Consider the following 72,089-nt stretch of genomic DNA (forward strand, 5'->3'; position numbering starts at 1 on the left):
GTATATTGATTCTGAATCAATTTTATTTTAAGGGATAGGGTCCATCATCCAAATTCTTTCCAGATTTAGCTGCTGAATGTTCCTCAGTGGCTGCTACAGCCAGTAGTATGTGGACTCCAGACCAAAGCCCCACTATGTTGACTTGTCTTCAGTTGCTAAAGCAAGATTCCTCCATTTTACTCTGAGGGAAGAATTAGAATTAAAGAATAAGCCTTATTTAACACTGTCAGTTGGGATTTTTGAGTTTTTTTTTAGTTTGATAAGACAAAATAACAAGCTTTCAGAGTAAATTTGTAAAACACAAGAAGCAAGACAAAATCACCGATACTTTACTAAAAGATTGCAAATGTGAAATTTCTTGATGTATTTCCTCCCTGTATTTTCTTAACTACAAAATAGTTTAGAAAGAATAATGTAAGTTTTTTCTATTTTGGAAAAAGAGAAATTAAACTTAGCACCATATCGTTAGCATTTTCCTGATTCATCAAATGTATTTCAAAACATGATTTTTAATATCTGTATGATATTCTATAGTTTAGATGTAGGATTTAATCTCCAACTATTGAATATTTGAATATGTATGATTTTGATATTATTGTTGACTTATTTTCATTAAATTATAAATTTATTTCAGACTACATGACAAATTTACATATACTCATTGCATCCAGAAACATGGGAGCTATCTCCATTTAGTCATATCTTTTTTTTAATTGTTTCAGGTAAATATTTGCAGTTTTCTTCATATAGATTTCACTGCTTTTTGGTGAATTTATTTAGAGATGCACTGAATTTTTGTTGTTATTATAGATTTCATTTTCCTTCCATCATATTTTGTTTTAATTATCACCTTTTGTATATTTACTTTGCATCTGGCCACCATTTTAAAGTTTTCTTTAATTTCAATAATCTTCTGAGATTATTTTTATGAAAATTCACTTCAAATATCTACTAGCCTTTGGTAAAGAAAAATAGGCAGGAAAGTAAGTACCTAGGTCAGAATGAATTTGAGTTTCAATTCAAGAGAAAAATTGATGAGCATTGATGTGCCAGGTTTAATCCCTGTCTTATTCTCCCTGTTTGTTTTAGGAGGCTTGGAAGGTTAAACACTTGCCTTCCCCTTTCCTTCAATACGTCCAGTGAGAGAATGTGAGGACGGCTGCATGTGACTCCCTTTTCCCCTCCCATACCAAGGGATATTGTATAAGGGAGCCTGTCCAAGACAGGGAGTGCTGACTGTCACCCAGCTTGTCCCCTGGGAACAGAAATGTTCACCCTGATGTGTGTGTGCCTTTGCTGAGGAAAGGGTGCATAAAAGCACTTCTGATCAAGACTTGTAGGTGAGGGGCTGCTGTGTGATTTTGTGATCTACACAAAGGGTTTCATAGACTAGCCTCGGCCCTGCACCCAAACTTTAAAACTAAGTCATGCTGTCACCCACATAGAGCCTGGCTTTCATCTCCTTTGCATAGCTAAAATGAAAATAGATACATGAATCTGTTTTTTTGTACTCCGATGGAACTGGTCACAATTTCATTAGTAGATGACATTGTACCCTCTCAGAGTAAGATTTATTTAATAAGATACAATATGATAATCCCAGGCCACTTTGAAAATTAACTGGAAAGTAATGTACTTCATTTCAGACCTTAGCTATACTAGCTTATTTCTGTCCTTAGACTCACAGGCATTATCCTCTTCGCTTGGTTAATGTTCATTCTAATACACAGAGAGAAAGGCACTTTAAACATAAAGCTCTTAAAAGATGATTATTTCATCAAATTTTTTCCAGGTAATCTTATTTCCAGGTCTCACCTCTATTCTGTTTCAGTGCATTTATTCTTTTGCATTGAGTGCTCCTGGGTGGCACTAAGATAAAGAAGGAATATACCAAGTTATGAGAACCTAAAACAGCCTAAAAAGTAACCAGTTGGAGAAAACTATTTTCACAAGATCCTATTCAAGAATTAGGTTTCCCGAGAAGAAATTTTATGACAAGCTCCCTCAAGGAAGAATCTCAAACCCCAAAGGGCCTACACATGGACAAAATTATTCTGAATAAGAAAGGGAAAGATGTTCTGGCCACTCTCTTGGGTGGCGGGAAGAAGATGATGAAGGAAGAGAAAGAGGCAGCGCCAGGTATAGTATAAGAGATTGATTGGGTGTTCAGTAGAGTTGCTCTTCCTCTGACTTTAACCCCAGCCTGTAGTCGGGTTAACAAACCTACACTAAGCTGGAATGAGTTTGGTTTTAGATAAAATATTGAAGGGGATGAGTGTCACATCCAGATTGCTGTGATCAAAACAAGACAGCAGGTGGATTCAGGAGTGGGAGGAGAGAAGCATGCAGGAACATGTTTGTATGGTGTGTGTGTGTGTTTGTGGCGTGTCTTTGTGTTTGTGGCATGTGTGTGTGTAAGGAGGTAGTGGTGGGACTCCAGACATCAAATCACTATGAAACTGGGTATCAGAGACAAATGTGCCTAAATCTGCAAAAGATAGAACCTGACCAGCTGACATCTGGGTTATATATGGTTGTTTCTTCAAAAATGCCTGAGAATGTCTGGCATTTTCCTGTTTACATGTATTACACACAGGAATATTAATATAATAAAGCTTAGTACAAATAATTTATGCAAGTTCCTATAAGATCTTATTTGCCATTTGCTTATTGAAATGCATCCTTAAAAATATTCCAGGGAATATAGGAAACATATTTGTCTCTTACATTTACTTAAGGCCATTAACCGCCTGTAATTTTATACCACTGTATGTTCGACATATCTATGGATTCTAGTTCTTCAGAGGCTGTCTTTGACCCAATCTTATAATTTTAAACAGTTTTCTCAAGGCTTCCTTCGTCTCCTTATTCTGGAGGCTATATATCAAGGGATTGAAAAATGGAGTCATCACAGAATAAAATAAAGTTAGAATTTTCTGAACTCTTGCTGGATTGCCTGCTGGGGGGCTAACATACATCACCATTATGGAACCAAAGAACAGGGACACCATGGCCAGATGGGAGTCACATGTGGAGAAAGCCTTCTGCTGGCCTTCTGCTGAGGGGACTCTCAACACAGCTCTGGTCATCAGGGTATAGCAGCTGATAATTAAGACGAAAGTGGAGAAAATTACGAAAGAGCTAAAGATGACACAGATGATCTCAGTGGCAGAGGCTGGCACACAGGACAATTTCATAAGGAGTCCTGGGTCACATAAAAGGTGATCAATAGTATTGGGGCCATAAAAAGGAAGTTGAGAGATGAGATAAATTGAGAGGAGAAAACAGAAGAAGCCACACACCCATCAGCAGGATCCCATTTTGATGCAGTGTGGAGTTGTCATGACAGTGGGGTAGTGCAGGGGCCTGCAGATTGCGAGGTACCTGTCAAAGGCCATGGCACACAAGAATAAGGTGTCAGTGGTGCCCATGGAGAAGAAGAAGTAAAACTGGAGGAGGCAGCCAGAGAAGGAGGTTGTGCTGGTCTCAGAGAGAAAATTGGTTAGCATCTTGAGGACAGTAGAAATGACATACCAGATCTCCAAGAATGAAAAATTGGCCAGCAAGGTGTACATGGGGTTGTGGAGATGGAGGTCCCACCACACTGCACAGATAACGCGCAGGTTTCCGATTAGTGCCAGGACATAGATCACAAAGAGCGAGAAGAGGAGCACCTGAATCTCCCAGGTACAAGGGAATCCGAGAAGAGTGAATTTGCTCACAGTGTCAGTGATTATTCCCTCCTGGTCTTTTCATTTTTTCCTCCTAAAACTGCAATAATAAGAGACTATCATGTTATAGGTGACTCTAGAGAAGTTTTCTCATTAAGTTGTTCTCTGAGTTTCTTTACAATTCAATTAACAGCCTAGTTTTAGATTACTTAAAGATTTTTGACATCATCATTAAATGGCACCTCCATTTACTCAATTGCTCAGGCCACAAACTTTGGCCACAGCTCATCACCCCTCTCAGTACCTACATCCAAACCATCAACAAATCCTGTAGGCCTCGTGTTCCAAACACTCAGAATCGAACAATTATTAGCATTCCCATCAGCTTTCACCATGGTCAATGCTTCCATGAAATTCTCACTTAAACTGTTACAGAAGCCTCTTAAATTGCCTGTTTCCATTTTTATATGTTAGAGACTATTACCCACATGGTAGTCAGGCTGACTGTTTTTTGAAAATCTGATCATGTCATCTACTTGCTCTCAATCTTTTTTTTTAAAGATTTTTTTATTTTATTTTTTTTCCTTTTTCTCCTCAAAGCCCCCCGGTACATAGTTGTATATTCTTCATTGTGGGTCCTTCTAGTTGTGGCATATGGGACGCTGCCCCAGCGTGGCTTGATGAGCAGTGCCATGTCCGCGCCCAGGATTCAAACCAAGGAAACACTGGGCCACCTGCAGCGGAGCGTGCGAACTTAACCACTCCGCCACGGGGCCAGCCGCATGCTCTCAATCTTTTAAACACACTTAAACTCCAAATTCCGTACCACAACTTATATGGTCAATGAAGTCTTCCTCCATGCCCTACCACGCCTCCCTCTACTGATGCCATTTCAGCTGAGCTGATAAGGTAGCCCTGCTTTATCCATAATTTCACTTTTATGGTTTCGATTATCTGTGATCAATCACCATCTGAAAATATTAAATGGAAAATTCCAGAAATAAACAACTTTTAAGTTTTAAACTGCACACCATTCTGAGTAGCATGATGACATCTCATCCCATCTTGTTCTGTCCTGCCTGGGACATGAGTCTTCTCTTTTCCAGCAAATCCATGCTGTTTATGCTACCTGCCTTTTAATCACTTAGTAGCCCTCTCAGTTATCAGATTGACTGTTGGGGTTTAGCATTGCATGTGTTCAATAACACTTTATTTTACTTAACAAGGGCCCCATAGTGCAAGAGGAGTGATGCTGGCAATTCAGATATGCTAAAGAGAAGTCATAAAGTGCTTCCTATAGGTGAAGAGGTGAGAGTTCTCAACTTAGCAAGGAAAGAAAAAAATGTATGCTGAAGTTGCTAAGATCTACAGTAACTTTTATTATAGTATATTGTTGTGTCCTATTTTATTATCAGTTATTGTTGTTAATTTCTTACTGTGACTAATTTATAAATTAAACTTTATCCAAGGTATATATGTATAGAAAATACCATATTATATACAGGGTTTGATATTGTCTGTGGTTTCAGGGGTCTTGGAACATATCCCCCAAGGATAAGGGGGGAACACTGTACTAGATTATGGCAAGTGTGGACCGTATCAAAACCTGGAATGTCCCTCTCTTTCCCTCACCAATATTCACATGCCTTAATTTGTCACTTCATTTGGATTTCTGGTAAAATCAGAGACTCAGAAAGGGCTTCCGTAATTTAGTCAATCCTTGCAACTCTATTTCCCAATTCTGCCTCAGTTTTCTTCAAAGCACATGTCATTACCTGGCATTGTACTATAAACTTAGTACATATTTTCTGTCTCAACTTCCTGAATATGAGAGGAGGATGTTATTTTGCTCACTGATATGTTCCCAGAATCTAGGACGGTGTCCAGTGTGTTATAGGTGCTCTTTAAATATTTGTTGTTTCAACGAATACACCCTAATTATAACCAAATAGGAAACAATTGCTTGTAGTCAGGGAAAAAGTGAAAAAAACCCAAAGAGCAGACTCTCCAGTTTGATAAAAACAGAAGCAAGACAGCAATGACTTTTTTGTTATGTTCTGTAATTGACATTTTTTTACTATGTAGTAGTCAATGTGTTTTAATAGAAAAATGTTCTTCTTTTACTACTTGTTATTTTCTTCTGCCTCATATTCTGGGTCAGAAAATTTGGCACATATGACTTGAATAAGTAATAAGGTATAGAATAAAGTTTTAATTTCACAATTTGTTATGGCCCATGTGGTTTTGTGGTTCAGCTAACATCTCAGTTTAAGTAAAATATTGCAATTTTTACTAAACATATTTATTTACATATTTATAAATAAAATACTTGTAACAACATTTATTTAGAACAGTTCTGATGCTGAAAACTGTGTTATAGAGTCAAGAATCTAACCAATTTCCTCTATGAGGAAGTTGTTCTAATTTACATTTTCTTATGAAGAAAATACAATACAGGGTTAGAGAAGAGAAAAAGAAGTAAAAAGGACATTACAGAGAGTGGCCCAGTGTTGTAGTGGTTAAGTTTGAACACTCTGCTTCGGCAGCCCAGGGTTCATGGGTTTGGATCCCAGGCGCAGACCTACACACTGCTCATCATGTCACACTGTGGCAGCATTCCACATACAAAAATAGAGGAAGATTGGCAATAGATGTTAGCTAGGGCCAATCGTCCTCACGCTTGACCCCAAATTTAAAAAAAAAGTCATTACAGAGAAATCAACACTGAACTTTACCTGAAGCTGTGGTGTGAGAATTACAGAATCTGGTGGAGGGCAGACGTCCAAATTTACGTTTCTCTCTCCTGGAGTATGCAGTCAGCCTCAGCTCCTTGTTCTCTCATCCCAGCAGGAGAAAGTGTGCAGCAAACCAGACACAGTGGTATTTGCCTCCAAGTTTCTCACAAGGCCTCTAAAAGGAGGTGAACGTTGGAAGGTAATATTATCAAGTATAGTGGTTATTTGAAGCCCACATGATGGCCATATTGCCTAAACAGCTTGAAAGGTGGTTACATCCCATTGTACAGGATGCTGTGGTCTTTCCTGATTTTAGAAGGACCATTTACACCCCTGTCTCCAAAAGAGAGTATATAGCAAACACATTCTGAGCTGTGGCTATTCTGTCCTGGACAGCCCATCTTGAGGGGTGGTGATCCAGAGCACTCTGTGTGTGCGCTCAGGCCTTACCATGAGATACGGTCCCCTGTACACTTTTTAATAAATGTGCCAACGTTTGTTTCTGCCCCTCCTGGATTACCCAATTTTTCCCAGTGGCCTCATCTAGGGATAACAATGAGAAAGTTTGGGTCAGATCTAAGAACATCTTTTTTAAATTAAGGTCTAAATTGACCCAACCTCTAGCGGAAAAGGGAAATATGATGAAATCTAAATCTAAACTGAAGAATAAGTTGGCCTTAAGCCTTAGAACAGAATATACCTCAGAGTATATTGTGAGTTCAGTTCCATACCACTGCAATAAATTGAACATGGCAATAAAGTGAGTCACACAATTTTTTGGTTTCCCAGTGCATATAAAAGTTATGTTTACACTACACTGTAGTCTATTAAGTATGCAATGCCATTACATATATATAAAACAATGTACATACCTTAATTAAAAATACTTTATTGTTAAAAAATGCTAACCGTTATCTGAGCCTTCAGTGAGTGGTACTTTTTTGCTAGTAGAGGATCTTGTCTCCATGTTTATGGCTGCTGACTGATTAGGGTAGTGGTTGTTGAAGGCTGGGGTTACTGAGGCAATTTCCTAAAATAAGATAACAATGATGTATTCTGCATCTATTGACTCTTCCTTTTATGAATGATGTCTCTGTAGCATGATATGCTGTTTAATAGCATTTTACTCACAGTGGAATTTGTTTCAAAATTGGAGTCAGTCTTCTTAAACCTTGCTGATGCTTTCCCAACTAAGTTTATTCAATATTCGAAATCCTTTCTTGTCATTTCAACAATCTTCACAGCATCTTCACCAGGAGTAGATTCCATCTCAAGAAATCACTTTCTTTGCTCATCCATAAGAAGTAACTCCTCTTCCATTGAAGTTTTATCATGAGATTGCATTAATTCAGTCACATCTTCAGGCTCTGCTTTAATTCTAGTTCTATTTCTATTTTCACCACATTGGCACTTATGTTCTCCGCTGAAGTCTTGAACCTGTCAAAGTCATCCATGTAAGTTGGAATCAACTTCTTCCAAATTCCTGATAATGTTGATATTTTGATCTCCTCCCATGAATCACAAATCATTTTAATGGCATCTAGAATAGTGAATCCTTTCCAGAAGGTTTTCAAGTTACTTTGCCCAGATGCATCAGAGGGATCACTATCTATGGCAGTCATAGCTTTATGAAATGTATTTCTTAAATATTAAGACTTGAAACTTAAAATTACTTCTCAATCCTTGGACTGCAGAATGGATGTTGTGTTAGCAGTCATGAAAACAACATTAATCTCATTGTACATCTTCATCAGATTTCTTGGGTGACCAGGGGCATTGTCAATGAGCAGTAATATTTTGAAAGGAACTTTTTTCTGAGGAATAGGTCTCAATAGTGGGCTTAAAATACTTAGTAAATCATGTTGTAAATAGATGTGCTGTGATCCAGGCTTTGCTATTTCATTTATAGAGCACAGGCAGAGTAGGTTTAACATAATTCTTAAGGGCTCTAGTATTTTTAAAATGGTAAATAAGCATTGGCTTCAACTTAAAGTCACCAGCTGCATTAGCCCCTAACAAGAGAGTCAGCCTATCCTTTGAAGCTTTGAAGTCAAGCGTTGACTTCTGCTCTCTAGCTATGAAAGTCCTAGACAGCATCTTCATCCAATATAAGGTCTTCTTGTATGACCAGAATCATCTTTATATATTTTATAGTAATGCAGCTATGTTGTCTCACAAAAGAGATGATACTGAATTTAGGAATGAAAATGTAAGAGCAAAGTGTTCAATGAAGCCAAAGGATATAAAGACAGAGATTAGTTAGTGCAAATAATTCACAAAACACTTCTAAGGCTTACTCCGTCTGTTTACTTCTTTCCACAATTCTACATATTTACTAGCCCCAACAACAACAAAAAATAAAACAACTCTATCAAAAATAGGCAGAGGATATAAACAAACATTTTTCAAAGGAAGATATACAGATGTCCAACAGGCACATGAAAAGATGCTCAACATCACTAATCATTAGGGAAATGCAAATCAAGGCTACCATGAGATATCACCTTACACCAGTCGGAATTACTGTAATTACCAAGACCAAAAATAACAAGTGTTGGAGGGGATGTGGAGAAAAAGGAATGCTCATACACTGCTGGTGGGAATGAAAACTGGTGCAGCCACTATGGAAAACAGTATGGAGATTCCTCAAAAAACTAAAAATAGAAATACCATATGACCCAGCTATCCCACTACTTGACATCTACCCAAACAACTTGCAATCAACAATCCAGAGTAACATATGTACCCCTATGTTCATTGCAGCAGTATTCACAATAGCCAATACATGGAAACAATCCAAGTGCCTATTGACCGATGATTGGATAAAGAAGATGTGGTATATATATACAATGGAATGCTACTCAGCTATAAAAAAGACAAAATCATCCCATTTGAAACAACATGGAAGGACCTGGAGGGCATTACATTAAGCTAAATAAGCCAGACTGAGAAAGACAAACACCAGATGATTTTACTTAGATGCAGAATATAAACAAACACATGGACAAAGGAAACAGTTCAGTGGTTACGAGGGGAAGTGAGGTGGAGTGTGGGCACAGGGTGTGAAGTGAAGCACTTGTGTGGTGACAGACAAGAAATAATGAATAACTGAAATTTCACAATGATGTAAGCTATTATGAATCTCAATTAAAAAAAGGGGAAAAAAGGACAAATTAGAGCTATTATTAAAAAAACCCAAAAAAGTAAAAAGCAATTATTCCTCCCTCAAATAAAATAATTGTGTTATAATGATTGAATTCTGGATGCGTTTCTTCTTTAAAATTTTCCTTAATATTATTTTAAGCTTGTTTCAGCGACAAATAACAATCATCTGTCATTTTTTTTGTATACTTAAGTAATTTATCCCTAAGTACACCATTTATTTCTGCAATTTTAGGAAGAGATGCTCAATTGTCTAAGGTCCAATTAATTGATCCATTAAGTTTTGATGATACTTCATTTAGGTAAAAATACTAGTACTCAGAATACTATATTTCTAAATATTTTGATTGGTGTTTTTATATATGGAATTAAAATCTGCCTTTTAAGGGCTTAGAAAGGGGTAATATGTAAAAAAACAAACAACTTATGTCTGGATATCATTAAGCTAGCGTATTATTATTGTCCCATAGAAATTTTGGATAATTATTTCTAAGGGTTTATTCACCAGGAGTGATCATATCACCAAAACAACAAAGTCAAATACGAAAAGAACAGCAATCAGAAAACAATGTATTTCCTTCTTTTATTTACAACCAACCTATTAAATGAACAAAATAACATAATTATAATTTTATTGATCCCAGGACTATTAATCTAAATTATCAAATAGAATACAGAAATTTTTATCACAGAAGAATCACATGAATTATCCAGAAAACCCCCAAATGTGTATATTCTTTGGTTAATATACAGTCTAAGTGCCAAAAAGGAGCCAAACAATTCCATTTATCTATATAATCTGGCCACTTTATGATTATAGGTGGCCCATAGATGCTTAATTTCATAGGCTGATATAGTCAGTATCACTAGACCCGTATTTGAAGATTTGGATAGCTGTGTAATTCTGATTGTTCTTTGTTAGACTATAAGGACCTCGTAATGGAGGGATAATCTAGTATGTCTTAGATTATATTGAAACTCCCCAGAACTTCCCTCAAGGCTGCCTTTATCTCCTTATTTCAGAGTATATAGGTGAAGGGATTGAAGAGTAGGATCACCATAGCATAGAACAAAGTTGTGACTTTCTGTATCCTAGCAGAATGTCAAAATCCTAGGCTCACGTACATGACCATCAGAGAGCCATAGAACAGTGATACCACAGTGAAATGAAACCCACAGACAGAGAAGGCCTATGTCTCCCAGTGGCTAAAGGCATATGCAATGCAACTAACAGAAGGAGACTATAGGAGCCAAGGATGAAGAGGAAGTTACCAAAGATAGCTAGTGAGCTTAGAGTGTAGCAAGGCAGTAGGATTGCTGAGACAGAGGCACACACCAGTCCAGATAGTGGGCCTGGGTTACACACAGTATAGTCAATAGTGTTTGGACCACAGAAGGGCATCTGAGAGAACAATGGGGATCAGGAACCACAGAAATCCACATACCCAGCAGGTAATGACCAGTTTGGTACAGAGAGGCACAGTCATGCTATTAGGATAGCGCAAGGAACAGCAGATAGCAAGGTGCCAATCAAAGGTAATGGCGACAAAAAAGAAGCAGTCAGATGTTCCCAAAGAGAAAAAGAAATAAACTTGGAGGAAACATCCAGCAAAAGAGATGATCTTTTTCTCTGAAAGGAAGTTGAGCAACATCTTGGGGACTGTAGAAGAGACATACCAGATCTCTAGAAAGGAGAAATTCCCTAGGAATATGTACATGGGGATATGGAATCATTAGTCACACCATAGAGCACAAACAATGGCCCCATTCCCTGTTATGGTCAGAGCACATATTGTGGTGAAGAGTGAGAAGAGGAGGATCTGAATCTTCCACTCACAAGAAAATCCTAGGAGTAGAAATTCTTTTACAAAAGCAAAGCTGGAATCTGCTTCAGAGATATTCATTGGGTCAGCATGATTAGATATGAGAGAAAAGAACAAGAAGTGTCAATATTTAAGTTAATTGACTGAAATACTTCAGAAGGACATGTGGTTTCCCAATTAATATGAAACAAATATTTGATTTCATTGATTAGTGTCCCTTGCATTTTTACCTGAGGCATTTGAGGTCTACATAGTATGACTAAAACACCCAGTATGGAATGAATGCTCTTACCTTATAGTATAAAATGATTGAGGGCATCAGGAATCTATGTCCTAGCAACACTGGTCTGTGGGCCACAGACCGCTTGAGGAATGCCTAAAATCAGACTCCTCACGTGAAAGACTAAGGAGGAAAAAGATTATTTAGACCTTTATTACCTCTTAATCGCACTCTTTCAGTCCTTAGAAAGTCCTAAAACATAACGTTGATCTTATTATTTGCCTGCTCATCAGCCATCAATGGTTTCATTATTCAAAAATTTGCAAGTTCTCCATAAATCAGTTTCAAATTACTTTTCCTGTCTTGTTTTTCCCTACTCCCTTTTACAGATAAATTGGGCAACATGTTCTCTGAATAGCTTTTTTCCCCCTGTATTTATTTCTTCATGTCATTTTCTGTATTTGGATCCTCCTTGCCTCTATCTACACCTGCAAAACTCCATCTATCCTTCAAGATATAGTTCAAATGACATTTTTCCATAATTCTTTCCCTTATTCCCCTCAGCAAAGCAATTTTTCCATCTCTGAATTTTTATTTAGCCTTCTTTGTATATTTCTTCTGATACTTATCTCAAGCTGCTTTGTTACACTTATTTGTGTACTTATCTTTTCTCCTCTCTCAGATTGTAAGGTCTGTAAAAGCAGAGAACAAATATTATTCAACTTTGATTTAGTGACGATGGTAAAGATATATTGCATTGATTAGTCTTTATTAAATGTTTGTTGAATAAATGACATTCTTCTTTCTTATTATATGAGTTTTGTTATTTGTAAAATCAACACCTAGTACACAAAGGAAAAAAATACCACCCCAAGGTGCATGATAATATTATACTATATTTACAGATACTAAAGGTACTCAGAGGAAGCGAAGGATTTATGTAGGTTAAAACTCATTAAGAGAGACTTTTTTTAACGCTATTTGAAGAGCTGGCTTGAACTGTGATGTGGAATAGTGTTACTCAAACTGTGGTCAGTGGACCAAGGCAGTTCTCAAATTGTTGTTACCAGTCCGTGACAAGCAGAGAAATTCAGAGCAAACATTTAAAAACATTTATAGAGGCTAGTTTTATGTTTGTTGAATATAATACTATTTTAAATATTTATGTTTTTATATTTCATTTTCCAGTTATTAATTTTTATTTTACAAAACTCTTAGCTGCAATAAATTGGAAAGAAAAAGAGCTAGTCCTTCACTTCAGTTAGTTTCAGAAGCACTGATTTAGAGAACAAGTAGAATTTACACTCAATGAGCAGGACATTCTCAGAGAAACTGTGTGTGGGGAACTTGGGTGGAAAGAGTGGTTAGGCTCTAATGTGCATCTTTGGGGCTGGTAGGAGAGGGGAGGAAGAGGACAGGAGTGGGTGGGAAGAAAACTTTAGGAAAAGGAAGCTGCTTTGGTTGAACTAGAGAATGAAAGAGGAAGAAGCAGGTTCTTCACATATTCTAGATGGTAAGCCCTTGTTAGATATATGATTTGCACATATTTTCTCCAGTTCTGTGGGTTGCATTTTCACTGTGTTGGTGGTGTCTTTTGATGTGCCAGTTTTTAATTTTGATAAAATCTGACCTATCGTTTCCTTCTTTCGTTGCCTGTGCTTTTGGTATCACACCCAAGAAATCATTGCCCAATCCAATGTCATGAAGATTTTCCCCTAAGTATTGTTCTGAGAGCTTTATAGTTTAGCGGTTATATTTAGATCTTTGATCTATTTTTAATTAATTTCTTTTATATGGTGTAAGGCAAGGGTCTTACTTCATTCTTCTGCATGTGGATATCCAGTTTTTCCACTACCATTAGTTGAAAAGATTGTCCTTTCCTCCATTTAGTGGTCTTGGCACCCTCGCTAGAAATCATTTGACCCTATACATGAGGGTTTATTTCTGCGCTTTCTGGTCTAATTCATTGCTCTATATGTCTGACTTTATGCCAGTACCACACTGTTTTGATTACTGTAGGTTTCTAATACATTTTGAAATCAGGAAGTGTGAAGTCTCCAAATTTATCCTCTCTTTCCTAAGAAGGATTATGCAAAGAAGTCTTAGGGAGCATCATTTATTTCTTCTTTGTCTATCTCTTTGTCACCAGAAATATGTTTTATCTAACGTATTTGCCGTTTCCTTTCTTCATATATTAATGATCTCCTGTCAGTTATACTACTTTTCTCTTTTTGAATTGCAGTGTAAAATACAAAATAACCTCCCTTCGCTTTCTACTCACTCAGACCTAATAAACATGTTTGCCATTTCATTATCTCTGACACTGATGGAATGTTGATTTTAAAACCCAGAAATGACACAGTTTCTCTTTAACTGATATACACTTAAGTATTTGTACCTAATAGATCTTTAGCTTAATTCTCTGATTATATGTTATTGGCATTCTAATAATTCCCATTGAAAGTGTTCTGTAGCTTTGTTAGCCTTCAAATTCCCAAACTACATCATCCTCTTTGCATCACAAATTAGTTGTGTATTTCCAAATGTAAGAGTCTCCTCTGTGAGAAGAGGTATTTAAGAACAAAGGCAGGAATAGCCATAATTGTCCATTCCATGAGGAGTTGATGTCTGCTGTGCGAGAGTAGTGTTGGATTGCTAGAGAGGTGAAAGTGTTCGTCATTCTTCATATTTATAAGGAACTGCAAGAAGGCGTAAATGGAAACATATTACAACTCTTCAGGTGGGACATCGGCTGTGTCAGAATGCAATGGTCAGAATTGTAGTAGAAATAGACTAATATTTGAGGACTACATTTGAGAATACAGCAGCAATTTTTATCTATTCTCAATAATATGGCTCTAGTGCCTCCTGATATTTAGAATTACTTATTGAGGATATATAAAACCTTTATTAAAATAGCAATTGTCTTGGGATGTTAATACTTGGTCTTAAATGTACACATCATATATTAACTGAAAGAAGGGAGGGATGTTAGATAGTAAAGAATCCCATGTGCTTAAGAGTCCTTAGAAGACCAGAAGTACGAGATAAGAAATAAAACACAAGGCACAGTGGAAGAGCCTGCAACACTTAACCTTAGAGGCACAAAGCTTTCTTTTATGTCTAAAAGACGGCCTCAGTGTTTGAAAGAGTGTGAAATAACCAACAGTATGAGTCTGTAAGATGCACACTACTTAGGAATATGTAGAGAGGGATTCCTGACTGACTTTTCTAACAGCAGGTTTTATGCACAGAAGGAATGATAAACATTGAAGCCAATGAATGCCTAAGTAAAGAAGGCAAGGAAGGAAGGAAGAAAGAGAAAGAAAGAAAGAAAAGATGAAGGGGACAGAAAAGCTAATTTAGATGGTGCCATTTGTTAATTATTACCCTTCAATTTTGCTTAGGAAATAATGTGTGTGTTTTTGGTATGTGTGTGCATGCACACATTTGTACAAACACATATGTTCGTGATATAAAGGACCTCTTTCATAATTCCTAATTTTGACTATACATGGGGACATCTGTTATTAATTAATCTGTTTGGGTTGAGATATACAAAAAGCAGACATTTTGATGTTTTGAATAGATGTTTCACTGTACATATTTCCTTTGGTTTCTTGATTTGGGACTTTATTGTTTTCCTCTTCCTTCTTTCTCTCTCTTCTCTTTTTTCTGTTTCCCCTTACAGTTAACCTTAGTGGGTCCTTCTTTCCCTCCTCTCTACAGTCCATATTCCACAGCACTATTTAAAAAGAAATTTGCAATGCAGTTGAAAGCCTGCGAAATATAGTTTTATATCACACTGTAGTATTTTGCTCTAGTTCGACTCTTCAAGCTTTTTAAATTTTTCATTGGCAAATAAACCATTTTGAGCATGCACAAGAAACATATATTTTGTTTGTATATCTTATACTAAATTATACCATGATTCTATAGAAACTATGAAACTTTCAAAAATAGAATTTCAAGGAATGGAATATAATAATATATGTGTAGAAATTGTACCAGTATTGTTTTCATACCAATAAATTATAATGTCCATTGAGTGAGCACATTCCCAATTTGGAGACCATTGTACCCATAAGCTGCAGATCTTAATTTCTGCAGAATGACCAGGACTCTTTTTATTTATATCAGCTTGATGGGTTGATATTGTATAGAGAAAAAGGAAATAGTTTAAGTAAACACAGCCTTTTTTTTTAACTTTTTAGGTCAGCATTTCTAAGGCATAATTTACATATAGTAAATGTACCAATTTCTATGCAGTTTAATGGTCCAATACATTTTGACAAATAAATGGACACTTGTAACCATTACATCCAAGATATGGAATATTTCTATCATCTTAAAAGGACCTGTTATTTCTCTTTGCTGTTAATCCCTACATCACCCCCTTTCAAATAAAAACCTGAAGAACTTGATAACCGTGGTTAAGTTTTTTCTGAATCAGAAAAATTTTCATATGCCTCTTGCATATGATAAACAAATCCAGGGCAGGGACATTCCAGAGCACCACATGAGAAAACAGTTAAGTAGAAGCACAGGACTGAGGCAGGGGAAGAGTGTGGATCCAAGACCAGTGTTGACAGATACGAAGGTAGAAGAATAAAGGGTAAAGATTTCTTAGACAGCGGGAAAGTGATGGCATAACATACATGTGGCAAACTCTGCTTTCAATTTGAGAAGAACTATGATCTAGATGGAAGAGATGGAAACAAAATCTCTACTGCTTGATGTTTCATAGGCAGAGGAGATGGAGATAGAAAACAGCACAGTAGTGACAGAATTCATCCTTCTTGGTCTGGCCCAGTCTCAAAATATTCAATTCATGGTCTTTGTGCTGATCTTAATTTTCTACCTCATCATCCTCCCTGGAAACTTCCTCATCATCCTCACCATAAGATTAGACCCTGGCCTCACAGCCCCCCTCTACTTCTTTCTGGGAAACTTGGCCTTCCTGGATGCATCCTACTCCTTCATTGTGGCTCCCAGGATGCTGGTGGACTTCCTCTCTGAAAAGAAAGTAATCTCCTACAGAGGCTGCATCACTCAGCTCTTTTTCTTGCACTTCCTTGGAGGAGGGGAGGCATTACTCCTTGCTGTGATGGCCTTTGACCGCTACATGGCCATCTGTCGGCCTTTACACTATTCCACTGTCATGAACCCTAGAGCCTGCTATGCCTTGATATTGGCTCTGTGGCTTGGAGGCTTTGTCCACTCCATTATCCAGGTGGCCTTCATCCTCCGCTTGCCCTTCTGTGGCCCAAACCAACTGGATAATTTCTTCTGTGATGTGCCTCAGGTCATCAAGCTGGCCTGCACAGACACCTTTGTGGTGGAGCTCCTGATGGTCTTCAACAGTGGCCTGCTCACCCTCCTGTGCTTCCTAGGGCTTTTGTCCTCCTACGTGGTCATACTCTGCCATGTACGTCGGTCTGCTTCTGAAGGGAAGAACAAGGCCATGTCCACCTGTACCACTCATGTCATTATTATACTTCTCATGTTTGGACCTGCCATCTTCATCTACACTCGCCCCTTCCAGGCCTTACCAGCTGACAAGGTGGTTTCCTTTTTCCACACAGTGATCTTTCCATTGATGAATCCTGTGATTTATACCCTTCGCAACCAAGAAGTGAAATCTTCCATGAGGAGGCTATTGAGTCAGCATGTAGTCTGCTGAATGGATTTTACAATATGTCAAGAAGGGGGAATTCCAGCTGTGAATCATTCATTTATTCAATACATATTGTTTTTCATTTAATGCTTCCCTTTTGTCAGGTACTATTGTAGGCAATGGGGGAGAGTTATGGGTAACAAGAGAATAAACTTGGTATATTTAAAGAATATAAAAGAAACAGCAGAGCGGTTCAAGTATAATGAGTAAGTGCGAAAGATCTAGGGGTTAAATTATATGTGACAGTAAGGGTCAAATTACTAGGTCTTTCATGCTGAGATAAGAAGTTTTATTCTATTCTAATTGAGGTAAGAATTCCTCTTAACATTTTAAGCCAGAGAGTAACTCATCCATAATTGTTTCTTCTATAGTTTAGAACAACATCATCAGGATTCTGGGCAGAGATCAATAAGGCAGTAACCATTATTAAGAGTCAAATGTGATGCTGCAGACCTGTTTTGAAAGGTTGGCAGCAGATGTTAGCTCAGGGCGAATCTTTCCCAGTAAACAAACAAAAAAAAAGAGAGTGAAATGTTTGGTAGATTTCACCAGGAGAGCCATCTGCGTCTGATGTTTTCTTAGGGGGACGATTTTCAAGTACAAATTAAATTTCTTTAATAAATACACAGCTATTCAAGTTATCTAATTCTTCTTGAATTAGCTTTGGTAGCTAATAACTTTAGAATTTTGTACATTCAATCTAGCTTGTCAAATTTATTGGCATGAAATCGCTCATAAAATTCCCTTAATATTCTTTTCATTTCTGTAATATCTATAATGATTGCCCCCACCCCAATTCCTGATGTTGATAATTTGTGTAATCTCTCTCTTTTTTTTTCTTGACTAATTTGGCTAATGTTTTATGAATTTTATTGTTCTTTACAAAGAGTTAGCTTTTGGTTTCATTTATTTTTCTCTATTTTTTTTTAATTTCATGTATTTCTTCTCTTATCTATATTATTCATTCCTTCTTTGGATTTAATTTTCTGTTCTTTTTCTAAGGTGGAACATTAGATTATTAATCCAACCTCTTTCTTATAAACTCTTTAAATATATTCTGTTGATGGGACAAATTTCCTTCCAAGCACTGCTTCATCTACATCTCACATATTTTTATATGTTGCATTCTCATTTCAATTCAATTAAAAATATACTCTGATTTCTCCTGTGACTTTCTTACTCATGGGTTAATTAGAATGTGATTTCCTCCTGCATATTTGGGAATTAGCCTCATACATTTCTAGTTTAATTCCTTTGTGGTCCAAGAACATATTTGATATGATCTCAAGTTTTTTAAAAAATGTGTTGAAATTTGTCTTATATCCCAGAATAAAATCTAACACATTAGACTTGCCATGTTGAATGTCAAAATAAGTTTTAAATTTTAAATGTAAGAGTATGCTTTTGAAAAATGAAGCTAGTCTGATTATGTCCTGTAGATATATGTATAGGACATATCAACAAGATGTTAAGAAGTTATAAATTTTATTGAGTTAGGTAGATATAGTCTTTACAGATAGTGTAAAACAGCAGTCTCATGGGTATTTCCTGAATTTACTTTTGCTGAATTGTAACCTTAAATATGATCACTGTAAGGAATTACTCTGTTTTTCCAATCTTGTCTCTTACTATTTCTCTATGTCCATAGGCTTTGATTCTCTGATGTCTTTTTGCACATTCTGCTCTCTCCTTTCACCACTTTATATGAACATTTCAGTCATGACTCAGCCATAACACTCCTTCCTTCTTGAAATATTCCCCGTGCCCCAGTACAGGGTTCACTTCTCTTTGCTTTGGTGATGCTCTAAGCATAGTTCTTTTATAAAACATCTCACTGTTATTTTAATCATGTGCATCTGTATTGTTCACAATGTTCTGCCTTATTTGAAGTAGAATTTGTGTTATTAATTTTTGTATTTCATCTCTTAGTACAATGACTTGTTCTGGTTGATTCTCAATAATGTTTGGTAAGAAATGAATGAGTGAATGAATACATTATTCTTTCTGCCATAGAAAGCAGAATAGGAAAATTCGAAATGAGATAATATAGAGTTTTACCTAATGTGATTATGTGAATAACAATAATAATTTAAAAAACTGACTTTGTGGTAGAAAGGAATTAAGAAGTAACACACAGAATAGGAAAAAGGTCAGAGAATGTATATAGCATTTTGCAATGTAGTTTTCACATTTTTCAACATGTGTAAAGTTTTTTGTTTGTTTAAATATAAGGCCTTATTATATATGCTTTTTAAACTAGCTCTTTTAAAAACATTCTAGAACATATATTATGTAAGTATACACACACATATATATATATATATATACTTAAATATTTTATATATATAATATTTTAAATGCCTGTGAAGTATGGAGTGGTATGCTGTTAAAATTTATTGGAATAATCTACTTTTGGATGTTCATCACATTTGCTTATTAATACAAAGAAAAGAATATATAATCATATTTGCTTATATATGCAAATATTTGGGGGAAGATACACAAAGAATAACATCTATTTCTCATTGTGAAGTTTGTGTGGAAGAAATATAGCTGAGGGACAGAGATGGGGAGGAATTTTCCATCTTTATAAATATTTTCATTCTCTTGGTACCTTGGCCTCTTTTCGGAACCTCAACACACCAGATTTTTCTTTTTGAGGGCTTCTTTGGAATGGCTTTTTTAGACATTCAGAACTCACTTTAATGGAACCGTCTCAGAAATACTCTCCCTGACCACCCCTTCTAAAACATCAATCTCTTTCTGGAGCTCTTTCCAACTCACACCCTGTTACGTTTCGTCTAACACTCATTACTGTTTTCTTTCCTGCTTATTTGTTTATTGTCTGTCTCCCTGCATTAGAATGTAAAATTCCAAAGAACAGGGACATTGTTTCTCTTGTCCATACTGCATTGCTGACATAATACTGCCTGTGGTAGACACTCAATAAGTGACTTGAATTGGGTTCAAAATCTAGAAGAGTGCAAAAACTCAGTAATAGAGATAAACAATATCTTAATACTTTAAACGATCAAAAATATCCCATGTACAGGTGAGAAAACAATGTAAGAAACGTTGTCTTATTTTCCACAAGCCACAGAATATTTATAGATTAGAATCAGTACTGTATCAGCTTTTCACTTTCTTTCTAGTAATCTCTCCACTATAATAGTTTATTTTTGTGTATATGCTTTTTGCTCAGTAAGTTGGCTATGTATTATCTTGGGTCAACCTGAGGATAGAACTCTTGAAAAGTCTTGTTTGTTTGTTTGTTTTTTCTTATGTTCTAAATCTATTCGAGATGATAAAGCTTTCCAAGCTGGGTTAAAAAGCCTCTATTCTGGGGCTGGCCCCGTGGCTGAGTGGTTAAGTTCGCGCACTCCGCTGCAGGCGGCACAGTGTTCTGTTGGTTTGAATCCTGGGCGTGGACATGGCACTGCTCATCAAACCACGCTGAGGCAGCGTCCCACATGCCACAACTAGAAGGACCCACAACTAAAATATATACAACTATGTACCGGGGGGCTTTGGGGAGAAAAAGGAAAAAATTAAAAAAAAAAACGCCTCTATTCTGAGAACCAGTTTTGATCTTCAGATTAATTTTGTTGTACCTATGGGATGAACATTAAAAAGTTAAGGAAGCCCCAGATTATGTTTATAATTATGGAAAAATATCACATATTTAAAAGTCTCTGGTGGCAGGACTCTAACCTACTCCAAGATGGGCTGTTACGCTACCTAGGTGTGTATCTAACCCTGTGTATTTTCCTTTTCTTTGTCCTTTTTCCTCTATATAGACCTGTTTATCATCAGTTTCTTTTTGTAGCTATGTAGATTTGTGGAATGTGTATTCCTGTGGACCAGTTTCTATCTCTTCACTTTAAAAAATATGTATAGAATTATATACTTTCCTTTACATTTATGTCTCCACTAGTCTTTCTTTTCCCTGTTTTCTTGTTTTATATTTTGATCATTCTTTCTCTGTACCTCTTTTTCCCTCTCCTTTCTTCTCGTTTTCTGCTTCTCACACTATGTCTTTGTCTGAAATGAAAATATATTAGAACAAATACATATTTGATTACAAATTGTATTTAGTTCACAAGAATGTATGTTCATTATTTCAATTATAAAGCAACTCATCTCAGATTCTCATTTGAAGCAAAAAAAACACAACTAGATAGAAAAAACAAAATCAAGTTACGTTTAATTGCTCTTATCCTTAATTTTTCATTTTATTAACCTTTAATGGAGAAACAAAAATTCTTCATCTTTGTTTTAGCTAAGCAGAGTAAAAGCGAGTAAACAACAAATTCTGAGATCATGATATATCTTTTTGTTTCCTATTTGGGATGTCACTTTTCCTCGAGGAAATGGTCTATCCTACACCAAGCAGTTCTTTTCTCTAAGAAGAATTATCCCTTGAAAATTTTCATGAGCATTATGTATATTCTCTCTGCTTATGTCTTCATCAACAACAATATGCTGACTCCTACATACTTATTACTGACTTGTCCTCATTACTTGATTTCAGGGCCAGAGGATGGTGAAACTAGAGAGGTGAGTGAGGGACTTGTCTTGAGTGCAAAATTTAAGGGAGTGATGAAAAACTTAGTAATAGAGATAAACAATATTTTAATCAATATTTTAAAAAAGATATTAATTCAAAAAAATCCATGATGAACAAAATGAATACTAAATTTTAAATAAAGACAGAATCAGTCATAGTGTCATGCTGAGTCATATTGGAACCTGAGGCAAAAGGGAAAATCTGCAATGTGGCTGTCTTTATTTAAAAAAATTGATATTCTGTTCATAATTTTCACATTAACTTTGATTTTCAAAATATTATTTATCTTGCTGACTGACATTTTTAGTCTCTTGGTAAATTTTGTGACTGAGGCCAGTACCTCAGTTGCCTCCCCCTCAACCTGGCCTTGTTGGCTTTCTTTATATATACCAATAATCTTTTATCATTTATTTACATTTTTTTCTATTTTTGAATTTTATTATAAGATGTAAATTAACTTCTCAACTGTCTATTTACTGTTTTTTTTTTTTAAAGATCGGCACCTGAACTAACATCTGTTGCCAATCTTCTTTTTTTTTTCTTTTCTTTCTCTCCAAAGCCCCCCCCCCCCCCCCCCCCCCCAGTACATAGTTGTATATTCTAGCTGTAGGTCTCTCTGGTTGTCCTATGTGACATGCCACCTCAGCATGGACTGATGAGCAGTGCCATGTCTGTGCCCAGAATCTGAACCGGCAAAACCCTGGGCTGCCCAAGGGGAACTCAGGAACTTAACCACTCGGCCAATGGGCCAGCCCCTCTATTTACTTTTGACCTAATAAATATACTTCCAAATAGGATTCTATTATCTCATTCACTGATAGGATTTTGATGTTAGAATTCAGAATTAATGTAGTGTGGCATTATGTGACATATTTTAAAACATTTATTCTTTTCAAAGCTCTGGTATTTACCCTTACCTAATTTAGTTAGCATTCTAATAACTGCCTTTGGAAATATTCACTAGGGTTTTAGTGGTCTCAAATCTCCAAAGTACTTTCTTCATTGCATCATAAAGACATAGAGGAGGTTTCAAAAGCTAACTTTTCCTATGTGAGAACAATTATTTACGAACAATGATAAGAATGGTCAGTTAAAGTTTATCAGGAGAATGGCTACTTTGTGAGAACTACATAAAACCCCTGGAGACTCAGATTTCCTGGGTAGGGGTTGGGGGGTATTCATACTTACAAGAAACAAGAAGGAGAAGACAATAGAAAAAATATCGCAACTATTCTACTGGGTCTTCTGCTGCCTTGGAATACAATGGAATAAAGGTCAGAGTTTCAGTAGGAATAGCCAGAGGCTAAGATCTAAATTCAGCAGTGTGGCATTTTCTACGTACTCCTTCAAAAGATCTCCATTTGCTGGTGACTCTTAAAACTATTTTAATGGTGAACTAAAACTTTCATTCTAGTATTATAATTAAATGAAATTATCAGTAGACTTCAGAGAGTTGGCATCTAGTGTTAAAACCAAGGAGCATACACATGAGTGATACATTTTTGTGTTTGTGTTTTGGTGAGGAAGGTTGGCCCTGAGTTAACATCTGTTGCCAATGTTGCTCTTTTTGCTTGAAGAAGATTGTCCCTGAGCTAACATCTGTGCCAATCTTCCTTTATTTTTGGTATGTGGGATGCCACTACAGCATGGCTTGAGGAGCGGTTTATAGGTCCGTGCTGGGGATCCGAACCTGTGAACCCCAGGCTGCCAAAGCAGAGTGCATGAACTTAACCAATACTCCACTGGGCTGGCCCCCTTATGCGTTTTATTTTCCTTACAAAGTACAGATGAAAGGGAGGACGATGCAGAAAGTGTAAGCTAAGATCTCCAGAGAAAATTTTAACAGATTTTATGATTTTGCAGAAGATTAGCCCAGATTTCCTAATTTCCATACTCAACATATTTGGAAGTGTCTTCTGTTGCTTATGGTTTTGTTATTCATCAACACAGGACTTTGACAGAGAGAGAGTTGTGAAACTGAGAAAACTTTGATATACAAACAACTGACTGCATTGGCAATTTTGCATGAGGTATTTACCGCACCTCCACAGTTTCTTCTCTCGATTAATCACTCAGATTTATGCAGCTCCATCACCCAGGGTTTACCCTACAGACATTGATGAAGGAACTAGTGGCAATGTGTCCACTCAATAGAGCTACCTCTTAACAGCTAAATATGTTCAGGGTTAGCTTTAGTTTAAACACACTTGAATGAGTTACTTATTACTACCATCATCTCTTCATTTGATACTCATATCACCTCTGTCAAATAGAAAGAGTCAGCATATTAGTCTATTTTATAGATGAAAACTCAGCCTTCTGAAAGCTAAGTGACCTTCCCAGGGTCATACATTTATTAAATTGCTGAGGCAAGGCATTGGAGTCAGATAAAATGATTCCAAACCAAGGATATTTCTACATTATTACGTTGCCTAAAAAGCTAGAATTTGAAGGGAATTCAGAAGTAACTTAACTGAAAAATCACATTTTATTGATAAGGGAATTTCCTGGTGGAAGACCTATACTTTCGTGTAGTGTGTTCTCTATATCCATCATCAGCGTTAGTATCAATTAAATATTTGATCATGTTTTTCAACCTGATCAACATTTTTCAGAACATGAAAAACTTGTTAATTTATATTTAAATAATTTATAAGCTTCAATCAATATATTGAGAGATATTTCACTCAAATTTCTGGAAACTTTATTAAATATATTCATTTCCTTAGAATGATAATAGTGTGATCTACTTTTCTTAACAAAAGGTAAATTATCTCATTTTATCAGGTTCACTTACATGCAGAAAAAACATAAGGGGAAATGAGAAGTAATCAGAGAGTGGTTCAGATTTGTAAATTGCAAGAGAGATGCTATTCAAGAGAAAAAGGTACTGATGAGTAAATTATATATTTTTACTTTGTAGACCAAATGTTTAGAATGGAAGACAGTGGGAAGCATATACATTGCTCAGTCTTGCTTGAAAGGAAACAACAGCGAGGTGTTTTTGTTTTTGTTTTTAGATATAATGGCAAAACAGGCATGGGATATAATGGAGCTGCTGTGAACATAAGACAAGTAGACAGTGAAAAAATATCAGAGTGAAAGAACACGAATAAATGAGAGGGAGAAAGATGAGAAAGAGATTTTAAAAAGAGCAAGATGCAAAGAAAGCAAAGTAAATAGGGAAAGAATATTAGGGGAAAATGAGAAAATAAATCAACAAGGGAAAAGAAACCACAATCAAACTTAGAAAATAAATTAGAAAAATAAAGGCTTAGTGATGAATGAAAGGGGAGAGAAGGAGAAATGAGGGAAAATAAGGAAGGAATCATGAGGAAATGTTTCAAAGAGATGGGGAAATCAACCCCTTGGGTCTCTAATCACCTGGCACCAGGAGCTGATCTGACCACATTTTCCACTCCAGGCTGCACAGTGTTGCCTCTAGATATTTGAGTCTCCACCCTTCTCCCTCACTTTCCCTACTCCTCTACTGTACCATCATTGCCAGAGTCAGGTGACTCTCTGAATTAGCTGAAGTGGCGAAGAAGATTAGAGACATAGTGATGAAGATTTAGATTTCTGTTTCAGCCTCTTCTGATAATACTTTCCTGCTAATGTTCCCACTAATTTGGCCAAAATAGAATATTTTGTCCTGAAGAGGTTGTAATTTGTAGATTTTTTTCCCCAGAAATTTATTTTATTTTATCGAGAGAAATGCTCATACATAGTCTCTGGATCTAAGCCAACCACCATCTCAGAATCACAGGTACAGGAAATACACAGATGAGAATGGGACATGGGAAGAAAATGGATCAACTATGTCAGTTAGTGTGGAATCCCATCTGTTAGGCAATAGTGAGAAAACAGAGATGAAAGATAAGAAATAGCCAGGGGAGGAGCCTATAACCCTCAATCACAAAGACCTTCAGAAATCCTCTGATGTCTTAGAGATATTGTTACACACTAACACATCATGAAATAATCCACTCTGATTGAGCTTGTGGGACACAGAAAAGCTAACAGTAAGTAGAAGGGGGATCTTGACTTATATCCCTGAGTGTGTTTTTATAGGCAGATGATGGAATGAATGCTGAGATAAATGGCTGCCTCAGTGGAGAAAAGTTAAGAAGTGAGAGAGAAGCTTATTTGGAGAGCCTACGAAGTATTTTTTTCTATTAAAAATTTGTGTAGTTTCCATTTTGCCTGTGTGTGTGTGTGTGGTGTTTGTATGCGTATATATATTGATATGTTTAAGTATGACTTTCATAAATTCCAACTGTGGCTGCTAGTAACACATGGGAACGCGTATATTCACCACTCTATTCAGCTCTAAAGATATTTAAAGCTGATATTTTTAATGTTTCCTAAAATTCCTAAAAGTATGTTTTAATGTTTCTTAATAATGAACAGTATGGGCTGTTTTTGTGTATCTTTTTCTCTCTTTTCGTTCTCTTCTCTACTTTCTTTCCCTCACCTTTCTCTTTCCCTGACTTTCTTTTCTAAATACTGACTCACTAGCATTTTCTGTCAAAGATTTTCCCTTCTCTTTGTAGTCAAATAGTATGGTGAAAATTGGTATATATCACATTGTATTTTTCTATAGATTAGCAATTTTCAAACTTTACAAATGTTTCCTAGCCATAACAAAGCATTTTTGAGCAGCTAACTTAAATATATGCACATTTTAAGTGCATGTATACTATTCAACTAACACATATTATAAATATTAAAAAGCAGCATTTTTAGTTATTCAAGCACACAAAAAGGAGCATCCATTGATTAAAGCTGTGCTAATAATTTCTTTATGTGTTTAAATAGTATACAACTGCATTCTTCTACTACTGGTCAATCAGAACAAAAAGGAAACTCATTCTAAACTTAAGGAATATAACCACAGCAGCCTTAGTTTTCTTCTTTGAAAGGAATGAATTAGAGTATAAGATCTTTATTGTTACTTCCACCTCTTCTATGCTATGATTTCATGAGTTAATTGATTTTAAAAAATTTTATACAGGCAGATTTTTTATTGCAGCATATTGTTTCTTGAAAGACTCTCCCTTGGGTGTCAAAATAGGATCTGAGAAATATGAAGATTGGGAGTATATAATAAATAATTGAGATTCAGATAGTGTTGATTAAGCTGCATGAACAAGATATGGAATGGCTTCATAAGTGGTACTTAATCAAGGATACAGCTAAGAAAGACTACCTCTAAGTTAGGTGAAAAGTACAGTTATTGTTTGGATCCCGGTGACTAGTTTAGAGTCAGGGTGATACAAGGACACCAGACCAGAGGAGGGTAATCAGAGAATTAATAATAGAATACAGAGAGTAAGGCAGAGATATAGCAGGTAGGAACTGGGAATTCCAAAGAAACTGAAGAAAGGAAATACTTAGTAAAATTTTTGACTTGGTGGAGGAGGAGAAAAGGGGTGTATATCTAAGAAAAGAGCTAAACCTCAAGCACAGTACAACCACAATAAGGCAGAGATTTGATAATTGGAGTTAGATTGAATCTCAATCAGGAAAATTCTCCTATGACTCAAGAAGGTACGAATCCCAAGGTGTGGGATGCCAGACTCTTAAAGTGGAAAGTAGTCCTAAAGAAGCACGTGGTTGAATGGGGGATATGAGTGTGGCTTTGAGAACAATATTTTTGTTTGTTTGCTTGTTTGCTTTAAATCTACAAGAGGGAAAGTTTTAGAGTTTACTTAGGATACTGGAAAGAGTTGAGATGTTTTAGCTGAAGTGATGGATACGTCAAATATTTTTAGCTGGAGAACAACTAGGGTCTAGGCAGAAGAAATAGTAATTATGATAAACTCTGCTTCTTCATGTGCTGCAGGCAGAGATGGAGAGCGAGAACGGTACAGTGGTGGCAGAATTCATCCTCCTTGGTCTTACTCAGTCTGGAGATATTCAGCTCCTGGTGTTTGTGCTAGTTTTAATTTTCTACCTCATCATCCTTCCTGGAAACTTCCTCATCATCCTCACCATAAGATTAGACCCTGGCCTCACAGCCCCCCTCTACTTCTTTCTGGGCAACTTGGCCTTCCTGGATGCATCCTACTCCTTCATTGTGGCTCCCAGGATGCTGGTGGACTTCCTCTCTGAAAAGAAAGTAATCTCCTACAGAGGCTGCATCACTCAGCTCTTTTTCTTGCACTTCCTTGGAGGGGGAGAGGAGTTACTCCTTGTTGTGATGGCCTTTGACCGCTACATGGCCATCTGTCGGCCTTTACACTATTCCACTGTCATGAACCCTAGAGCCTGCTATGCCTTGATATTGGCTCTGTGGCTTGGAGGCTTTGTCCACTCCATTATCCAGGTGGCCCTCATCCTCCGCTTGCCCTTCTGTGGCCCAAACCAACTGGATAATTTCTTCTGTGATGTGCCTCAGGTCATCAAGCTGGCTTGCACAGACACTTTTGTGGTGGAGCTCCTGATGGTCTTCAACAGTGGTCTGCTCACACTCCTGTGCTTCCTAGGGCTTCTGGCCTCCTATGCGGTCATCCTCTGTCATGTACATGGATCCTCCTCCGAGGGGAAGAGCAAGGCCATGTCCACATGCACTACTCATATCATCATTATATTTCTGATGTTTGGACCTGCCATCTTCATCTACACTCGCCCCTTCAGGGCCTTCCCAGCTGACAAGGTGGTTTCTCTCTTTCACACAGTGATCTTTCCTTTGTTGAATCCTGTGATCTATACCCTTCGCAACCAGGAAGTGAAAGCTTCCGTGAGGAGGTTGTTTAATCAGCACATAGCCTAACTGAAGGGAAACAAAAATAAGAAAATCAAGAGTCGAGAATTTCATCAGAAATTAACTTATTTGTTTCCAAAGACTGCATTTATTGAGTATCTCCCACTAGTCAGAACTATTATAGACACAGGGAAAAAGCGTTATTAATAAAACAAGTAAAGTCACTGATCTTTTGGAATCTAGTGGGAATAGACAGCCATTATGATAGAAAATAAACAGCATGGTTTCAAGGAGAGATATTTTCCTGAAGATACCAAAAAGAAAAGCAAAATAGATAGATAGATGATAGAGAGTGTGGGGTGGAGGTAATCAGTTTACTTTCAATCTTCAAGCAGGGTCTTATTCAGAAGGTGACATTTTATCTGATATCTAGATAAACTGAAAGAGTTAACCATGCAAACATCTGAAAGCAGAGCATTCTAAGCAGAGGGAAGAGATAATGCAAAAACCTGAAGATGGTAATGAACTTGGAATATTTGAAGAACACAGCAAAGTTCAAATTAATTGAAGTATATTAACTGAATGTGAAAATAATTAGAATTAAAGTTTGAGATATTGGTAGTGTCCTATGCATGTGTGGATATATAAAGAGACTATAACAAGTTTGATTTTTTTGTAATTACAGTAAGAATTTATTCTTTTTTTTTTTTTTAAAGATTGGCACCTGAGCTATCAACTGTTACCAATCTTTTTTTTTTTTCCTGCTTTTTTCTCCCCGAATCCCCCCAGTATATAGTTGTATATTTGAGTTGTGTGTCCTTCTAGTTGTGGCATATGGGACACCACCTCAAAGTGGCCTGACGAGTGGTGCCATGTTCACACCCAGGATCCGAACTGGCGAAACCCTGGGCCGCCGAAGAGGAGCGCGTGAACTTAACCACTGGGCCACGCGGCCGGCCCAAGAAACCATTCTGAAACTTTAAGAAACAGAGTGATTTCTCCGATGCAGTTCATAAATGACTTAAGGCTGTAAACTCAAGATTCTTTACAGATATCAAAGAGCTGAAAAATATCATTAAGAGGGAAATATTATGCTTATAAGTATATTCTGAAAGAAATTAAAATGTAAATTTTTCTTCCACAATTAGAGGAAGGCAAAACAAAGCTGGTTATTTTCACGTGAAAAGGTCATGGAAACATTTTACTTTCTTTTTTCCAGAACTTCGTGATTTCCTCCAGCAGATTTTTGTGACTCCTAGCTGTTTGTTGATTTCAACCTCAGTTGATTTCACAGTGAGTATAATGAGGATAATTCTTTTGTGGACCAGTCAGGAATCCACTGCAGATAGCAGAAACCTTTCTAGCTATTTTAAACATTATACAATTTAATATAGAGAGCTGTGTTCCTACAGAATAGTTGAAAAGTCTAGAACACACTATACGTTGGGCATCCAGAGATGTCTCCCAGAACAACCCAGGAGACCTGGGCTGTCAAGGGAGCTGTTGCTGCAATCTTTGCCATCTGTTGTCTGAAAAATACCACCATGGTAGCTGTAGGACGAGGAACAATACAATGATCCAGAGCCACCGTGTGCCTGTCAGATCTCCCCTAGCAAAACAGAAGCCTCTCCAGCTACTGTCTCTCTGCTTAACTGAATTATCCAAATTCATGTCTCTTATGAGCACATTGAAGGGTTAAAAAGTTTAACTACTTTTTAAAATACTTTAAAGAAGTATTAACCATAACGAAAGAGTAACTATAAGATATAAGGAAAGCCTATAAAGTTCCCTAGGGCAGAGGGAGAGTACACAAGGAAGGGCAATCTTATATATACAACATATACACAGACAAAAAGATCACAGCATACACACAAATATCTAACTCAATAGATATTTAGCAAGTCTTAACAAATCAAAGCTTTCTTTTCCATTCTTTTTTCAGATTTTAAAATTATTATTCACCATTCACTAGAAATTTACCTCATTCTTTTAGTTTATATACATTGCATTCATTTAGTAAATATTTTCATTAGGTAGAGTTCATCATTTTACATAACAATCCATAAACTTGAGCAAGAACAACTTTATTTCAGAAATGCATAAACAGAAAAAATTGAGTCATTCATGGGATAAGGTATTAAATAAAAAATATTTAAATATATGAAAATACGTAAATAAAAATAATTTATGATATATTTCAGAATCTTCTCAATTATTTCCTGTTTATTGATAATGCATTCATTTAATTTTATGGGTCATTTTAATTTTTTGCTCTGACTCCAGAGTCCACAATAATGTATATTCAAAATGTTCCTCTCAACATTCTTTCAATAAGAGTACAGGAAATGATTTTCTACTTGAAGGATTCCCTGTGTGAATTGTGATTTCATTCATCTAAATGAGAGGCTTTGTTGATCAGAGGTGACAAATTTTCAGATATGCAAGATGAATAAGTTCTGGTGAACTAATGTGGAGCATGGTGACAATAGTTAATAATAATGTATTATTATAATGTGTTTGATTATTGGAATTTCCTAAGAGAGCAGATCTTAATTGTTTTCCCCCCCAAAAAGAAAAGGGTAACTACATGTGTCTTGTATGTGTTAATTAGCTTGATTGCGTATATGTATATCAAAACATCATTTTGTATACCTTAAATATATGCAATTTTTATTTGTTAATTATACTTCAAAAAAGCTGTGGGGAGAAAAATGAGAGGCTAGGGTTATATCCTAGGGACATAGGAAGACTTGGGCTTTCTATGTGAAATAAATCAGCAGTGGAAGATGTTTGTGCTCTTACGTGATGCTGGGATCACATTGCACTCTTAGGTTCTATGACTGTTGTCAATAGTTAATTGTCAGAACTAGTAAGCTTCCTAATACAGAAGTTCTTCAAAATTTCTCTAGTTCAATAAAATTAGATTTATATATCAGTGCTGCATCTTTACAGGAAAAAGAATGAGATGTAAATTTGAGCTAATAATTAGGATTATTCTGATTCCAAAAAAAACATATTTTTAGGAGCATATAACTTTTATAACTTGATTATTTTCTCTCTCTATGCAAAAAAATAAAATGAATAAATTTCTAAAATGACCCTATTCTTTCATTAATTATAAACATATATTAATAGGGTCATGGAGAACACTAAGCAGGAGAAACATAATTTAGCCTAAATATAGTATTGATAGGCAAAGAAAATAGAAAATTTTGGTACTGCTCTTAAATAATCAAGCAAAGATGAGTTTGAGAAAATTAAGATAAAGTTATAATATGCACTTTAAGAATTTATATACATGAAAAATTGACAAATAGGGTTGCAATTATAGACCTAGATAATATATATTCAACAGTATCTCCTTAGTAAGAATTGACTAAATTGTGTAAGATTCCTGCAATAGCTGTAAGGTACATTTTTGTTATTATGGAGATATTTAACATATTAAGAACATCTACTGTACTATCACTATTTTGATAGAAAAATATCATGTTATCATATTTAAGTTCTAAAACTTTTTGTAAAGTAGATTTTTTAAAAACTTTTTCCTTTTTCTCCCCAAAGACCCCCAGTACATAGTTGTATATTCTTCGTTGTGGGTCCTTCTAGTTGTGGCATGTGGGACGCTGCCTCAGCGTGGTCTGATGAGCAGTGCCATGTCCGCGCCCAGGATTCGAACCAACGAAACACTGGGCCGCCTGCAGCGGAGCGCGTGAACTTAACCACTCGGCCACGGGGCCAGCCCCTTCAATATTTTTCTATTCGGCAAATACACATCACATCTGGGATCTCAGAATCACTCACCTTAAAAGTGTTCTTAGTTGGTAATTATGAACTTATGTAGAAATAGGAGCTTGTATTTCAAATCTTTCACTTAATGGGCTTTCTCTGATCAGTTAAGATAATTCCAGTTCCCCTGAAGTTATGGGTCATAGAAGAGAGAGGAAAATCTTTAAAACCAAACCATTTAAACACCGAATTTTTAGTATGTGCTGTGAGTAGCTGTACGACACTCTGCTTTTGGACCAAACATGAAGTTCTTAGTGATGACAAAGCAATCATACACTCAATTGGCAACCGGGACACCATAGCTGGATCTCTTCCCTGGACTCTAGGGACCATTAGGGAATTTATGAACATTGATTAGAATTTTTAAGCTTACATTCCCAAATCCTTCAGTTATTAAAAGGCAAATAGACTTGCATAAACATTAGTCTCTCCATTTTGCCAAGAATCGAAACACTGGTTTTGCACTTTGTTGTTTTCCTTCTTATCTTCCCAAGTCCAGCAAATCTTTTCTGAATCCATCCCTGGTAGAACCATCATTAAGGAAAATACTGAAGAAATCTTGAGCATTTCCTCTTTTCCCACCTCATCCGATTTTTGCTTCTCTCCATAGCATCCTACTTCTTCTGTGACATAATATTTTTTGCTCTTTTCTACTCTCAAAATCTACCTTCCAGTAAGGGTAGCAGAACAGTAGTTTATACCTCAGTGTAAATTTAAATTCATCAGTTACTTCTCCCAGGAATTCGTACGTGTTCATTTCTTTCTAATTTTATAATACAATTCCATCAACAGCAAGAGAGAAGTGTTGGCAGATTAGATCTAGAACAGGGACAGGAGGAAGACATCTTACCAATGTCCCCTGAGGCCATATCATGTAGGCCCCTCATATTCTGGTCATGCTACGATCTGCTCTTATGATTGCTGTCCTTCTTTTTCTTGAATAAAGGTCCATACTGTATGATTTGCTCCTAAGCAGCCTATAGTACCAAAGCATTAGGGAGATAGGATTCATTAAAAAGCTTGTTAATGTCTTCCTCTTTTCAATTGTAGGTGAATTAATTGATCTAATTTGAGATTGAGTCTTCTTTCTAGGCATTTCATGAAAAGATTACATTAAAACTAGCAAACAATGTAAATCAGTGTGCTAGGAAATTCACAAATTATGTAGTTTGGTTAACCACACTCATTATTAGCTACATAGGCACTCATAACATACAAAGACAAAAACAAATTCAAGAGCTCAGAGACTTTAAGAACTTTTTTTCTCCTATGAAATATTTCAAATTACTCTCATTTCCATAAAAACAAAGACTTTCATAATACTAACACTAATGCTTTTTCAATTTTTTTTGAGGAAAATTAGCCCTGGGCTAACATCTGCCAATCCTCCTCTTTCTGCTGAGGAAAACTGGCCCTGAGCTAACATCTGTGCCCATCTTCCTCTACTTTATATGTGGGACACCTACCACAGCATGGCTTGCCAAGCGGTGCCATGTCTGCACCCAGGATCCGAACCAGTGAACCCCGGGCCCCAGAAGCAGAATGTGTGCACGTAACCACAGTGCCACCAGGCTGGCCCCTGACTAAGGCATTTTTAATTTAATTTCTTTCTGAGGGAAATTATTCAAGGCAAATAACGCTGTAATTAAGTTAGAATTGAGACATTATGCAAGGTAGAATCTCATGTTATATTTTGTCTACAACAAAAAATATACAATTTGGTAATACATTTTTTTTTCATATTACATTTCAAAGTAATAGGATAATATGAAAATTCCTTTTTTTCTGTCTGTTTTACAGATCTCTGTAGACTTTTCCTGCACCACTGAGGTTTCATTGTACAAAAATGGTGAAAGAAGAAATGAACATTTTAGTTAAGGTGAAAATAACTTTAGTTAATTGAAAACAATATAAAGAAAAGTGTCTTGAGCTGCTTGTCAAAAGACTTAGATTTGAACATTGACTATGACTAACGGGTGACCTTGAGCAGATTACTTGCTTTTGATCACGTCACCAATTCTTTAATCTTTCAGTTCCTATCCACTACTCTTAAGATAAAGGCGAAAAAATCCTCTTTAACCTGTTATAGGCTCCGTATGATATGACTCCCCACTTATATCACCACGCTAACTTGCATCATCATTTAATTAATATATTTCTCCCTGACTGAACTAAACTCCATTGGAATAAGGACTTTATCTGTGGTAGATAAACGTAATCTTAAAGTGTTTTTGATAAACTGAATACTTAAAAATATAAGAAGGGATGCTACCAAAAGCCAGGGCAGACTTGGTTTCTTCAATTCTCAAAGTGTGTTACCTGTGCTATGTGTATGAGCTAAGTGGATGAGCAATACTTCTGAGAAGGAATAGAAACTTAGTGCATAGCTCAGTGTATTTAAAGGAACTGATGTGATGGAACAGACTACAGAGAGAAGATGATGTGGCCAGTGGAAAGTGTACCTCAAGATGCTGGTTTAGGACAAAAGGTAAAGAAGCTTTAGTTCCACTAAGTCTAAACAACTGGCGATAATATGATTCAAGTTCATCACAGGACAAAGAGAAAAGCATCAAGGATATGATTTTCAGGAATGCAGATTAAGAGAGAAAAACAGATTACAGGAGAAACAGATTAAGTGATGGCAAAGGCACTTCAAGATAGTCTTTAGGAGATTAAAAGGGTCATGGGGTGGTAAAATCTGAAAGCAGAGTCAAGATTCAATATTTCATCATAGGTGTTTTACATTTTTGACAAAATTTATATTTTATCATAAATATTTCTTTGGAGAAGATCTTTGCCACATAACATGCTGTATTTTCAATATCTTGAAATTCTGATATATATTATCATAGAATTAAATACATGAAGGATACCACAAGGGAACTGATGTGCCAACAAAATTTGAAGAAAATCTCTCAACTCTATCTTGTGATAGAATTTTCACAATTAAAAAAAATTACAACAGTTATTCTCTAACCCTCTGAAGCATTTACAGTTTGTCCATTTTTGCATTAACTCTGCAGCTCTCTGTCACAATATAGTCTTTAGGGAACTTAACGGTCATGATAACCTATAGAAAATCATACTAGTCCACTACATTGAAGACATACAGTGACTGGACGTGTGAGTAAAACGTGACATAAAAGAGCATAAAAGATAATTCCTATAAACTTTTTAGAGACCAGCTAAATCATTCAGATTTTAAATAGTCCAATAATCTGGGGTATGCCACATAATCTTGTATTTCTTCTTTCCTGGATGTGAGTATTAGCAACACAAAATTACAGATTAACTGTAGGTTCAATGTGTCATGTGAACTAGAAAATCTAAGGATCTCCATGAGGGAGAGTAATCCTGAATGAGAATGAAGAACTTTGAGCATATCACAGCATCATGCCAATTATTTTTGCTAATGATATGGTTTATTGAGTTACAGAATTGGATTTTTATCCTAAGTGCAAGGGATTGCATAAAATCAGTTCCTGGTATAATATTTAAATATAATTTTAACCAGTTTTTTTATTGTTTATAATTCTAAAGTACAAATTCCCTTGAAAATATTTAGTAATCCTTTTAAACATTTTATAAAGAATTTAGAGATCCTAATTTACATGAAGTGTTATTCATGTTACTAAACATATGATTTCTCGAATTGAATACATGATAATTTTATAGCTTGGAATCTAAAAGTACAAGTAAATTGAGTTTCTAACAGCTTCACTCAGCTTCTTCCTAACATTTTTCCATATATTGACGTAGCAGAAAAAAATACTGTGTTTTACAACATGGATTTCACCTCATTAATGTACATTTGTCAGCTTATCTTTTCCTGGTGTATTGAATATTTTGATTTTTTATAATTTATCTATTTCTGTATTCCAATATTTTTTCTCTTTTCTTTTAGATTATTTGATATGCATTTCTACTCATTACAAAACTTTTCTAGATAATTGGTCCTATTGGTAGCATATATATCTATACTCCAAGTCTACTTATTTTTAAATAGAATAAATTTGTTATAATGAATTCTACCGTATTTCATAAAAAATTCCAAATGACTCTGAAATTGTTTGCAGATATGGCAAGTGATGAATATTTAAATTCAGAGAAAAAGTTAATTCCATGTGAACCTAAAACATAGAAATGCAAATTGCGACAAAATTTATTTGCAGCTGAGCATCAAACCCAAAATCTGCTCTTTCATATCTTTTGGAAAATAGAAGAGGGAAAGTAAAATTCATGTAATCTGATAATGCAGATTTAAAAAAAACTATTATTGTTTCATTTGCTAGCCCCCAAAAAGAAAGAATTGCTTAACAGAAAATAGAAAGCCTGCAATTGTCATCACTTTGGATACCGTATTTTAATTATACTATAAAACATAAGTCAGTGGCTTTGTGCATAGATATTAATTCTGCATGCTAAGTCCTAACACAAGCTGAATTTTGGATACAGACACACAGACTTTTTGAACAGTGATACTCCATAACTAAGATTCCTTGAAACTGAAACTTTTGGTCAATTTCACTTGTACAATGTCAAATACAGTAATGATCTTTTAAACTTGACTATGTTTTATATATTTTTATACTGTGCCAAAAACACTTTTAATATACAATAAGCATTAATGCAGTCATAATATAATTGATAGTATTTTTTTCCTTTTAACTCTGTCCTGCTGGTGAAAATAGAGGGGTGTTGATAATACCCTTGAAAAATCAAGTCATTTCACCGCTTTGATCTTCAGTAGTCTCATAGAGAGGAGGAGTATGAGGTGCAAGGGGAAGATGGAGTGAGAGGTAGAGAGAGCAGCAGAAGAGGGAGAGGAAAATTAGAATTGAAGAGTGGATGTTTGATTTGGTTAATTCTTTATAGTGTCAGTGATACATTTCCCACTTTTTAATTCTTAGTTCACCATTGTGTCTACTTGTGTTTTTAGTGACCAGGCATGGCTGTAACCTATCATATTAAGTTTGACAAAAAATGCAAAAGTCACAAAGTTGAAAAAAGAAAGCTTGAAAAATCTGACTACGTAATTTTCCATGAGGTTGTTTTTTTGTTTGTGTTTTTATTTTTTTAAGTCCATCACAAATGAAGTCAAAAGAAAAACTACATGAAAAGCAGTATTATTTGTAGGGGTAATATCTTTAATTTGTAAGAGCTGTTATAAGTCAATAAGTAAATGGCCAACAAGCTAGTCAAAAAATTAGCAAAGTGTTTGAGTAGGTATTTTATTATTAATGCAAAGCAAGTGACTCTTGAACATATCAATAAATGATAAAACTATCGTATAAGAAAATGCAAGTATAAGTACAGTGAAATTCCTTTATTCACCTACATAATTGGCGAATATTCAAAAGTTTGATAGTAAATGTGTTTATAAGAGTTGGATAAAATAGGAGACCTCAAACATTGCTATTATATCTCTAAGTTGGTAGAATATATGGAGGGAAATTTTCGATATCTATTAAAATTTTAAAACTTTGAATTGACAATTATGCTTCTATTATTTTTTACAGATATATCTACACATGTATAAAACAAAATATGTACATAATATTTATGCAATCATTGATGTGAAAAATAAAATATTGACAAAACATCTAAACATTAAAACCTAAGTGTCCATCAATGTGGACTCCTGAAATATGCTATTGGTACATCCATAAAATAGAATACTATACAGTTATTAAAAAATAATTAGGTACTATTTGGTGCTTTGATTAATTTACAATGAAAAGAAGTGCCCCAGAAGAAGGGGGAACTAAAGAACACTTTATTGTGGATTTTTGGGTTGGAAGGTTTGTCAGAATTTAACCCAGACTCCTCACTTTCACTGAGGTAATTCAATCCTAGAGATTAAAGTGGCCTGTCCAAATGACTCAATGAATTAGTGACAGAGGCAGGATTCACTTACACATCTCAGTCTTTCCTTCTAGCAAGTTGCTGGACTATAGAATTGTAGATCTGTGTACAGGTTGCTGTTTTAGTAGGTGTTTCACGAATATAGAGACTTTGAAAAGAATGCAGAAGTTGAGGATGCATTACAATTGATGTTAGAGCCAAAGATTTTTCAAACTTTATACTTAGGATTTTCCAGAGAACAGATTTATTATAATTTGATGATAGATTACTCCAGATATAGATGCTTTGTATTTGTATAATGATTTTTTAAAGATTTTTTCCTCTACAACACAATACATTGTGTTTTGATTTTATAGTCTAAGCAAATGCCCTCTACTCAGCTCATAGGTCTGATCTAGGTGGTGTTGCTTCCTTAAATATTCTTAGGAGAAGAATAAGACTAAACCAACACAAGTCATGATTGATTTTATTGCAGGTCACATGTAATCAGTCACATCCTCTATATTGACCAAAACAATGCTTTATTTCTGATATGAACTTTAGAATGGATCTAAACTTATAATGGCCACTTTTTGAATGTCTAACAAGTACCAAAGACATTCAGGGTCACATTTGGTCATAGTGGCATTGTGTGGCAGAGAGTGTACCTTATCCCTTTTTTGTAGATGATGAAACTGAGAAGCTCAGTGGGAACCTGTATGTCTAACAGCCATTTCCTATTCATTACAGCACCACAAGTGAAAGCAGACTCAGAAGTGGAGACCTTGCTCTCTTCTCTTGATTTTATAAAAAGTCTTGCTCTGAGATCAACAAAATTGCAGCAGCAACTAGAAATCCATAAGACCGAAAAGGCCTATGAAAGCTAAAAGCAAATATCAAAAAGTCTAACCATCAAAGTAAATATTCTTTACTACAAGAGGACATCTTGGGTTGTCACTCAAAGTCCGTTAGTTACCAATTTTAAATGCTTAAATTATTAAAGCCATTTTGTTAAAAATTCAAGCAAGATATAATATTATAAAGCAAAAGTGCTGCCTCTACTCTCCACTCTCTACACCATTTTCAGAAGTAATTGCCAAAATTTTTACATGTATCCTTCAAGAGATTTCCTTTGACTTTTCATATTCAGTCATATACGCACACATGCAAAATCACTTTTCAAGTGTTTGGTTTTTTTTATGTAAATGGAAGTGTATTTTCTTTCAGCTTGTTTTCATAACAGTATGTTTTAGAAATATTCCCATGGTCAGTCATAGATCTGCTACATCTTTTTAACTCCTCCACAGTATTCTATCATTTATTTATCCATTTCCTTATTTACAGATATTTAGGTATTTCCCTTTTTTTTGCTATTGCAAACACTGCTACAGTGAACATCCTTATACATATTTTTTCACATAGAATATATGCAAAGATATGTGTATTTTATATCTTACTAACTACTACTATCATATCACTCCCTAAATGAGATAGACCAATTTACACACCCAGCAATAGCATATGAGGGCAGCCATTTTCTCCCATTCTTGCCAAAACTAAATATTGCAACTGTAGGGTACCCAGCCTCTAATGACCCTAGTATTCTGGTTTTCGTGCATTTGTGTTCTCCCTTGCACATTAAATTAGAGATGGTTTCTGTGTCCAAAAGAATATGATGAAAGTGACCATGTGGTGTTTATGAGGCTTGGTCAGAAAAAATGGCTTTGTTCTCTTGGAGTTCTCACTCTGGGTAAAGTTAGTCACTATGCCATGAGGACACTCAAGTGAGTCTATAGAGATGAACTGAAGCTTTCTTCCAACCTACAGAACCAACTGCTGGCCATAAAAGTGTATTTTCCAGACACAGTCAAACCTTCGATGATTGTAGCTTCATGAGAATGAGACACTGGAACTGTCCAGACAACCACTACTGAATTCTTAATGTACAGAAACTGTGAGAGATAATAAAATACTTTTTAAGATGAAAAAAAGAAAAAAATTAGAGAGTTCTTTATGTGCTGATAGGAATTATTTCCACAAGGTGTTCATATATGAGAATATCAGCATGCGTAATCATGTGCAAAACATGCTACCATTTGTGTTTAGTGACATAAACATATACGATGTATTACATGTATTACATGGCAGAGATTTCGAATATAAGGAGCAACCGTCTATAAAAGTCTTAGAAGAATTAAATGAGGAATCTAGGGACCAGCAGCAGGAACCTACTACCCTTAGCTTGAAGGGACAAGAGAAGAGAATGGGAATTTGTGACAGCTGGAGCCGTGGAGGGACCACAAGGTATTCAGTAGACAAGTCAGTAATTACTGCCAGAATTTCAGCAATGTGGCAAGGAGGAGAAGTGAAGAAATATCCAGACCACTCTCTCCTTCCCTGTAATGTCCTGCCATTACTGTCCGCTCTCCAATCTCAATAAAAGCCAGAGGCAAAAAAGCCCAGATAATGTAGTCCATGAAGTTTAGCCTACATGTGAACAGATCAGAAAAGGGTATAAAATGAAGCAAATGGGAGAAAAAATCAGAACAGCAAGAGTGTTGAATGAGGGATAATGAAGTGGGGACAGTGATGCAAGTAGCTCTCTCATGAATCTTGTGTATAAACAAGAAGAGAAAAAATTATTGTTGGGAGAGGATTCATTACACAAGCAAGGTACTTAAATAGAGAAAATGACAAGACTCTAGACTTCGGATAATACTTTTGGCTTTAATAGGATAGAATGAGTTTATCGAGTGCATACCATATTCTAAAACCCATATAAAAATCCAAATGTCCTGTTTTAAAATGTGAGATGACGATCAAAGCCATTTTCTGCACATTCTCCCCCCACCATCACATAGGCCCACAATCGTTAAATATCTTCAGCACATTCCACTAGTGTGGCCCAGGGTTTGCCGGTTCAGATCCTGGGTGCAGACTTATGCACTGCTTGTCAAGCCACACTGTGGCAAGTGTCCTGCATATAAAGTAGAGGAAGATGGGCATGGATGTTGGCTCAGGACCAGTCTTCCTCAGGAAAAAGAGGCAGATTGGTGCCAAATGTTAGGTCAGGGCTAATATTCCTCAAAAAAATATTTAAAAATTAAAAAATTAAAAATAAAAAAATAAATAAAATCAGAAATGAAACAGGAGAAGTTACAACAGATACCACAGAAATACAAAGGATTATAAGAAACTCCTAGGAAAAGTTATATGCCAATTAATTGGATAACCTAGAAGAAGTGTATAAGTTCTTAGAATTACACAACCTCCAGAAAATGAATCAAAAAGAAATAGGGACTATGAATAGACCAATCACAAGCAAAGAAATTGAAACAGTGATCACAGACATCCCCAAAACAAAAGTCCAGGACCAGATAGCTTCTCTGGTGAATTCTACCAAATATTCAAGGAAGATTTAACAACTATCCTTAAACTCTTCCCCAAAATTGAAGAAGATGGAATAAATTCAAACTCATTTTACAAGGCCAACATTACCCTGATAACAAAACCAGGACAACACAAAAAAGGAAAATTACCAGCCAATGTTGATGATGAACATAGATGCAAAAGTCCTCAGCAAAATATTCACGAACTGAATACAAAAATACGTTAACAGAATCTTATAACACAAGCAAGTGGGATTTATTCCAGGGATGCAGGGGAGGTTCAACAACCACAAATCAATCAATGTGATAATCTATATAAATAAAATGAAGAATAAATGTCACATGATCATCTCAATAGATGCATAGAAAGCATTTGCAAGATCCAAACATCCATTTATGATAAAAACTCTGAATAAAATGGGCATGGAAGGAAAGTACCTCAACATACCAAAGGCCATATATGACAAACCCACAGCCAACATTATGCTCAATGGTGAAAAGCTGAAAACCATTCCTGTGAGAACGGGCACAAGACAAGAATGCCTATTATCACCACTCTTATTCAACATGGTACTGGAAGTTTTAGCCAGAACAATTAGGCTCTGGTACATAGTTGTATATTCTAGTTGCAGTTCTTTCTGGTTGTGCTCTGTGGGACACTGCCTCAGCATGATTTTATGAGTGGTGCCATCTCTGCACCTAGGATCTGAAACAGCAAAACCCTGGGCTGCCGAAGTGGAGTGTGCAAACTTAACCACCGGGCCACAGGGCAGGGCCCCTATCCCCAGACTTTAAAATCTGCTCCTACTGGGAGAAATAACATTCTTCAGCATCCGTTGGATGGGGACAAATATAGGGAACCCATGTCTTTCCAGACTTATACTTTGAAGTATTGTTGTCCTTAGTACATAGCTATGAGAAAAGCCATCACAATAGTTAGAAGCTAATTAGTGATTTGATGTCACTGGACTGTAGTGACCAAGAGACCCAAAAGAGAGTTGTGATAGCACAAATCACCTTCATTAGGGCTAATTACATAAGAGAGAGTTCGTTTGCTCACAAGATTTATAGGGCATCACCTTGAGGATTTCACAAAACGGACAAAGCAGCAGGACTAATGGAAATGCTTCGACCTGTTGGAGAAAATGTAACAGAGTGGAAAGAAAAGCAATGAATGATTTTGTTGGCTAGTCCTTTCTGCTTCAGGAGAGATTTAGAACAAGGCCACTGGGAGTGTCAAAAATTAATGAGGAGCCATTTTGTGCCTCTTTGTACTATATAGCAGTGCAAACGTCTTGGTATTTTAACAGTTCTAGAGGAGCCATATGCCTGGTTTCAAAGGCAAGGATTCTGGGGTACGGCAGTGACAGGTGTTTTACAGTAGAAACACTGCATCCTACATAAGGAAATTCCAGTGAAGGGACTTCAAGTAATTTTGAAAAAATTTGAACTTTTTAGTCCAAATTTTTAGAAAAAGTGGTCTGCCAGGATATTTAACTAAATAAAAGGCTTCTGGTCTTAGGAGGAATTACATTATTCCTTTGTGAGAAGAAGGAGCTAAAGGTAATATGATTTTAAATTGTGTGTTTTTCTCTCTACTATATATCCAATTACCTACTGATCATCTCCACTTCAAATCCATTATATACAATACTTAACTCATCATCTTATGTATATTTGACACATAATGAATGTTTAAAAAAAGTAATGAATGTACTCCCCTGGGAGTATGTATCTTCTTGTTAGTTCCCGAAGCAAGAAATCTGAGAGCCAAAGTTGCATGTCCATTACCTTCAAATGCAGCCAATCAATAGGACTTACCTTTAACTATCTCTGAATCTGCTCAGTTCTCTTTGTCCAACCCTTCTCTTCCATTGCAGGCATCCAATTTATCTCATAAAGGTGGCATCCTTGACCAGATTCTCTAATATTTCCAGAGATAATTTATGGCTATATAAGTAAATAAAGTAAATACATACATGTATTTAGAAAAAATGCTGGTGAGTGAAGCACTGATTTTCTCCTCTTCTGAGGTTATTCTACATCAAGGACAGAATATAAAAGGATAAAGAAAGAATTTTCTTCTTATTATCCCATAGAATTTTGATGCTAGTGTGATACTAGAAATCAACTAATTCAACATCCTAAGTGTATAGATATATTGAAAGAGCTCTTGAGGAGTTAGTTGCTTGACTCAGATTGCACTGTCCAGTTAGAGACATGTCTACGTTAATCCCTTGTCTAATGTCCTTCCTAGGCTACCCTGATGCTTTTTCCACAAGTTGGGACATTTTCAATTTATGATTAGAGCTAAGCTGATTCTTCATCTCTTCCCAGATACATGAGTTTAGAGCACTTTTTGGCCAATACTTCCCAGTACCCTCCCTTGATATCTGTTCCTTCTACTACGCTTTTCATGTAGATAATCTCTAAAAATCTTTAATTTTGAATTTATTTTCTCCTTAAGATCTCCTGCTGGGTGATGTAACACATTCAAATGACGTTACACCTTTATAAGAAGGAACCCTAAGTATACAGCTCTAATTTTAAGGTTCCAAAATGTATCATAAGTCACCACTGAACCACAAATTTAATATCTGAAAAAGTAACATATTTTCCCTAAATTTTCCTTTACAGTAAATAGTGACTCTGCTAATTTCATCATAATCATGCTCTGAAACATCCAGGCTCAAATCATCAACATGATAGGTGATGTTTACTTCTCTAATATCCCTATATTTACTTCTCAAATCTATTTTAGTAAGTGGTATCTGTAGACTGCACTGTGTTCACCACCAAAGTCTGGTTTCCATCTGTCACAATACATATGCAACCCTTGATCCTTTCCACCCAACTCCTGCCCCCTTCTCCTCTGGTAACCACCAAACTATTCTCCTTATTTATGTTTTTGTTTGTTCATCTTCACAAAACAAGCCCTGAGAAGCTAAATGAATTGCTCAGTGACATACAGCTGCCCACTGACAGGACTGTGATCTTAAAATAGATTTTTTTTATTCTAATAGCTTTATGTTTTCTCTATAGTATAGTAATTTCATTTGGTGTAAAAAAACAGACCATTTTATCTAACAAGGAATGTGCTAGGCTGTAAGGGGAAATGACGATCCACTAACTTCTCTAAATGAACAAGGGATTATGAACATTAGTAAATGATCTTCAGAGAGGTAAGTTATAAACCTAACTACTTTATCACCAATGCCTAGCACAGTGGCCTGAGAAAAGCAGCCATTTACTTATGTACACAGTAAATGAACTACAAAATAATGCATTTATATTAGAAGTGAAGGATGTATATTCAGAGTATATTTAGTTAGAGTTCCTGTTGCTCATCACTTTGATTAAATCAATTTGCCCAACATTTTCCTCCATGGAAAATAGGGTACTTTCTTTTTATGGGAATCTCAAGAAGTCAATAACAATGGAAGAATACAGATTTGTAGAAGATTCATTGGGAGGATGATTCTTGTAATGACTTTCTCGCATAATTGGATTAGGTATTTTAATAATAATATGTGAATTAATATTTGGTGGGTTTTGTAGATAGTTGGAGATTTGAAATACAGGGGTGAGTCCCTGAATTTGGTTCCTAGGCATTAAAATTATTCATCATATGCCCTGTTGCTATGCATAAACTCCTCAGTGAAACTCAAGGAGACTCTAGGCTATTTGAATTGTGATCTAAGAAGATGTTAACTTTAAGCATTGCAGGTGATTAAAAATCAATAAACTAAAAGACACTCTCACCCCAGACCTGTAGAGAAAGATTCTCAAAAGCAGATACTTCTTTACATTTCACCTTTTATTCTTCTTATCCACCACACAGATTTTCTAAGCTCTAGATAGCTTGTAAAAGTAAAAATAACATAAAAAGAAGAAAGTCTGGATAAAATAGAATGTAGAATAACCCAGTAAAAGGGAAAAACATTTTTCTCATGAGCTGAATTTCTTATGATGAATACTCTTATGCAATATAACTATAGTTTTTAAAAGCCCCACCAAATCAAATCAAATATCAATCATAATTCCATAATATGTCTATGGTTACTAACACCAAAGACTGAGTTTAAAGAAGCTTAGCATCTTCAGGGAATATTTGAAAGAAAAAAGCGCACTAGATTCCTTCATGTGACGGAACTCCATGCAAAGCTGAATCACAGCTCCAGGAAGAGTGCCAATAAGCTCTCAGTGTTTCATTTCTTCTGTGGTTTTGTATTTCACTTTATATAATTTGTAACTGGATAGAGAAGTGGATGAGACCTAACCGCTCAAGGCAAGGATTCTTCATATGAGCTCTCTCACGTGGTATAATGCTGTCTCTTTCTCTCTGTTTTAATTTTTATAAATATATAACACACACAAAAGTGCGCAAAGCAGAATTGCACATCTTCATACATTTTCACAAAGTGAGCCACATCAAGAAACAGAACATTACCAGCAATTCAGAGCTCCTTTCTGTCTTCTTGCCTTTATTCCTCTTCAAGGATAACTATTCTTGGAGCTTTTTTTTAACACTATAGATTAGTTTTGCCTACTTTTGAAATTTATCTAAACAGCTTCCTACACTACACACTCTTTTTTTCTAAGGTTTTGGTCAACATTAAGTCTGTAAAATTATCTTGCTCTGTGTTCGACATTCAAGAAAATTGTTATAACATTTATTGTAGAAAAACGATTTAGATATTTTCTCTGTAGATTTGTACAGTGAATTTCTGTAATGTCAAAAAATAACTTTTCAAGTATTCAATTTCATTTGTAAATTAGTTTATTACATTTCTTAAATTCATGTAGTTGGATATGCCATTGGTGGAACATCTTGACATCTCTCCCCTTCATTATTTACTAATGTTGTTATGCTGTCTATATAATTTTTAATAATGCATGAAAACTCAAGCACATAAATGTAAGAAGAAATTGGAATCCATAGGGACTGAAGTGGAATCGGGAAATCAAACCCATACTCTGTTCATTAATTGATCCTGTTTCTCTCCTATTCAGGTTACTGAAGATAGGTTCATTCCAAAGTCAATGAATGAAACAAATCATTCTTGAGTGACCAAATTTGTGTTGCTTGTACTCTCTAATTCTCAGGAGCTCCAGCCTTTCTTATTTGTCATATTTTCACTACTTTACCTAACAATACTGCTGGCCAACTTTCTCATTATCCTCAATGTGAACTCAGTGATGCTCAGCTTCATAACCCCATGTACTTTCTACTTGCAAACCTCTCTTTTATAGATACACATGTTGCCTCTTTTGCTACTCCAAAAATGATTGCAAACTTTCTGGTTGGGTGCAAGACTATTTCTTTTGATGTCTGCCTGGCCCATATTTTCTTTGTTCACTTTTACACTGGTAGTGAAATTGTTCTCCTTGTGTCCATGGCTTATGACCATTATGTTGCTATATACAAACATCTCCACTATTTGACAATCATGAGCCACCATGTATGTATTATTCTCATTCTCATCTCCCAATTTGTGGGCTTCATCCATACTACTAGCCCATGGGCATTTACTGTTAACTTGCCATTTTGTAATCTGAATCAGGTAGACTGTTTTTTCTGTGACCTCCCTCTAGTGACAAAGCTGGCCTGCATAAACACTTATGCTGTCAGCCTACTAAGAGTTGCAGACAGTGGCTTTCTTTCTATGAGTTCCTTCCTCCTCTTGGTTGTCTCTTACACTATGATACTTATCACAGCTAAGAATCCCTCCTCTGCCAGTGTGGCAAAGGCCAACTCCACATCGATTGCTCACATCTCAGTGGTCATATTATTCTTTGGACCATTCATCTTTCTATGTGTGATTGTGTGGATATTTGCTGTTCAGGAGACAACTTTCCTTTCCTTTCAGGTAAATAACTGATAACACTATGAGATTCCTCTCACCACTGAATAATGAAGCCTGTTTATTTTGACCTATGGTATATGGTATATGGTATATGGTATAGTTGTGGTAAATTGCTCTTCCTAAATTCAACACTGACAGGATTTTAGGTCCAAAAAAAAAAAATAAAACAAGAAAAGAAACATAATTACCTCTGGAATTTGCCTGTATCTTTTTTACTTCTATTACCTAACTGATATTTCTGTAAAATTTGAAAGTAAATTTTAAAATAAAGTTCTTAATTTCAAGGAGTTGAGGGAAGGGGTAATATTATGTCATGTTTAAGAATTTGATTCTAAATCCAGTTCCTGGTTGCAGTCCCCATTCAACCACTTACTATCTGTATTGCCTTGAGAAGGTCCTGGATATCCCTAACTTCAGTGAAACTACAAATGGTTGTGAAGATTCAATGAAGTAGTGTGGAACAAGCAATAAGCAAATTGCTGGATCAGAATCACAGCTTAGAAAAGTTGGAGATACTCTTTTCAATATGCTACATATACCCAATCCATTTTCTTTTTTTCTTTACAAAAAAAATCATTTTATTGAGGTATGATTGGCCTAAAAAGTTGTACATATTTAAAGCATACAACTAGATGTTTGGAGATAAGTGTACATCCCATCCATGAAATCATCACCCTTTTACCCCCAGGGATGTCTTTCTGGTGAAGGAGCTGAATGGCGAGCAGACCAGCTGCTTTAATTCCTTTCTCTCACACACTGATAAGCAAATTATTTGCTGCAACATGGCTACCACCAAAATAGTGTTTGGGGAGCTTTTACTTCAAAATAGTTATTTGGAACTTGCATATGATTCCTGTCTTAACAAATTCCTGTTAACCAAATAAATTCAAAAGTTGAAAAAATCATGTTCACTGAAAAATAATAGTATAAATACCCATAGACATAACTTTTATGACCTTGTATTTGGGAAGAGTTTTTTTTACATATGATGCCAAAAGCACATGTGACAAATTAAAAAAGTAGATAAATTGAAATTTATCAAAATTCAAAACTTCGAAGAACATGTTCAAGAAAGTAAAAAGGCAACTTATAGACTGGAAGAAAATATTTGCAAATTTTATATCTGATAAGAGGCTTATATTCAAAGTATATTAATATCTTCTGCAACTCAACGATAAAAAGACAAATAACCCAATTTAAAAATGGTTGAAGGGTTTGACTATATGTTTCTCCAACTAAGACATACAAATGGCTAATAAACACATGAAAAGATGATCAATCTTATTAGTCATGAGGAAAAATGCTAAAAATGCTAAAAAAACACAATAAGATACCACTTCACACCTACTAGGATGGCTAAAGTCAAAAAGGCAGGAAATAGGAAGCATTGGTGAGGATGCAGAGAAGTGAAATTCTCATTACATGCATTGCTTGTGAGACAGAAAAATGATACAGCCTCTTTGCAAAACTGACAGTTCCTTAGAATGTTAAATATAGACTTGACATACAACCCAGCAATTCTACTCCCAGGGATACACACTACAGAAAGAAAACATGTTCACATCAAAACTTACTCAGGACTGTTCATAGCAGTATTCCTCATAATAACTACAAAATAGAAACAATTCAAATACCAATCAATTGCTGAATTGATAAACAAAATGTAGAATAGCCATACAATGGAATGTTATTCAGCCATAGAAAGGAATGAAGCATTAGTATATGCTACAACAAAAATGAACCCTCATAAACATTATACTAAATGAGAGAAGCCAATCAGGAAAGGCCACATATTGTATGATTCCATTTATATGATGTCCAGAATAGACAAAAACACAGAAACAGAAAGTGATTGCCAGGACTTTAGAGAAGTAAGAGTGGGGAGTAATTGCTACTGGGTAAAGGGTTTCTTTGTGTAATGAAGAAAATTCTGGTTGAGAGTATAAGATACTACTACCCTTGAGATAGTTAGCAGAGGCAATTCTAACAACTTCTGTAATTACAACAGTACCTGGGAGCTACCAGCCATTACATCTTAACCTACTGGCAAAAATGGCATATCAGGAAAAGGCAATGCAAAGTTCATCCTAAATAGAACTCTTTTCAAAAATAATTCTTAGAAGTAAATACATAATGGAAAAAATTTAATGGCAATCATCTGGATCTAAATACAAAGTATTTTCACTAAATCTTGGTGAGAAAGTGAGAAGAAATACAATTATGATAAATAAATTTTCATGAGAAAACTCAATGCGTGTTTTTTATGTTTTTATTATTGACACAAGAGTTAGCATTTAAACATTGTTTTATAAAAATAACATACATAGATTCTGACTCACCTGAAAAATTTTAATAATAAATGTAAAATCCAGGACAGATTGTGTGTACATGTGTATGTAATATTGGCAGCAAAATTTTAACTAGTATTAAATCTGAATGCCAGCAAGATGACTGATAATTTTTTCTTTGATTATTTTTCTTTAAATTTGAAAACTTTTACTATTAATACAAATTATTCACTAATAATAAAAAACGAACAGATGAATACAATTGGCTTTATAAACATTTTATTACTTTGAATATGTTCCTCCTCCCCCCTAAAAGATATTTTCCATTTCAATTAATACAATTGAATATCAATCTTTTAATTATTTATTTTCTATATATTATTTCAGTTATGAACACAATTCTTCAAAGATTTCTTCTGTGCCTCTGACTAAATAGCAGGGTTCTGAATAATTTTCTCAGAGCTACCTTCATTTCCTTATTCCGGAGACTGTAGATCAAGGGGTTGAAAAGTGGAGTAATCACAGAATAGAACAAACTCATAATTTTCTGGATCTCAGCTGGATTGCCTGCTGTTGGACTCACATATACAACCAGATAGAGCCATAGAATAAGGACACCACTGCCAGATGGGAACCACATGTGGAGAAGGCCTTATGCCCGCCTTCTGCTGAGGTGACTCTGAGCACAGCTTTAATTACCAGGATGTAGGAGCTTGTAATGAAAAGTAAGGTGGAGAAAATGAGGACTGAGTAATAGATGGCACAGAGGATCTCAGTGGTAGGCACTGGCACACAAGACAGCTTAATTAGGAGATCTGGGTCACAAAGGAAGTGATCAATTTTATTGAGACAACAAAACGGGAGTTGAGAGATTAGGTAAATAGGCAAGAGGAAGTACAAGAAGCCACACACCCAGCAGCAGGCTCCTATTTTGATGCAGCGTTGAACTGTCATGACAGTGGGGTAGTGCAGGGGCCTGCAGATAGCGAGGTACCTGTCAAAGGCCATGGCACACAAGAAGAAGGTCTCAGTGGTGCCCATGGAGAAGAAGAAGTAAGACTGAAGGAAGCAGCCAGAGAAAGAGATGGTGGTGTTCTCAGAGAGAAAGTTGGCTAGCATGGTAGGGACAGTGGAGGTGATAAACCAGATCTGCAGGAAGGAAAAATTTGCCAGCAGGATGTACATTGGAGTTTGTAGTTGATGGTCCCACCTTACTGCACAGATAATGCACAGGTTTCCAATTAGTGTCAGAATATACGTCCCAGAGAAGATTGAAAAGAGGAGCATCTGAATTTCCCAGGCATAAGGGAAGCCTAAAAGGATGAATTTACTCACAGAGCTAGAGCAATTATTCATGGTGGAATATTGGTTTGTTTTTAATGCTGCAAAAACAACAAATTTCCATGTTAGAAGTGACCTTACATATTATTACTCATTAGGGCAGATGTCTTGCTTTGGGTCACATCATTCTGCATGTCAGTAAGTAACAAAATATCATGACTCATGCAGTGATATTTCCATTATTTTTAGGTATTCATAGACTTACTCTGGATATAATAAAAATACAAAGTGAACTGTCACTTTCCAGTCATCCTGAGGTTTACTATCAAACTTAGTTGGTATTGACAGTGAGCAACTATATACAAGGATGTCCAATGTCAGGTCAAGCATTGAATGAATAAGAACTGAATGAACACAGCCAGGAGATAACTCAGTGTTTGTGACATACAAACATATTAAAGAGAATGATGCTCTATATTGTTTGCTCTATTTTTGAGAGAAATATGCCAGATGATTTGAGAAATATGCAAGTATCCAATAGATTTTAACACTGTTTATAAGATAATTGCTTTTAGATTTATTGTGTTAGGTTACAGGAATTATTCCTATATTTTTTCTAGAATAGGTTATAACTAAATGTTAAAATGAAAATTTATTAGATTTCCCTTTTCAATTCCCCCTTTCAGTAAAAATACACTCTAAAAATATGGTATGTATATAATTTTTAAATGTTCACTGCATTACAGTACCTGATATGCTGCATAGAAAGTCAAAAAGATCTTGACCATTGAATTTATTAATAAAAACAGTCCAGGTAAATGGATATATTTCCTACTCATAATCTTATAGTGAAGAAATCCCACTTTCTAAATTTCAAATCTAATGACAAATTTTCTCTAAGTTGATTCTCCAACACTGTAATTCAAATTCTTCGAATTAGCCACATTTACAATGATCATAATCATTGAGTCATTCAAAAAATATAAATATGAAAGATAGAAGATAGTATTTAATAAGACTCTCCAATACCATATGATTATTATGGAGAGTGAGTCTTCAAATCTCAGGTATTTTGTGTGGAAAAAGAAAATACTCAAATCTGACGTTCTAGAAGAGTGGTTTATAAAGTACAGTCCAGGGACTATTGATGTTCTTCAAAAGTTTTCAGGGCATCGAGGTCAAAACTATTGTCACAATACGACTAAGATATTTGCTTCATTCATTCTCAGTTTTCTTGATACTTAAATGAAGTTTTTCAGGCTGCATGATGGGTGATCTCACAAAATACTAATTAGGGGAGTGGATACAACCATCTAACTGTCCTCTCTTAAGGTAAACATTAAAGAGATTTTCAAAAAATATAAAAAATATAACTACACAATTTTCTGTTATTTTGACAAAACAATTATTTTTAAATTGAAATTTATGTTAATATGTTTAGTTTATTATTGCTACTTTAAAATGAAGTTTTATTTAAACATTATTTTTCCTATTTTCATTTCTAAATGGTAAATATGAATAATTATAACTTATATAAACGAAAGCTCTTTGGGGGTCTTTGACGAGTTTTAGGACTATAAAGAGCTCCCAAATCAACAAGTTTGAGACCCACTGTTCTAGATAAATCTCGCCTTCTGTAAAATAATTAAATCCTTTTCCAAGCCATGCAGGGCAAACTATAGTTTGGATCAGAGCATTATGTAGTGCTTGCCTTGTGTGCATTTTTCCATTGGTATATTGTATTGTTGCTATTTTCTCTAAACATTGTCATCATTAAGATTACGTATGAAAATAGCAGTTTGACTTTGGAAAAAAAATAGCCTTTAGGAAATAAAAACACGTCAACTTTAAATTCAACATTCACACATTATAGAATGGTGAAGCTCTTATTTGCAAAAATAAATGACTCTATAATATGAAGATATAATATTTTTTTGTTTTGGTTTGGTTTGGCATTACATAGTGTAGACAGCTGAAGGCTAAATTTTAAACAAATTGTGGTGAGAACACTCAGCAAATTTCAAGTGTACAATACATTAACTATTGGCACCACATTGTACATTAGAGCTCCAGAATTTATTAATCTTATAACTGAAACAAAGATAAAAAAGAATAACTACATAAGGTGATGGATTTATTAATTAGTTTGATTTTGGTAATCATTTTACAGTGTATAAGTTTATCAAATCATCTCATTGTACTCTTTTTTTTCTTTTTTTTCTGAAGAAGACTGGCCCTGAGCTAACATCCATGCCCATCTTCCTCTACTTTATATGTGGGATGCCTACTACAGCATGGTTCAGCCGAGTGGTGCTGTGTCTGCACCCGGGATCCGAACCAGGGAACCCCGGGCCACCAAGGTAGAACATGTGAACTTAACCACTGTATGACAAGGCTGGCCCCTCATTGTACTCTTAAATGTATCTAATTTTTATTTGTCAATCATACTTCAATAAAGTTTGAAAAAATATACGATACAATAGGACAATCAACTTGGAAATGAAGAGCAAAGAAAGAAAAAAAAAGAAAGAAATTGGCCCGTAGGCCTAAAATCTTAATCAGGAGTTCAAATATATTAAAACCCTTTAAATTCATGAAAATATGTCTTTTTTTTAAAAAAACGTTATTTGAAAAAATAAGCTTTGAAATTTGAAAAGCAATGGATTTGTACTAAGGAAGAATTTTTTTTTAAGCCAGTCAACTCATGAGAATTCCAAACTAAACACAAACAATTACCCAGACTGATGCCCTAGATTGAATGACTGACAGTGTTACTCAATCTCAGCCCCTACAAGCCCTCAACAATTCTCTCTTGCTTTTCCATTGACTGGATTTTCTCACTTCATATTTTTTCATTCATTCTAATAATTCCCATACGTTTGTCAACATGTCTCTAAATATCTTAGTGTCTACATATTTCTCTGTTTCATTTGGTTTCTGTGTGCGTGTGTGTGTCTGTGTGTGCAAACACTTTTGTAATTCTTGACATGTCTATAATTTATTCAACTGTAGCATATCTCCTCCAGGTTTCATATGGTATTTTCCTGGTGTCCAGTTTCCTTCTATCCAACTGAGCTTTTTCTCTCTCCTCCTCCCACAAATCTCTATCTACCTCTTCACTTCTTATCCTGTTTCTCCACAGTAACTGATTACATATGAAAGTAAAATCTATATTTTATTAATTATATTGAATCTATTTTATGAGTATAAATATTTTCAGTTTGAAAAACTGCTGTGTATAATACTTATATCTTTCTAAAATGAAGTAAATTTTTTAAAGCTACTCATATAAGTAACCCTCATCTTTGACATATACAAAGATATTTCCCAGATTGAATTAAAAACTGAATTGTGAAAAGCAAAACTTTAAAATATAAAATAAATGGAAATTTATACAGGAGAATATTAGCATTACAAAATGGAAAACTTTGTTAAACAGTGCATAGTAAAACCAAATCTATAGAGATTAACATATTTTTAGTTGTATTAAAAAAAAAAACTTCGGAAAAACAAGACACCATATAATAATAGTAAAAGAAATGCCAAAGTAATTCCAAATAAAAAGTAACATCCAGATATCAAAAGGAGTGCTGAAAATCAATAAGTAAAAGGCAAACAATATGTTAGAAAAGTGGGTTAATGTTAATCTCTGCCTGCAAGAGGGGTGCTGACAATCTGCTGTATTTTATCAAGAAACTTAAGGAAACAAACTCTACTAATAATATTATCCTTCATATCGATCGAGCATCATCCCTCACAACACACTCAATTCCTAATCTATCTGATGTTGTTCTTCCTTAAGATTACACTTGATGTAAAATAGTTTGATAGTTATTAAAGTCAAATATGTATCATTTATAAAGATATGTCAAAGTCAGTTATGCTCACAGAGACTGTTCCTCAAATTTTGCAGTCAAACTATGAGTAAAACGCCCTTGTCTCCTAGCTTCTAGAAGTAAATATAACAGGGATAGGCAATATATCACTTTGAAGTCTCATTGAAGGAAGATGTATGCACATTCATTTTCTGGAATTTTCTCTGATGCAGCGTTTGAACCTCGTCATATATAGTCAGAATACAAAGGGGGAGCTGGTAAGCCTCTTTAAGAGTAAATTTTTAAAGTAAATTTTTTTATAAGCTCTCAGCAAAAAATGTTGGCTTTGATCCCAGAGAAGGAATACTTTCATAATTCTCATATTAAGTTGCAGAATATAAAACTAGAGAAAGGTGAAATGAGGAAATAGGGGAGTTTGGAGTCATGTGAGCTTTACTTTACCTGAAGAAACAGAGTGCGCATCACAGAAATCTGTTTGGCTGAATGTCATCTTCCACGTCAGAGTGCAAACTCTAGTCTCATATCTCAGAAAAAGCAAATATAATAATGTTCCATGCATTATTGTGGGAATTCATATGAACTGCTGAGGAAACTTTTTGGAGTAAGAACATTACAAGGTTAAGAAATGAGTCGAGGACATTCTTTGGACTTGCCCTCTCTAGCTCTCTTTCTTATATATACTGTGAAGGCGACTTGACAGTTGCAAAAAGAATAACAGTTTCATGATCTAGATAGAATCAAATGAACAATTCAAATGAACCCCTTTACCTCTTAAGGAGTGTCTTTGGAGAGTAGCTCTCTAGAGAGGGAATTTATAACGTTGTCCTACTGAACCCAGTTTCTCATTCTGTTCTTTACTCACCATGCTGGAGTTTGTCTCAGCTTCTTACACATTTCCTATTCCAATTCAGGGATTTTACATTTAGAATAATGAGGGAAATTGAAACAAATAAAAATGATTTTGGCAAGAATAAGCTTACTTTTTTTAAACTATGATCAGAAATAATCTCCTGGTGATAAAGGGAAAGCTGTAGCTCAGGCAATGAGACTTGGTTCCAAGCTTGGAGAAAAGTCTCTGGACTTTTGTCTCTGGAGCCCATGTACTTAACCACGTTAAAAACTGTTCATCATCTTCACTCCAACTTGTTTGTCCCACCACAGCTCACCACCACCACCAAACTGAGAGATGCATCCTCTAGCTATGAGTAAAATTTCTTAACATAGGAAAGATATTTATGAAAACCTCCCATATGTTAACCACTTTGATATTTTAAAGACTCCATAGTATAAAATTAGCATTTTCTGAATAGACACAAATTTATGTACTGATCTCCAATTTGTTGAGCCCTTAGGTATGATATTCAGCATTACAAATATTCTGAATATAATATTAACCTATATTCTAATGCAGAATATTTCCAACAATAAAATATTATCAAGTAAGATTTATTCCTTTAATTTAAGAGGTATCCAACATTGTATCATATGTGAATATAATATAAGAATATAAATTATTACATTAATTAATGGAAAAAACATAAAAACACCTTTATAAATGTAGAAACAGCAATAGATAAAATTGAACATCCAATCTTGATAAAATAAAACAGAAGTAAAATCTAGCAAAGAATCTGTTTATCAGAAACAATTGGCAAAACCATACTTTCACAGTAAAACACAAAAAGCATTCCAGTTAAAATCAAGGACAAAAGATATGACCACATAGTAAATAGAGTTACCGCCCCAAGTGATTCATTGCCCTTTGTATAAAAAGATTATATTTCCATGTTTCACAGATGTTAGACTAGGCAATGTGACTTGGTTTGCCCAATGAAGTATAAGGCAAATTTAAATATGCTGCCTCTGAAGAAAACCTTTAAGAACCATTATGCAGTGCATCGTGGCTCTTTTTCTTGTGCAATAAAAAAAGAAAGTGATTTTTTTTCTTATCTGGACCCAAGAATGAAGAGGACATGTAGAGCCAACCAATGGGCAACACATACCATGAGTAAGAAAAAAAAAATTGCTGAAGTCATTGATATTTACAGGCAATTTGTTTTTGAAAACATAATTTTGAAAAAGTCAATTAATAAAATTAGGTCACTGTACCTTTCCATATCAATGAATTGAGACATTATAATAATATAAAAGTATGAATATTACTTTCATATCTCTTTCAAAGGAAGAGAGAAATTTTCATTACTGAAAATTGGCTGAAGAAATGATTGTCTACTCACAAGAAGAGAATCAATTAAAACATTAATTTAGGTAGTTAGGAAATACACAGGAAATGCAATCTTCCTTTTATGGATGTAATAACTTGTAAACTATTCTGGGGAAACTATTTCATTTTCTACAGCAACACAATTTCAAAATCACCTAGAAATAAACTTTGCAAGATAATTATGAGCACCATGAAGAAAATAATGAGTCTTTGCCAATTCAATAAAATGGTGTTCACCCAGTTATAACTGACAATGTGAAAATTATCCATCATATAGAAACAGAAGCAAAAAAAAAAAAACAGTGAACGAAAGTTTTGAAGATACCAATACTTTTGACACACTAAATTTTTTTCTACACACCTTTTTTGTCTTTATAATGTATTTAAAGAAAAGAAATTTATGACTGTATATTATTATAATTGTCATAATAATTTCTTTAATTCCATCCTTCCTTTTCCTCTATATTCCACAACTTGCCTATTTTTTTGCTTTATTTTATCAATAATTTATTTCTCATCCTTTACCCCTCCTCTAAATCAATGCCTTAAATGTCTCTAAGAGGTATTACGAATAATTTATTTTAAAAAGATTAGATCAAGATTTGACAGTCTCTGGGACACAATCAAACAGATTCCTCTTGAAAATGTGTGATATGCGACAATCTATTTAGGAATATCAAGACCGCAAAACAAGAAATAAATGACATGCAGTGACTCATATGATCCTATAAACTTGCGACACGTTTGACTATGCCATAAAGTGCTTGCGAGCTTTAGTTCAAAGTAGCAATTTGGAGCTTGCATTTGATTCCTGTCTTCACAAATTCTTCTTAAAAGAACCAAATGAATACAAAGTTTGAAAAAATCATCTACATCAAATAATAAAAATATAAACAAACATGGAAGTAATTTTTGTGATCTTGGATTAGGCAATGGTCTCTTAGATATGACACAAATATAAGTGACAAAGAGAAAAGTGGATAAACTGGACTTTATCAAAAAATTCAAAACTTCAGAGAGCACAGTCAAGAAAGAAAAAAGGCAGACCATAGATTAAGAGAAAATATTTGCAAATTATATATCTGATAAAGGATTTATATCCAGAATATATAAAAACCTTCTACAACTGAACAATAAAAAGCTGACTAAACTAATTAAAAATGCTCAAAGATAAGAATATGTATTTCTCCAATGAAGACATACAAATGGCCATTAAGCACATTAAAAGATAATCAACATCAGAGGAAATGAACATGAAAACCACAATAAGATACCATTTAGTATCTACAAGGATGTCTAAAGTAAAAAAGTCAACAACAAAAAAATCCAGAAAGCAGCAAGTGTTGGTGAGGACACAGAGAAATTGAAAACCCCATACACTCCATACTATTCTGGTATGATAGCAAAATGGTGCAGCCACTTTGCAAAAGAGTCTGAAAGTTTCTCGAAATGTTAAATATAAAGTTAACATATGACCTAGCAATTCTATTACCAAGGATATACCCTAGGAGAGGGAAGACATATGTTCACACAAAAGCTTGTTAATGCATAACTCATAATAGACCAATAATGAAAACAACTCAAATATCCATCAACTATTGAATAGATAACCAAATGTGATATATGCATACAAAGGAATGTTATTCAGCCATTAAAAGGAACAAAGTACTGACACATGCTACAATATAAATCAACCTTGTAAACAATACGCTAAGTGAAAGAAACCAGTCACAAAAGGCCACATATTGTAAGATTCCACTTCAACGAAATGCCCAGATTAGGCAAACTCATAGAAATAGAAAGTAGATTAGTGGTTCCCAGGAGCTGGAGAGAGGGGAAATTGGGAAGTGTTTGTTTATGGGTCCAGGATGAGAGAAATTCTGGCTGAGGATATGAGATACTGGTACTCTTGAGACAGTTGGCAGAAGCAAATCTAACTATTTCTGTAATTTCAACAGTACCTGGGAGTCATCAGCCATTATCTCCTAACTTGTGAAAGGCAACATCAGGAAAAGGCAATGAATGGTTCATCCTAAATAGAGTCGTCCAAAAATATTCTTCAGCCAGCCCTGATGGCCTTGTGGTTAAAGTTTGGCGCTCACCACTTTTGTGGCCCGGGTTCACTTTCTGGTGGCAGAACCACACCACCCATCTGTCAGTTGCCATGTTGTGGCAGCAGCCATACAGAACAAGAATGATTTACAGTTAGGATAAACAACTGGGATTTTGGGAAGGAAAAAAATATTTTAAAAAATAAATATATAATGGAAAAAATGTTGGCAACCATCTGGATCTAAATACAGAGTATTTTACCTAAATTTTGGTGAGAAAGTGAGAAGAAACATAATTATGATGAATGAATTTTCATAAGAAGGTGACTGCATCTTGCCATGTTTTCTAGTATTGACACAGGAATTAACATTTAAATGTTGTTTTGTAAATTTAGCATATGTAACTTTTGACTTACCAGAGAAATAATAGTAATAAATGTAAAATATAGACCTGATTTATTATTGTTATATATATGTGTGTAATGTTAACAGTAAAATTTTAACCGGTTTTAAATCTGAATACTTGTAAGACGAGTGATCATTTTTTTCTTTGCTTATTTTTTTACTTAGAAATTTTGAGATTAATATAAATTTTCCCTAACAATAAAAGAGGGACAGATGGCTACAGTTAGCTTAATAAACAGTTAATTACACTAGAACACATTTCTCCTCCCCCAAAAAGGTGTCTTCCTAATTCAATTAATACAATTGAATATCAATCTTTTCATTATTTTCCACATATTATGTCAGTTATGAACAAAAGGTTTTTGAAGACTTCTTGCATGCCTCAGACTAAATCTCACAGTTCTGAATAATTTTCTCAGAGCTGTCATCATTTCCTTATTCCGGAAACTATAGATAAAGGGATTGAAAAGTGGAGTGATCACAGAATAGGACAAAGTCACATATTTCTGGATCCCTGCTGGATTGCCTGCTGTTGGACTCACATATACAACCATGATAGAGCCATAGAATAAGGACACCACTGCCAGATGGGAACCACATGTGGAGAAGGCCTTATGCCAGCCTTCTGCTGAGGGCACTCTCAGTACAGCTCTGATCACCAGGGTGTAGGAACTGGTAATGAAGAATAAGGTGGAGAAAATGAGGACTGAGTTGTAGATGGCACAGAGGATCTCAGTGGCAGGAGCTGGCACACAGGACAGCTTTATAAGGGGTCCTATGTCACATAGGAAGTGATCGATTTTATTCAGACAACAAAACGGGAGCTGAGAGGTTAGGTAAACAGGCAAGAGGAAGTACAAGAAGCCACACACCCAGCAGCAGGCTCCTATTCTGATGCAGCGTTGAACTGTCATGACAGTGGGGTAGTGCAGGGGCCTGCAGATAGCAAGGTACCTGTCAAAGGCCATGGCAGACAAGAAGAAGGTTTCAGTGGAGCCCATGGAGAAGAAGAAGTAGAACTGAAGGAAGCAGCCAGAGAAAGAGATGGTGGTGTTCTCAGAGAGAAAGTTGGCTAGCATGGTAGGGACAGTGGAGGTGATAAACCAGATCTCCAGGAAGGAAAAATTTGCCAGCAGGATGTACCTTGGAGTTTGTAGTTGATGGTCCCACCTTACTGCACAGATAATGCACAGGTTTCCAATTAGTGTCAGAATATATGTCCCAGAGAAGATTGAAAAGAGGAGGATCTGAATTTCCCAGGCATAAGGGAAGCCTAAAAGGATGAATTTACTCATAGAGCTAGAGCAATTATTCATGGTGGAATATTGGTTTGTTTTTAAAGCTGCAAAAACAACAAATTTCCATATTAGAAGTGGGTTTACATACTATTACACATTAGGGTAGATGCTTTGCTTAAGCTCACATCATTCTGCATATCTGTAAATAACAAAATAACATAATCATCACAGTAGTCACAGTAATATTTCCATAATTTTCAGGTATTCAGGACCCTATTCTAGATATAATAAATGAAAATGAAAACTTTCCTGTCATCCTGAGGTTTAAAATCAAAGTTAGTTTATATTGAGAATAAGCAAGTGTATACAGGCCCTACAATTTTAGCTCAAGTAGTGAATGAATAAGGATTGAGTAAAAACAGACAAAGTAACTCAGTGTTTGTGACATGCAAAGATATTAACCATATTGATATTCAATATTCTTTGCTCTTTTGTGAAAGAACCATATGAAGCTGATTTGAGGACAATACCAATAGATTTAAATACTATTTGCAACTTAGTTGATTTCAGTTTTATTATGCTAGGTTATTGAATATACTCATATCAATTTTAGAATAGATTACAAACCAATGTTAAAATAAAAATTTAATAGAAGTTTTCTCATTTCAATTCTCTTCAGTAAAAAATACACCCAAAGAGTCCCTGACAATGTGCCTTATTTTATCAAGAAACTTCAGAAACCAAGCTCTATAATAACATTGTCCTTCATATCAACCTCATATTGTCACACACACCACACTCAATTCCTAATCTATGTGATGATGTTTTTGTTAATATTACATCTGATATGAAATACCTTAATAGATATTAAAGTCAAATAGATATCATTTATAAAGGTATGTAAATGTCAGTTATGCTCACCAAGGCTGTTCCTCCAATTTTGCAATATCAAGCATGAATAAAATTTCCTTGTCCCCAGCCTCTAAAAGTAACATAAAGTAAAAGCGATAGGCAATATATCACTTGAAGTTTCATTGAAGGAAGGTGTATCCACATTCATTTTCTGGAATTTCCCCTCACTTAGGGTCCAAACACCTTCATACACAGTAGGAATACAAAGGAGGAACTGGCAAGCCTCTTTCAAAGTTCTAGTAAATATTTGAAGTGATATTTTTTTTATAGGTTCTCAGAAAAAAATCCTGGCTTTGATCCTGGAGAAGGAATACTTTTATAATTCACATATTAAGTGGTAGAATATAAAACTAGAGAGGGTGAAATGAGAAGCTGGGGGAGTAGGAGTTATGTGAGCTTTCCCTTGCCTGAAGATACGAGGTAGGTATCCTAGAAATCTGTATGACTGAATGTCATCTTCCACATCACAGTGCAAACTTTAGTCTCAGATCCCAGAAAAAGCACACATAATGGTGTTTCACGCAAAGTTGTGGGAATTCCTATGAATTGCTGAGGAAGCTTTTAGGAGAAAGACAATCATGAGATTAAAAAATCAGTCATGGACACTCTCTGTAATTTCCCTATGTAGTTTTCTTCCTTATATAAAGTGAAAAAGCACAGGCAACTTGACAGTTGAAAAGAGAATCATAGTCTCATGATCTAGAATCAAAGGAACAATTAAAATATTGGGCTCTTTTGCCTATGTAAAGGCCATCATTGGGGAGTGTTTCTCTAGAGAGGGAATTTGCAACACAGTGGTCCTATCGAAACTGGTCTCCTATTCAGCTGTTTACTCAGCATGCTGGAACTTGTTTCACATTCAGGGATTTTCATTTGGAATAAAGAGGGAAAAAGAAACAATAATTTGGGCAGGCATAAATTTGCTGTTTTAACTATGATCAAAAGTAATCTCTCTAGTGATAAAGGAAAAGTTGTAACTGGCAATGAGACTTGGCTCCAAGTTTGGCGAGAAGTCTCTGGAACATAGGTTAACACAAAGATTAGGAGCCCATGTATTTAACCATATTAAATTCACATTTCCACGTGTTTTAGACTGATTCATCATCTTAATTCCACCTTGTATGTACCACCCCAGTCTCACCACCATCACCACATTGAGAGATGCATTCTTTATCTATGAGTAAATTTTTTTAAATAAGAAAGACATTATCAAAAATCCCCATGTAGTTAACCACTTTGATAAATAGCATTAGCGTTATACAGGTATACAATATTTTATGTAATGACTTCCTAATTGTTGAGCCATTAGGTGTGATAACCAGAGTTACAAAGATTCTAAATATAATATTAACCCATATTCTACAATAAAAAAATTTCCAAATAATAGACTATGATCATGTAGGTTTTATTGCTTTGAGTGACCCAACATTATGTCATATGTGAGAGGATATGCGAATATAACAAGTTATATTCATTAATTAATAGAGAGAAACATAGCAACATCTTGATTAATATAGAAATAGCAATAGATAAAACTGAACACCCATTCTTGATAAAATGAACCAGAAACGGAAGGAAAATTTTTAACTTCATAAAATACTTCATCAGAAATAATTGACAAAATAATACTTTAATATAAAACACAAAAAACATTCCAATTAGAATCAAGCACAAAATAATTATGGCCATGTGGTAGAGTTATTGTTCTGAGTGATTCATTACTGTTTCTATAAAAGGATTATATTTTCATGTCTCACAGATGGTAGCTTATGCAATGTGAATTGGAATGCCCAATGAAGTATAAGATAAATTTAAATATGCCACTTCTAAAAGACTTTTAAGAACCATTATACAATATACTATAGCTCTTTTTCTGGTCAATGAAAAAGGAAATATTTTTTTGACCACGATTCAAAAATGAAGATGACACATAGAGCCAAACAAGGGGCAACACCTAATATGAGTAATAATTTTTTTTAAAGTTGCTGTAAGTCACTTATATTTACAGGTGATATTTTGAAAACATAATTTAGGAAAAGCAAATTGACACAAATATGTCACTGCATGTAGCCACACCAATGAAATGAGACAAAAATAATAATATACATATATGAATATTAAGGGAAACTTTTACTACTGGCTGAAGAAATGATTGTCTACCAAGATCAAGAGAATCAATTAGAATACAAATGATTCAATCAATTGCCTAGTTACAAAACATGCAGATAATATAATCTTCCTTTTATGTGTGCAACAATTTGTAAACTGTTGTAGGGAAATTATGTCATTTTCAGTAGCAACACAAATTCAAAATCATATCACCTAGAAATAAACTGGAAGATAAGTCTGAGCACCATGAAGAAAAGAGTAAATCTTTAGTGAAGTATGTAAAAGAAAACCTGGTTAACAGAAGAGGCATTCCATGTCCCTTGATGGATTGACTACTTAGCATTTGGTATAAATATTTTACACAAGTCAATAGCAAGTTCAATGCAGTTTAGACAAATCCCAATCAGATTGTGGAAGAGAAATTGTTATAGAGGTTTGAGACTTGAGAAAAAGATTTTAAAATCTTGTTTGAAATACTTCTCAAGATTAAATACATCTTTTGAAAAAGTAGAATAATGAGGTAAGATTAGGCCTAATATATACTAAAATTATATTCCTTTATTTTTTATTGCAGTAAGTTTTTTTTTAACATTATATAAAATTCCGGTGTACATCATTATATTTTGATTTCTTTGTAGACTATGGTTGTGTTCACCACCCAAAGACTAATTATCATCTGTCACCATAGGTATATGCTCTTGTACCCTTTTTGCCCTCCTTCCTCCCCCTTTCCCTCTGGTAACCACCAATCTAATCTCTGTGTCTATGTGTTTGTTTGTTGTTGTTTTTATCTTCTATTTATGAGTGGAATCATACAGTACTTGACTTTCTGAGCCTGACTTATTTTGCTTTGTATAACACCCTCAAGGTCCATCCATGTTGTCGTAAATGGAAAGATTTCATCTTTTTTATAGCTGAGTAGTATTCCATTGTGTATGTATACCACATCTTCTTTATCAATTCATCCACTGATGGGTAATTAGATTGTTTCCAAGACTGAGCTATTGTGAATAATGCTGCAATGAACATAGGGGTGCATATATCTTATGTATTCATGTTTTCATGCTTTTTGGATAAATATTCAGAAATGGAATAGCCAGATCATATGGTAGTTCTATTCTTAATTTTTTGAGGAAGCTCCATACTGTTTTCCAAAGTGGTTGTATCAGTTTACGTTCCCACTAGCAGTGAATGAATGTTCCATTTTCTCCACATCCTCTCTGAAATCTGTTGTTTCTTTCATTGTTAATTATGACCATTCTGATGGGCACGAGATGATACTTCATTGTAGTTTTGATTTGCATTTCCATAATAATTAGTGATGTTGAATATCTTTTCTTGTGCTGCTTGGCCAGATGTACATCTTCTTTGGAAAAATATCTGTTCAGATCTTTGCCCATTTTTTAATTAATTGGGTTGTTTGTTTCTTTGTTGTTGAGTTGTATGAGTTTTTTAATATATTTTGGATATTAAACCCTGATCAGACATATGGCTTGCAAATATCTTCTCCCAATTTTTAAGTTGTCTTTTCTTTTCCTCGATGATTTCCTTTTCTGTGAGAAGCATTTTAGTTTGATGTAGTCTCATTTGTTTATTTTTTTCTTTTGTTTCCCTTGCCTGGTGAGACATGGTATTCTAAAAGATGATTCTAAGACTAATGTTTAAGAGCATATTGCCTGTTTTCTTCTAGAAGTTTTATGGTTTCAGGTCTTACATTCACATCTTTAATGCATTTTGAGTTAACTTTTGTGTTTAGTGTAAGATAATGGTCTCTTTTCATTCTATTGCTTATGGCTGCCCTGATTTCCCAACACCGTTTACTGAAGAGACTTTACTTTCTCCATTATATGTTGGCTCCTTTCTTGGAAATTAGCTTTCCCATAGATGTGTGGTTTTATTTTTGGTCTCTTGATTCTGTTCCATTGATCTGTGTGTCTGTTTTTGTGCCAGTAACATACTTATTGAATATTATAGTTTTGTAGTGTATTTTTAATTCAGAGAGTGCAATACCTCCAGCTTTGTTCCTTTCTCTCAGGATTTCTTTGGTTATTTGGAGTTTTTTGTTGTTCCATATACATTTTAGGGTTTTATGCTCTATTTCCATGAATGTCACTAGGATTCTGGTTGGATTGCAGGTAATCTGTAGATTGCTTTAGGTAATATGGACATTTTCACTGTGTTTATTTTTCTAACCCATGAAGACAGAATATCTTTCCATTTCTTTATGTCTTCTTTGATTTCTTCACTTGAATCAAAAAGAAATAGAGAATCTGAATAGACTGATGACCAGTAAGGAGATCAAAATAGCAATCAGAAACCTCCCAAAAAGCAAAAGTTCATGACCAGACTGATTCCCTGGTGAATTCTACCAAAAATTCAAAGACTTGATACCTATCCTTTTCAAACTTTCCAAAAAATTGAAATAGAATGGAAGCTCTCTAACTCATTTTTGAAGCCAATATTGCCCTGATAGCAAAACCAGACAAGGACAACAACAACAAAATTACAGACCAATATCACTGATAAGCATAGATATAAAAATCCTCAACAAAATACTAGCAAATCAAATACAATACATTAGAAAACTCATACACCATGATCAAGTAGTATTTACTCCAGGATGATTCAACATTCACAAATAAATAAATGTGATACACGCATCAACAAAATGAACAATAAAAATTACACGATCATCTCAATAGGTGCAGAAAAAGCGTTGAACAAGATACAGCATCCATTTATGATAGAAACTCTGAATAAAATGGATGTAGAAGGATTGTACCTCAACATAATAAAGGCCATGTATGACAAGCCAACAGCTAATATCATTCTCAGTGGAGAAAAACTGAAAGCTATCCCTCTAAGAGCAGGAACCAGACAAGGATGTCCACTGTCACCACTCTTGTTTAACATAGTATTGGAAGTCCTAGCCAGAGCCATCAGACAAGGAAAAGAAATAAAAGGGATCTAAATTTGAAAGGAAGAAGTAAAACTGTCACTATTTGCAGATGACATGATTTTCTAAATAGAAAACCCTAAAGAATTCACCAAAAGACTATTAGAAATAGTAAACAAATACAGTAAAGTTTCGGGGTACAAAATCAACATACAAAAATCGGTTGTGTTTCTATACGCTAACAACTAAATAGAAGAAAGGTAAATTATTATAATTAATAATAGAGTCCTATTTACATTACAACAAAAAGAATAAAATAACTAGCAATAAATTTAACAAAATAGGTGAAAGACTTGTACACCAGAAACTAAAATTATGCTTAAAACTAACATTTAAAATTGTAGTAGGAATTCTTGTAATTAATTTATCAAGTGGACAGTATAGAGCACACAAAAATACTCAGTTTTGGAGAGTTCAGAATCTGATAAAGGTTAGTTTCAATTTAAATAAGGAGGAAAAGATCATATATTAAATAATGTGTTGAAAATTAAATTCTGTCTACGCATCTTACTATACACTGACATACTCAGATCAATGATTAAGACAAACTTCAAAAAATATACCAAAATCAATAAATCATGCACAAATACTGTTATAATTCTGGTATAAGAAAGACTTTTTATGAAAGATTCAAAACCCAAAAGTTAGAATAAACTAACAACCATTGACTTCCTGAAAAGTTAAAATTTTTAAAGAAATAACAGTGCCATTAACAGCGTTAAATGACAAAAAATGGGATTTTTGAGTGGTCAGCTATGAGATAGTAGCCATTACCAGACTTAACACCTCTACCATAAATTACTACAAGATCTTAACAAATATGTGCAAAGCTGCATGGATCAGATAGTCATCACAGCAGGGCTTTAATTCTTAACAAAAGGGAAGTTTATTACGTGAGTTCCAAATTGACTCCAGAATCTCTCTTAAGGGTGTATTTAAAAACAAGTCACAGGAAAAGGAACACATGGAGAGAGTGAAGATCTCTGGCCAAGGAGACACATGAGAGTTTGAAGCTGCCAAGATGGCAGGTATTTGGGGGGGGGGGGGAGATAGTTTTGAAAAGGAGAAAACTGTAGAAAATGAGCCTAAAAAACTACGTAAGAATTGAAGAGAACCACAAAATATAAATATCAAGTAGAAATTGACTGCTAAAAACCACAATGAAACAATCAGATGATTTATAATAAATGTAATTGTGAATTATTTGACAATAAAAGCTTGTACAAATGGGTAAATGAAATCAAAATGTCCTTGTTTTTTTCCATTGTTTAAGAGGTTTTAAGTAATATTAAGTAAATTCAGGTAAACTCAACATGTAGAATGCATTTTAATTAGAGGTTAAAAAATAAAATACAGGAAAAATTAAATTTAGAAAGATAAAAGAGGGGCCGGCCCAGTGGTGCAGCAGTTAAGTTCGCACGTTCTGCTTCTTGGCAGCCCAGAGTTCACCTGTTCAGATCCCAGGTTCGGACATGGCATCGCTTGGCATGCCATGCTGTGGTAGGCGTCCCACATATAAGGTAGAGGAAGATGGGCACAGGTGTTAGCTCAGGGCCAGGCTTCCTCAGTAAAAAAAAAAAAAAAAAAAAAAGGAGGAGAACTGGTAGCAGTTAGCTCAGGGCTAATCTTCCTCAAAAAAAAAAAAAAAGATAAAAGAGCACTGATGGGAAAAGTGACAGATTGAAAGCTGCTGAAAATGCAGACAAGCAGCAGATAAGAACTGCAGTTCCACAAGCAGATTCCAGGGGGAGGAAGATATCAGAAAAGTGTTGAGAGACCCTAGGAACCTCTAGCCATGCTGAAAGCTGGAGGTCTTCTCTTACACAAAGCCAGTACGCAGCCTGGGATGGTGGTTGTTTTTTCAACTACTCAAACGCCATCCACAAAATTACAAGGCATGAAAAGAAACAAGGAAATATGACCCAATCAAGTCACCAACATAAAATCCCAGAACTAAGCCTAGGAAAAATCATATCTATGAACTGCCTCACAAAGAATTGAAGATAACTGTCATAAAGACACTCAATGAGTTAAGAGAACACAGAACAAGAAAATTAAACCAAGAAAATGATGAATGAACAAAATGAGAGTATCAAAAAAAGAGAATGAAACTTTAGGGCTGGCCTGGTGGCGCAGTGGTTAAGTTCGCACATTCTGCTTCTCAGTGGCCCAGGGTTTGCCAGTTCAGATCCTGAGTGAGGACATGGCACTGCTTGGTATGCCATGCTGTGGTAGGCATCCCACATATACAGTAGAGGAAGATGGGCATGGATGTTAGCTCAGGGCCAGGATTCCTCAGCAAAATGGGGAGGACTGGCACTAGTTAGCTCCGGGCTAATCGTCCTCAAAAACAAAGAAAAAAAAAAGAGGAATGAAACTTTAAACAACAATCAAGCAAAAATTCTGGAGCTGAAAAGTATAACAACTGAACTGAAAAATTCATTAGTTGGATGTAACATTAGACTTGACAGATAGAAGAAAGAGTCTGTTTACTTGAAGATAGGTCATTTGAAATTATTGAATCGGAGATGTATAAAGAAAAGAAAACGGAGAAATTTTTTTTTAAAAAGCCCAAGGACCCTATGGAACACCAGAAAGTGGCCAATATATGCATATGGAATCCCAGAAGGAGGAGAGAGAGAGAAAGGAGCTCAGCTTACTTGAAGAAATAATGGCTAAAATCTTCCAAAATCTGAGGAAATAATGGTAAAAGAAGCTCAAAGATCTTCAACTAGAGTAAATCTGGATAGAACCACATTGAGACTCATTACAATCAAACTGCATGAAGTCAAAAAGTAAAAGAAAATCTTCAAAAAAACCCCCACAATTCTTCATATACAAGGGAGCTTCCATAACAATCTCAGCAGATTTCTCATCATTAATTCTTCAGAAGAGAAAGAGGTGAGGTACTCAAAGTGCTGAAATAACAACAACAACAAAAACTTGTCAACCAAGAATACCAGGTTCATTCAAAATTGTCATCTGTCACTCAAAATTGAAGAAGAAATTATGACTTTGCCACATAAATAAAAACGGAGGGAGTTCGTTACTGTTAGACCAGCTCTACAACAAATGATAAAGGGAGTCTTCTAAGTTGCAATTGAATAAGAGTAGATAGCAAAACAAAGACATACAGAATTAGAAGGATCTATGTTAAAGGTAACTACATGACAAATATAGTAACCTGGACTATTGCAATTTGGGTGCATAGAATTTAAATGCTAAAAACATTAAAGAAAACTATAAACCTATGTTAGGTATAAAATATATGAAGAGGTGACTTGTGACTGATAGCATAAAGTGGGGCAGTGGTGTCGTAAAGGAGCAGATGTTTTGTATGCAATTGAAGTGAAGCTATTATCAGTTTAAAATGCAATGCTATAACTGTAAGATGTTTTATGTAACTTCAATGGTAACTACAGAGAAAATGTGTATATAGTAGACAAAGGGAAATGAGGAGGGATTCAAAACATATTGTTACAAAAAATTTAACAAAAGATAAATGAAGACAGTAAGAGAGGAAAGGAGGGACAAAAATGCTTGAAGACATATGGAAAACAATGAACATAATGGCAATAGTAAAGTCTCCCCTATCGGTAATTACTCTAAATGTAAATTGATTAATTTTTTCAATCCAAAAATGGATTGGCTGAATGGATTAAAAAAGTATGTTCCAAGTACACTCTTTCTATAACAGATTTCCTTTAGATCTAAAGACACACATAGGGTGAAAGTGAAAGATCAGAAGAAGATATTCCATGCCTACATCAGCCAAAAGAGAGCAGGAGTGGCCATAATAATATCAGACAGAATAGACTTTAAATCAAACACTGTTGCAAGAGACACAAAAGAACATTATTTAGCTATAAAAGAGTTGATTCACCAAGAAGATATAACAATTATAAACATTTATTCAACAGACTTCAAAGTTTCTAAATATATGAAACACTTTGAAAGAATGAAGGGATAAATAGACAATAAGACAGTAATAGTAGAAGACTTCAGTACTCAACTTTCAACAATGCATAGAGCAGCAAGACAGAAGATCAGTAAGAAAATAACACTATAGGTCAGTTGGATCTAACAGACATATGCAGAACACTCCACCTAATAACACCTAATTATACATTTTACCTCAAGTGCACATGGAAAATTCGCCAGGCAAGACCACATATTAGGCCACAAAACAAGTCTTAACAGATAGAAGGAGGTTGAAATCATACAAAGTATCTTTTCTAATTATAACTAAATGAAATTAGAAATCAATTGGAAAATCCACAAATATGTGGGAATTAAACAACATACTCTTAAACAACCAATGGGTAAAGAAGAAGTTACAAGGTGAATTAGCAAATAGTTTGAGAGAAATAAAAATGAAAACACAATATACTAAAATTTATGGATGCAGTGAAAGCAGTGCTAAGAGGGATGTGTGTGCCTGTAATACTTGCATTAAAAAAGAAGAAGGATCTCTAATTAGAAACTTATCTTTACACCGCAATAAACTAGAAAAAGAACAATTAAACCCAAAGGTAGCCAAAGGGAGGCAATAATAAAGAATAGACCAGATATAAACTAAATAAAAAGTAGAAAAACAACGGAAAAAAGTCAGTGAAGTTGAGAGTTGGCTTTTGAAAAGATCAACAAATTTGACAAATCCTTAGCTAGATTAACTAAGAAAAAAGACAAAATGCTCAAATAACTAAAATCAAACGTCAAAGGGGGAACATTACTACCAATGCCACCAAGATAAAAGCATCATTAGAGAATACTCTGAACAATTGCATACCAACAAGTTGGATAACCTAGAAGAAATGGATTAAATCCTAAAAACACACAACCTGCTAAGACCTAATCATGAAAATAGAAAACATGAACAGTCCAATAATGAGTAAGGAGATTGAATCACTAATCAAAAACCTCACAACAAAGAAAAGCCCAGGTCCAGATGGATTCGGTGGACAATTATCCCAAACATTTATATAATTAGCATGAATCCTTCTGAAGCACTTCTCACAAGTTGAAGAGGAAGGGGCACTTCCAAGCTCAGTTTGTGATGCCCATATTACCTTGACAGTAAAGCCCAACAAAAACACTATAAGAAAATTACAGACCTATATCTTTGATGGATAGTGAAGCAAAAATCTCAACAAAATGCTATCAAATAGAATTCAACAGCACATTAAAAGAACTATATACCATGACCAGATGGAATTTATTCCTGAAATACAAGGGTGCTTTAATATATGAAAACCAATCAATGTAATATACCATATTAACAGAGTGAAGAACAAAAAAAAATGATTCTTTCAATTGATGCTGAAAAAGCTTTTGGCAAA

At 35.0% G+C, this 72,089-nt stretch overlaps 5 protein-coding genes and 2 pseudogenes across 5 annotated transcripts; 3 read left to right on the forward strand and 4 right to left on the reverse strand.

The window, feature by feature from the left end:
• Positions 1–2,792: 2,792 nt before the first annotated feature.
• On the reverse strand, positions 2,793–7,860 carry LOC124235098 (olfactory receptor 11H6-like). The gene is given in 3 exon segments (XM_046652724.1): positions 2,793–3,727; positions 4,969–4,993; positions 7,807–7,860. Coding segments are annotated over 3 exon segments (1,014 nt in total).
• Positions 7,861–10,530: 2,670 nt separating this feature from the next.
• On the reverse strand, positions 10,531–11,472 carry LOC124234751 (olfactory receptor 11H12-like; annotated as a pseudogene).
• A 4,883-nt stretch (positions 11,473–16,355) lies between these two features.
• Positions 16,356–17,294, forward strand: LOC124236367 (olfactory receptor 4N4C). The gene has a single exon (XM_046655324.1). The coding sequence runs from the start codon at positions 16,368–16,370 to the stop codon at positions 17,292–17,294; it is 927 nt and encodes a 308-aa protein (XP_046511280.1). The 5' UTR covers positions 16,356–16,367.
• Positions 17,295–27,706: 10,412 nt separating this feature from the next.
• Positions 27,707–28,630, forward strand: LOC124236344 (olfactory receptor 4N2-like). Its single transcript, XM_046655292.1, has one exon. It carries the CDS (start codon positions 27,707–27,709, stop codon positions 28,628–28,630), a length of 924 nt encoding a protein of 307 aa, XP_046511248.1.
• Positions 28,631–46,584: 17,954 nt separating this feature from the next.
• LOC124235099 (olfactory receptor 4K15-like) lies at positions 46,585–47,465 on the forward strand (annotated as a pseudogene).
• Positions 47,466–50,141: 2,676 nt separating this feature from the next.
• On the reverse strand, positions 50,142–51,097 carry LOC124235100 (olfactory receptor 11H4-like). The gene is given in 2 exon segments (XM_046652726.1): positions 50,142–50,335; positions 50,338–51,097. Coding segments are annotated over 2 exon segments (951 nt in total). The 5' UTR covers positions 51,095–51,097.
• An 8,779-nt stretch (positions 51,098–59,876) lies between these two features.
• LOC124235101 (olfactory receptor 11H7-like) lies at positions 59,877–60,869 on the reverse strand. Its single transcript, XM_046652727.1, has one exon. It carries the CDS (start codon positions 60,849–60,851, stop codon positions 59,877–59,879), a length of 975 nt encoding a protein of 324 aa, XP_046508683.1. The 5' UTR covers positions 60,852–60,869.
• Positions 60,870–72,089: the final 11,220 nt, after the last annotated feature.

This window comes from Equus quagga, chromosome 2 (assembly GCF_021613505.1).
Source record: "Equus quagga isolate Etosha38 chromosome 2, UCLA_HA_Equagga_1.0, whole genome shotgun sequence".
NCBI lineage: Eukaryota > Metazoa > Chordata > Mammalia > Perissodactyla > Equidae > Equus > Equus quagga.

Excerpts from the sequence above, each read along its gene's own strand:
- LOC124236344 (XM_046655292.1), top strand. The coding sequence starts at position 27,707 with ATGGAGAGCGAGAACGGTACAGTGGTGGCAGAATTCATCCTCCTTGGT.
- LOC124236367 (XM_046655324.1), top strand. The coding sequence starts at position 16,368 with ATGGAGATAGAAAACAGCACAGTAGTGACAGAATTCATCCTTCTTGGT.
- LOC124235101 (XM_046652727.1), bottom strand. The coding sequence starts at position 60,851 with ATGAATAATTGCTCTAGCTCTATGAGTAAATTCATCCTTTTAGGCTTC.